At 37.6% G+C, this 72089-nt stretch overlaps 1 protein-coding gene across 2 annotated transcripts; it reads right to left on the bottom strand.

Moving 5' to 3' along the window:
* Positions 1–1432: 1432 nt before the first annotated feature.
* Positions 1433–51677, bottom strand: TSNAX (translin associated factor X). Of its 2 annotated transcripts, XM_017659641.2 has the most exons (6): positions 51430–51677; positions 50859–50963; positions 48422–48536; positions 37633–37763; positions 8057–8184; positions 1433–3288 (listed from the first exon to the last, which is right to left on the bottom strand). In XM_017659641.2, exons 1-6 carry the CDS (start codon positions 51443–51445, stop codon positions 2911–2913), a joined length of 873 nt encoding a protein of 290 aa, XP_017515130.1. In that variant the 5' UTR covers positions 51446–51677; the 3' UTR covers positions 1433–2910. The 2 variants fall into 2 exon arrangements, with proteins under 2 accessions (XP_017515130.1, XP_073097391.1); XM_073241290.1 differs by lacking the exon at positions 50859–50963 and having other exon boundaries at positions 51430–51663.
* Positions 51678–72089: the final 20412 nt, after the last annotated feature.

Genomic DNA, 72089 nt, shown 5'->3' on the forward strand with positions numbered 1-72089 from the left:
ATTTAAAGTTACCAAGTTCCCTCACAGCACTGCTTTCACTGCATCTCATAGATTGCATATTTTGTCTTTTTCATGCCTCTCAATGTTTTCTAATTTCCCTGTAACTGTCTTTGATCCACTGGTTACTTATTACTTAATTTTCACATATTTGTGAATTTTCCCAGTTTACTTATTTTCTACTTTAATTCCATTTGTGGTCAGAGAACATAACTTTGCCTGATTTCAATTTTTAAAACATATCCTGACTTGTGGCCTGCCATTTTGTGGGTAATGTTACACATGCACTGGAGAAAAATGTGACTTGTTGAGTGGAGTATTCTGTACTTTTAGGTCCAATAGTTCTGTAGTGTTGTTCTATGTCCTTACTGATGATCTGTCTTGTTCTTCTATCCATTATTGAAAGCGGGATGTTAAAATCTCCAGCCATTGTTGAATTGTCTATTTCTGCCTTTAATTCTATCAGATTTTGCTTCATGTACTTTGGAGCTCTGTTGTTAAAATTTATGTATATACATTTACAAATGTGCATGGGTAGGTGTGTTTTTATTATTATACATTCTCAATAGACTGCTTATTTTACCATTGTATGTTATTCCTAGCAAAAAAAAAAAATTAGTCTTCGAAGTCTATTTTATCTAGCTCTTTTGGTTGTTCGCATGGAATATTTTTTTCCATCCTTTTATTTTTAGTCTATTTGTGTCTTTGAATTTAAAGTGAATCTATTGTAGACTGTAAAGAGTTTGGATTAAGTTTTAAAATCTATTCTTCCAACCTCTCATTTAAATAGCATCTTTGAGGCACCTTCAAAAAACCCTATGGCTCTGAAATGCTTATTTTGAAAATCACTCATTTACTAATACATGTAGGTATTACTTATGAAGGGAATAGCCCAATTTTATTTCAGAATCCTGTCAGCAACTTGTCATGTGACTTAGAACCAGTTTCTTTCTATAATAAAGATGAAAAACATTACCACACCATTTAATATTGAGAGACATTCAGGATATATTTAGAGATCCTCTACCATCCTAACATCTACTGTATTAATATAATATGCAGTGTGGACATGTATCAACAGCAATGGCACCAATCCACCTCTATACTGTTGACTGCCTACCCGAAGGCCATATTCCTTTTTCTCCTATGATGGCAATGTCCTCAGTTTATTGTGCTGGCCGTTCTCCTCTCAGATAAAGGGCACCTTGGTCTATCAGGTGATCTCATCGCCTTCCCACTAACTGGTTTAGAGTGATGGGAACGTTATCCAAGTCGGGCCCGTGAGGCATAAAGAGATGTCTTTCCTGAAACTCTCCCTACCTTTACACTTATTTTAAAAAATACTACATCTTAAGCTATACTTTCCTATTTAGGCCCAAAACTCTACAACTATGTGTTTAAGTACTTCTCATTATGACCAAAAAATAAGCTTAACTTTTGTGTTTTAATATTTTATTCAAAGACTTCAGTTTCAAACATTCATAAGACATTTCTCAATCCATTATTATTTTGCTTTTAACATTATAAATTTAACTTCAAGTGGTAGAAGGAAAAAAATATGTAATGAAACTCTATTTTAGCAGTACATCTTTGAATAGGGAAACCAAAAAAACTCATTTCCACCAAAGCGAACCAACCTAATTTACTAGGCATGTCTATGTTTTGTTTTCCTTTGGGTAGTATTTTTTGGAAAATTACACTTTCAAAAAATCAGGCCTTTCAAACAGAGTAGCTAATCTTTCAAAAAATAAAATCCAGTTATCTAGATTCTCAAAATTCACAAAACCAAATGGAAACATCTTGGTTGTTTGCCAATAGTGTCATACTCAATTTTTCACATCACAGGGAATAACCTATTAACTAATTAAGCAGTAAATTCCAATTCTAAATATTACTAGAGACTACCACTGTTATTCCCAACTGTGCAGACAATTGTCTTATTGCTGAATTGTACATGATAAATTTTCTTTGGCAACTTTTTATACTATCATGTAATACAACTGGACAACATTAAAGGTTTGAACTTAGTATTTCAAAATTTCAAAACTTCATTGTAATTATTTTAATGTAATTTCTTAGAAGTGCTAGAATAGGAAAGCCTCCAAACATGCCTAAGGTAATAAAATGATAACCAAAAAAATTGCTGAATAATCACTACTAAAAGCTTTCAGCTGTATGTACAAATAGGTAATTCAATTCAAACACCAGTGAAAATACTACATATGTTAGCTCCAAATCTTGACTGGACTTTCTGTGATAAAGGATAAAAACTGAACATAGAAAACAGCATCTGGGTATCTGTCGATTTTTCTGGAAAGCTGTTTTATATGCATTCAAAATGGCCTGGAATTAGCTAGAATATATATAATATGAATTCTCACTACAATACCTCATAAAATTAAAGTATATTGATAATAATTTTTAATTCTTGTTCTATGGAATAAGCCTGCTTTAGAGGCTTGACACGGTATTGCCAAGAAATTTAAACAGGAAGCTCAAGTCCAGATGTATAACTAAGAAATCTTTTTCATATGTAACAAAATTACCAACTTAAATTATAAATGGATTCCACCAAATATGACCACTCCAAAATTCACACAATGTAAATTAAAATAGGTATGTCAGAAAGTGCACTCTGAAGCATATTCACATTAATGAAAGACAAATGATGAAGTTTGGCCAGCAAAAATTAAAATAGGCATATATGCAAACATTTGTATGCAAACCTTCATGAGCAAGATATAAGGATTCTTTCTGTTAATTTTATATACAGCTTGTACACAATTTAAAACAAGTACAACTAAAAACATTTCTACATAAAAGCCACAATAAAGTCAAATGAAATACTAAATAACAGTCTTACAAACTGGTCTCTCTTAGGAGTTCTCAAGAGAGTAACTGAGTAATATTATTCTAAGAAATGCCCTCTTCTTGATCAATCATTTCTGTTTTAACTGAAAAGACATCTGCCAGCATATGTTTTGGAATTTCTGAACCTCTGACTTTCAAAGCATAACAAGCATTCTCCACTTTGGCTAGACTTTGTTTCAAGGTATACAGCTTCTTAGAAACCTCGTAAGGTCCAGTATTGCCAATGAATGAAAACCCATCATAAACCTGACGTAGAAACTGGCTCACTTCAAAGGGGGTGTCAATGTCCCCATTCCCCACACTGTTAATACACATCCGCATCAACTCTCCAGTTAAATCAGCCACTCCCAGGAGGTAATCAACAGGTGTGATTTTCAGTCTCCAAGTACCAAACTGCTTATCCTGTGCATCAGAGGAGGGCTGGTAAAAAAACAACAACACACATACACACAAAGAAAATACATTATGAAAAAGAGTGAATATGCAAGTATCAATCACATTTATTATAAGGTACAAAATAGCAGATCAGTCATACTAATCTTCTCTAAATAAAATAATCTATTTTGTTTAATGACCATTTGGAATGTTACAAGAGGAATTCATGCCCCAGACAGAGAGTTGAATTAAATGACTTCAAGATAATTTTGAAATCTAATACAGTATCATTACAAAACCAACTACTTCCATTTGACACACAAAATAAAATTAAAACATTCTTAAACAAGGCCTAATGAGTTTACTGCATGACAATCACTCACTTATTTAAATGACAAATAAAAAGTCCTCCAGGTTTGGGATCCATTCATTTTTTTCCTAAATCACTTAGTCCCTTTCTGGCCTCTCTTCCATCACTACTCAGTCATCACTGCTGACCATCATGATTTATTATTATTACTACACCTTCCTTGGTTCCTTTAAACTCCTATTTTACTACTGCACCTGCCAGCAAAAATACAACCCTGAGTCAATATTAAAATCTACTCTTACTAGCATTTTATTCAAGTAGCTAAGTACCATTGAGCTAAAAAACAGTAATAATCACAACTACATAGTTTGAACCACTACAAATTACCAATCAACCTTTTGATGCTGGGGTTCTTGTTCACAAAGCTGAAGAATGAGCTTCACACTCAAGGTAGGAGAGCAAGGTACAGGCTTTTATTTAGAGATAAAGTGAAAGGACAGAGCTTCTGGCTCGCTAGGAAGGGACAAGAGAGTCCGTGGTGGTGCGTTGTCTAGGGGTTTTACAGGCAGTTGAGGATATTTGGGAACGTGAAAAAGAGAGTTTAGGGGTGTGGACTTGTTAAGTGGTCTCTGAATATTAAAAATTAACTTAAGATAAGGAATTTCTTGCCTTGATTTCTCTCTGGGATACCGGCATCTTGGTCTGGGAGCATATCAAAAGGCTGCCTGCCCAGCCCTCAAGGTGGGCTGAGGTATTGTCTATTTGCTGAAGAATCTTGCCTCTTAAACCTCTTGGGTGTTAAAATGCAATCTTTTAAGATGGAATTCTTTTTGCTTTTTACTATGTCATTTACAAGTTGGGTCTGCATGCTAAGTTAGTTGCTCAGTTTGCAAAATCACCTCGTCAGATCTGAAGGAGGAAAGACAGCACAGAGGCTTGGCCTTTTAGTATGCTAAAGTGCATCTTACACATGGTTTCAAATGATTAGCATAATAAAACATGCTACTCTTCTTTATCTGGGGAACATTAACTGATCTCACTGAAGAATGATTTTAGAGCTTAATGTTTAACATAGAGTTTTAGTAGCGGGGGGGGGGGGTGGTTTCCTTGCATGTAGTTACATTGCTCTGACTGCAAATATCTCACTCTGCCCCCTCCACAGGCCCTCACCGTACTCTGACTACATCAACAGTCTCTGTCTCACCTTTACTTATTCTTTGATGGTTCTCTCTCCAGTTTTTTCAAACACTATTCTAAACCCTCACCACTCTCCTCAGCCCCCCTATTCAATCCCAAGCCTCTTCACTCTCAGTAGACAATCCTGCCTTTTACTGGCCTGGTCATTTGCCAGTTCACCTGGCACAAGCCCTCTCAATTACCTTACCCCTAAAAAACAAACAAAACAAAACTTATTTATGTCCACATCCATCTTTACCTTCTATCCTCCAGTCTCAGATGATGAGTTGTCCCTCCTCTTGTTTGAGGTTAACTCTTCCAAATGACCTTGACCCATCTCCTCCCACCTCTTCCAGGACCTTGCTTCATAAGGTTGTATGCCCTTGGGCAAGTTATTTCATCTCTCTAAACCTCAGTTTCCTCATCTGTAAAATGGGATAACAGTACCTACCTCAGAGGTTTATTTTAAGGATGAGATAACATTTACCAAGTTCTTGGCTTAATGCCCACCACAAAGTAAATACTCAATAAATGTTAGCTGCTATCACCATTACCATCACCAGATTAACCTCCTCTCCACATCAATTTCTCTCTGTTGGATTCTTTCTAGAACAGGCAATACCTAAATTGTTATTAAAAGTCTGTGTAAGACTCAAGTAGAGTGACGTTGCAATTATATTAGAGGACACTTCAGGGAGAAGGAACTGCAAAGGTATGCAGGTGCAACTGTGTTGTGCAGTTGAGCTAGTAGGGTATTACTTTTGAGTAATGTCTAAAGTAAGAAGTAGAATGAGTCTAGAAAGATAGGAGCAGAAAGTCCCATTACGGAATTTGAACTTTACCTATAGGTAATAGAGACTCACTGAGAATTCAGCAAAGAAATGAAAGAGTCAAATTTATGTTTTATTAAGATCACTCAATAATGCTGGACTCTTTATAGAGACCATTTGGTCTAATCCTCTCAATGAAGAGTATAATAAATGAGGTCTAAGGAACTTCAAATTATAAAATAATTAAGTCACAGGGATGGAAGTACTACATAGGGAATATAACTCATAATATTGTAATATCTTTGTATGGTGACAGATGGTAGTTATACTTATCATAGTAAACATTTAATAATGTATATAATTGATGAATCACTTATTCATCTGAAACCAATATAATATTGTGTATAAACTATACTTCAACAAAAAAGATTAAAAAAAGGAAAGAAATTAGGCCCAAGAAAACACCACAGATGTAACAGCTAGCTAAACTGGCAGAATTGGGTTAAGTACCAAAAGCCAACTTCCCTATTATTCTGATGCCTTGGAAATTAGATCATGAAATAAAAGTACCAGCTATGTTTTGTTTCTATGAATTATCAGAGAATTGGCATCTTTTTAGAAAGGATGGGTGGGCAGGAGGGCTGTACTGTATATGTCATTTGCAAAAATACCTCTGGACTAAGAAAATATTGATATTGCTTCTATCATTAGACAGAAGGAGTTCCCTGGTTTTAACTAAGAAGTTGATTTTGTAGAAACAAGCATGTTGAGAAAATTAACAAATTTTTAACTAATAAACTGTCATATAAATTCTGATATACTAAAAGTGTATATTAGAAACTAGGGAAAAGAAAATTACTTAAAAATGCAGTTTTTCCAAGATGGATCTGAAGTATTTGGGAGGGAACTACCATGACATCTGTAATTTACTTTATAGTAGTTTAACAAACAATATTTAGATGAAACAAATACGGCAAATGTTAACAATTAGTGAATCCAGGCAGTGGGTATATGGATGTCTGTGTCCATGTGCTATTTTTTCTACTGTTTTGCATGTTTTAAATTTTTGATAATAAGAACTTAAAAATAATAAGTGGTTTTGATAATATTCTCAATTAGCAAGTAAGAGCAAAATTTTTCCCCTATTAATTCCCACAATTTTCAGCACCAAGAATCTTTACCACTAAAAGGAAAAATTATGAATGTGATCTTAACAATTTGAAAAGTGTATGAGTATTATGACAACATAATCTTAGAATAATTTACTGCCTAAATCTTGACAGCAGTGCATTCCTTTTTTGCCCTGATATCTCCATTGTGAATCAGAGAGAACATGACAGGAAGGTGCAGGAACTTCCCTAACATATTTAAGAAGCAGGGTCAAATGGACTTATCTTACTCTTTCTGTAATTAAATCTTTACAAAATGAATTAAAAATATGAAGGAATTTTACTTCTCAAAATGAATTTCCTCCTTAATAAGCTTTATATAATTTTAAAAACTGAGAAAACACATGGCTTCCTTAAAGTAAGTTATATTTAATTTGTCATGCCAAATTAAGTCTCACTTTTCCCTATTAGCATTTTAGCTAATATTAAGGAAACTTTATTTCTACAGCTTCTTCCACCTTCTGCTTAACTTTCCTGACTCTTTGAGTGATGTTTAAAAAAATAGTGAAATAAAAAAAATGATGAAGAATTTAAAAAAGGAAAAAACCTGCTTAACTATACTGACATCTCAGGAGGTACCTAACATTCAAGGTCTTCAGCCTCATTACCTGGACATTTTATCTTGAAACCCAGGGGAAAAAAATAGTATTATTTGAAAGTCAAACTGCAAAAGTCTCTCTTTTCTTAATTTTGAAGAGCTACATAATTTTCAGATATAAGCATTATGAAATGAGTGACTAAAAGCTCTCATCATACAATAACTTTCTATTAACTTGTATAATGATAACTACTGACTACTTATGCTATGTGCTATTTATTTACACTGACTAATTGAAAACCTTTAAATCAAATCCTTTAAAACACCCCTTTGAGGTAGATATCTGGCACAGGGGTCTCTACAGCACATTTTGAGAAACTGGCAGAGTGGACAAGGGCACTAGTTTCAAATCTTAGCACTGAAAAGCTTCTTAGCTATGTGACTTTTAGTAAGTTACTAAACTCTCTAAAAGCCTGTTTTTCTTTCTATGTAAAATGAGGGTGGTAATTCTTATAAGGTTAATAAGAGAACTTTAAAAGAGACAGTATTTATAAAGGGCACATCATAAGTACACAGTGAAATAAAAACTGGACCTATAGTAATCACTCAGTAGCTTTGAGTAAAGAGTATTATTTTCCTCCAACATACCCACAGTTGTTCTTGTTCTATCCAATAAATACATAAAAAGGCCATTTCACTAGGTGGAAGTGTATGAAACCACACTTTATAAGAACACCACCACCTCAATATTCTTAGCATTATAAGCCAGTAAATCTCCTACAATCATTATACCGTTACACAGATTATGTGATTTATTAATATGATTATGTATATGATTTTAAATTCTTACGGTCTGATTTTCTTTCCCACTGTCTTCTGTTGTAAATATCAACTGTTTATTAATTTCATCCATACTGATAAGTGCTCGTGTTTTAATGAAGTATTGAAAAGACACAGCCTCCACATATTCCTGCAGTCCTGAAAAAAACCAACCAAGAAAGTTACTATGGAAAACCTCTAAATAAATAAGAATGTTATAATAAAGGACTTCAAATTGATCATCACCTAGTTCAACAAAAGCTTAATGATGCCTACTATAATGCTAGCAGTAGATTCAATCCTTAAGACCTACAAAGAATCCCCTGTGGATAGATAGTGGGGACTAGCACTGAAAAGAGTAATTATTTCTGTGACTCAGCTCAAATGTAAATGTATTCAATTTCTTCTTTCTACTTCATGAGTTGTTAGTCTTAAAAATCTACTCTCTTTCCTATAGAGAAATGTCAAATATTTTTAGAAAACATTTTAAGAATTTAAGAAAGAGCTACTAGTTATGATATATTTTAATAGAAACTATACAGATTACTTTTTGCTTCTTAAGCAGCAAAACAGACAATGATTCAATTAAATGAAACATTACAGATCATTTAGATCTTTTAAAAAATTTTAATAGGTAAAAACCACTTTAAATAATTCAGATTAAAGTGTCAAAATATATAATTTTTTCCTCATACTTCTATTTGGATATAGAAAGAATAGACAACTACTTTTTGCTTTAGTAGTTTAAGTTAAAAACAAACAAACAAACAAACAGGTAATGAGCAATGCAATTTTGTACTAAATGTAAAGTCTACAAAATTCAGTGAATTAAAAATAATTTTTAATTTTAAAATACATCTAAATTTTTAGTTTATAAAAAATTAATTTATTGAATTTGAAAGTATTGATTTAAAAATAAATTATAAACAAAAAGGTCAAAAATAGTACTATACTTTTTCAAATGTTCTGAAACAAATTTCACAGCCATGATTTTCAGTATTATTTTATTATGCCATAATCTGTAAGGTGATACAGGGAAAAAGTATTTCTTAAAATGATTATCATTATCATCTTGAAGACTTTATTGTAAAAAATAAGAAGAGGTGAATAATTCTGACTGTGGAAAGAAAACTCACTACCTACTAGAATCATTGGTATTTAACTTGTCTCTCTAAACACTTATTACTGAGTCCTGCTACTCACAAAAGACACTAATTATCAGGTTTGGCAGTGTTAAGGAGATTGGTCATATCACCACATCAAATGCCACACAAAGGTCAAAGACACAACAGGAAATGGATGACCTGGTTTTGATAGTGACAGAAGAAATAACTAAATAAAAATATCCTAATTTTGAGCTGCAAGTGGTGTTAAAGTAAGGTCAAAGAACAGGTGTCTTCAGCTGCCAGAACAGGACATGACAGAATAGGACACTGTTGAAGAAACCATAACATGCTGAGTGAAACAATGGAGTTGAATTTAGTAAGGCAGATAACATGTTTTACATTTGCAATCAAAAATATTTTTGTAAAATTTTAGTTTAATATTTTTTAAATAGGTAACCACTCAGTTCCTTTCCCTAAAAACAATCTATATTTCCATTTCCTTCCAGAAATGATTCATACATACAAAAGCAAACAGCAAACATTAAGGACCACTCATCACATCTCCAAATACATTCTAATATGGTTAGCTCTTATAAATGAACTAAACAAGAAGACATATACAAAAAGATTTACAAGGATGTCCATTACAATCATTCCAACAAAAAAAAAATGGAAAAAACTTAAAAAATGAAAAATCGATATGCCACTTGTCAACTCATTGTCTCTCAGAAATAAAACATTTCTCCTTTGACAACTGGCATAATGTTAAATTTTGTTAGAAGAGGGGTGCTGGAAGTACCTAGAGGGCATTATGCTAAGTGAAGTAAGTCAGACAGAAAAAAGACATATATCCTATGATTTCACTTATATGTGGAATCTAAAAACATAAAACAAGCAAACAAAAACAGATTCATAAACAGAGATTCAGAGAAAAAACTGGTGGTTGTGAGAGGGGTTGGATGTAAAAGGATGGGCAAAATAGGTGAAGGCGATAAAGAGGTACAAACTTTCAGTTATTAAGTAAGTTAAGTCATGGGGATGAAAGTACAGCATGGGGAATGTGGTCAATAATATTTTAAGAACTCTGTATGGCATCAGATGGCAACTACTCTTACTGTGGTGAGCAATTTGCAATGTATTTAACTGTCAAATCACTATGTTGTACTTCTGAAACTAACATAAACACTACATGTCAACTATACTTCAATTAAAAAAATAGAATAGGAAAAACCTCTCTTCCTGTTGTGCCTCTCCTAGCAGCCTTCTAAGTGGAGGCAACCAGCAGCTCAAAGTAGCTAACAGCACTTGGGGGCAGCTGCCCTTTATACTTCTAAAAGCACTCTCCCAGTGAGCCACCTGCTGGGCAAGGAGTTTCATGGCATGGCACTTCCCCATGGACAGCTTCCCAGAGAACTGCATCGTTCAGCACCTCAGCAAACTTCTCTGCCCTGGGTGGGTATGAATTCAGGGGGTGAGAGAGGACCATGCATTTAGGGGGGTGAGAGAGGGTGGGCGTGAGGAATAAACTCTTACAAACATGTTCCTTTCTTAGGTGTTCTGCCTCAGCCCTTGGGTAGTGGCTGCTTCCTCTGATACTCCTGTACCTTTCAGAGTTCACTTTACTGTCTATCAGATAATCCCCTACACACTTAATTCTTTATATTAAACTTCCTCTGTTCAAATTACCATGCAATTTGTTTCCTGTTTAGACCTTGATGAATATGGAATTAGGAAAATAATGGTATTATTCCTCCTTCATCTCTATTACCATAGCGGAGATGTTCCATCTTTTGATCTGTCACTGTTAGGCTTACTTAAGATTAAGATGCAATCCCAAAAGGAAGCTGAACAGAAGCTACCATTCATGTATATTGGATGCTACACCTCATGTTCTCTACGGATGCTATAAATATTTAAACACACAAAGAACTCTTCCATCCACGGCCCTGTCTTTCTTCCCAGCTCTTCACCAACTCTCCTCCCCTTCAGAGTTAAGTTTCTTGAAGAAGCTGGTTACATTTTCTCAATAACTCACTTCACACTTCTCAGCCATCTATATACCAAAATAGCTCTAAGATGATCATATTTTGTAAGTCTAAGAGATATTTTTTCAGTCTTAATTTTAGCAGAATTCAGCATTTTACCATTTTTTCCCCTTCTTTAAGTAAGTTTCCCTTTGATTCCTTTGATAGCATCATCTCCTGGTTTCCCTTTGCTGCCTCTCTGGTCACATCTTCTTAGTCTCGGCCTCTATTAGTCCTAGGCTCTCTCAAATTCATTGATACGTGGCTTCAAAGAACTCTGCTCTCCCTTAACTTTGCACCTTGGGCTTAGAGTCACACACATCCAAACACATACTCAATATTCCCAGAGGGACCTCAAAATCAACATGCACAACAATGAATGCACACTCTTCCATTCAAACCTGGTCATCTTTGTTTTGCCAATTTTAAGAGCCTCTTGGCCTTCCCCCTATCCACTTTTAACCTCTTCTCTTCCATTCTCACACCACAAACTGTTTGTCTATTTAACACAGAACTATGACCACATCACTCCTCTGTTTAAAGGTCAAACAGCTTCTCATAGCTCTTACAATACAGAGCAAAATCATCATCATGGCTTATAAGACCTGCTTAATTTCACCTGACCTGCAATCAGCTTCATTCATGCTACCATCAGGTGCTTACATACAAAGGGTTACATTTCAAAAACAGGTACATGAATCCATTATTTGTATGTCAGAATTGTTCTTAAAATCCTTTAAATCAGAAGATAACACTAGAGAGTGGATTAAAAATGGTGGCTTGAGAGGTGAGACAGAGGCTTCCTCCTAAAACTGCACATGATATGAAAATATAATTAATACAACTAATCCTGAAAGAGCAACGGGAAAGAGGGCTGTGCCAAACTGCATACACCTGGAGAAAAGAATAAACCTCATGGAACAGGGTAATGTACCAAAGCCGTGGCCTGGTGAGACCCAAGCCCTTCCCCCACCCCAGCTCACTGACAGCAGGAAGATAAATGGAGTGGGGTGTGGTTGGAGGCATGGGACTGCTGAATATCTAATTCTGGAGATCTCTGGGGGCACAAACCTATGTTTCATGGTGATTTCATAGTACTATTGTGATTACGGGGTTGGAAAGCTAAGACAGGCAGAACACCTGGAGAGACTGAGATTCCAGCCACTGGTGGAAGGCAGGGATCCATATCCAGCAGTGGTGGAAGCAGGCATAGCACCCGGGAAGCAGGAAACAGCTCTTTTCTCCCCTCAGGCACCAATACCGCTCCCCTGCAACACCCGACATTGCTTCAGGAGCTGAGCAGCTCCAGAGAATGGAGCTTCTGGGCACTAGAAGGCACCATATACAAATATGAAACGCCAAAGAAACCTGGTTCAGAGTAAAATTATGAATACAACACCTGAGAAAAATTCAAATGAAATCGACCTCATGAATATTCCTGAAAGGGAGTTCAAAATAAAAATCATGAACATGCTCATGGAGGTACAGAAAAATATTCAAGAACTCAAGAACGAATTTCCGGTGGGAGATCCAATTGTTGAAGAGCACAATGGATGGTATTTAAGAGCAGATTAGATATGGTGGAGGAGATGATAAATGAAAACAGAAATTAGTGAAGAGGAAAACGAAGCTGAGGCACAGAGAGAAAAAAGGATCTCTGAGAATGAAAGAGGATTGAGAGAACTGTGTGAGCAATCCAAATGGAACAATATTCACATTATAGGGATACCAGAAAAAGAAGAGAGAGAAAGTCTTTGAGGAGTTAATTGCTGAAAACTTCCCCAATCTGAGGAAGGAGATAGTCTGTCAGGCCATAGAGATGCACAGATCTCCCAACACAAGGGACCCAAGGAAGACAACATGAAGACATATAGCAAGGATAAGGACAGACTATTAAAAGCAGCAGAGAGAGAAATGAGATCACATACAAAGAAAAGCCCATCAGGCTATCATCAAACTTCTCACAAAAACCTTACAGGCCAGAGAGAGTGGCATGATGTATTTAATGCAATGAAACAGAAGGGCCTCAGACCAAGAATACTTTATCTGGCAAGATTATCATTTAAATTTGAAGGAGGGATTAAACAATTTCCAGATAAGCAAAAGATGAGACAACTTACCTCCCACAATCTGTCTCTACAGTCTACTTTGGAGGGACTGCTATAGATGGCAGTGTTCTTAAAGTTTAACAGCTGGCACCAGAAAGAATAAAACCACACTAAAGAAAGTAGAAGTTAATTACTAAGCAAATGCAAAATTAAATTAACTATCCCCAAAGTCAATCAAGGGATAGACAAAGAGTACAGAATATGATACATAATATAGAAAGAACGGAGGAGCAATAAAAAGGAGGAGGAAAGAACCTTTAGATTGCTTTTGTAATAGCATACTGAATGAGTTGTTAGACTCTGAGATAGGAGGAAGTTAACATTGAATCTCTGGTAACCAAGAATCTAAAGCCTGCAATGGAAGTAAGTACATACCTATCGATAAACACCCTAAATGTAATTGGACTGAATGCGCCAATCAAACGACACAGAGTCATGGAATGAATAAAAAAAACCAGGACCATCTCTATATGCTATCTACAAGAGACTCACTTTAAACCCAAAGACATACACAGACTAACAGGGAAAAAAAAGCAGGAGTTGCAGTACTTGTATCAGACAAAACAGACTTCAAAGCAAAGAAAGTAACAAGAGACAAAGGACATTACATAATGATTAAGGGGTCAATCCAACAAGAAGATATAACTATTATAAATATCTATGCACCCAACACAGGAGCAACTACATATGTGAAACAAATACTAACAGAATTAAGAGAGGAAATAGAATGCAATGCATTCATTCCAGACTTCAACACTCCACTCACTCTGAAGGACAGATCAACCAGACAGAAAATAAGTAAGGATGCAGAGGACACATTAGAACAGATAGACCTAACAGACATCTACAGAACTCTACACCCAAAAGGAGCAGAATATATATTTTTCTCAAGTGCAAAATGGGAGATTTTCAAGAAGAGATCATATACTAGGCATCAAAAAGACTTTTGGTAAATTCAAAAAAAGACTGAAATTGTACCAACCAGTTTTCCGGACCACAGAGGTATGAAACTAGAAATCAATTACAGAAAGAAAATGAAAAATCTCACAAATACACAGAGGCTTCACAACATGCACCTAAATAACCAATGGATCAATGACCAAATAAAAACAGAGATCAAGCAATATATGGAGACAAATGACAACAATAATTCAACACTGCAAAATCTGTGGGACACAGTGAAGGCTGTGCTAAGACGAAAGTATACTGCAATACAGGCCTACCTCAGGAAAGAAGAACAATTCCATATGAATACTCTAAACTCACAATTAATGAAACTAGGAAAAGAAGAACAAATGAGGCCCAAAGTCAGTAGAAGGAGGAACATAATAAAGATTAATTACAGCATAAATAAATGAAATCAAGAAGAATAAGACAAGAGAAAGAATCAGTGAAAGCAAGACCTGGTTCTTTGAGAAAATAAACAAAATAGATAAACCCCTGGCCAGACTTAGCAAGAAAAAAAGAGTCTACACACATAAACAGAATCAGAAAAGGGAAAGGAAAAATCACTACAGACACCATAGAAATACAAAGAATTATTAGAGAATACTATGAAAAATTATATGCCAACAAGCTGGATAACCTAGAAGAAATGGACAACTTTCTAGAAAAATACAACCTTCCAAGACTGACCAAGAAAGAAACAGAAAATCCGAACAGACCGATTACCAGGAATGAAATTGAACTGGTAATCAAAAAACTACATAAGAACAAAATGCCTGGACCAGATGGCTTCACCGCTGAATTTTATCAAACATTTAGTGAAGACCTAATACCCATCCTCCTTAAAGTTTTCCAAAGAGTACAAGAAAAGTAAATACTTCTGAACTCATTCTATGAGGCCAGCATCACTCTAATACCAAAACCAGGCAAAGACCCCAGAAAAAAAAAACCAAACTACAGACCAATATCCCTGATGAACATACATGCAAAAATACTCAACAAAATATTAGCAAACCAAATTCAAAAATACATCAAGAAGATCATCCATCATGATCAAGTAGGATTTATTCTAGGGATGCAAGGATGATACAATATTAAAAAATCCATCAACATCTTCCACCACATCAACAAAAAGAAGGACAAAAACCACATGATCATCTCCATACATGATGAAAAAGCATTTAACAAAATTCAACATCTATTCATCACAAAAACTCTCAACAAAATGGGTACAGAGGGCAAGCACCTCAACATAATAAAGGCCATATATGACAAACCCACAGTCAGCATTATACTTAACAGCGAGAAGCTGAAAGCTTTCCTTTAAGATTGGGAACAAGACAAGGATACCCTCTCTCCCCACTTCTATTCAACATAGTACTGGAGGTCCTAGCCACATCAATCAGACAACACAAAGAAATAAAAGGCATCCAGATTCTCAACGAAGAAGTCAAACTGTCCCTGTTTGCAGATGACATGATATTGTACATAAAAAAGCCTAAAGAATCACAACAAAACTACTAGATCTAATATCTGAATTCAGCAAAGTTGCAGGATACAAAATTAATTCACAGAAATCTGTTGTATTCCTACACTAATGATGAACTAGCAGAAAGAGAAATCAGGAAAACAATTTCATTCACAATTGTATCAAAAAGAATAAAATACCTAGAAATAAATCTAGCCAAGTAAGTGAAAGACTTACACTCTGAAAAGTACAAGACACTCAGAGAGAAATTAAAGATACTAATAAATGGAAGCTCATGGATAGGAAGAATTAATATTGTCAAAATGGCCACCCTGCCTAAAGCAATCTATAGATTCAGTGCAATCCTATCAAAATACAAACAGCATTCTACAATGAAGTAGAGCAAATCATTCTAAAATTCGTATGGAACCACAAAAGACCTTGAATAGACAAAGCAATTCAGAGATGGAAGAATAAAGCTGGGGAGATTATGGTCCCAACTTCAAGCTCTACTACAAAGCCACAGTAATTAATACAATTTGGTACTGGCACAAGAACAGAACCATAGACCAATGGAACAGACTAGAGAGTCCTGATATAAACTGAAGCATATATGATTAGTCAATATATGATAAGGGAGCCATGGACATACAATGGGGAAATGACAGCCTCTTCAACAACTGGTGGTGGCAAAACTGAACAGCTACATGTAAGAGGATGAAACTCAATTATTGTTTAATCCTATACACAAAAGTAAACTCAAAATGGATCAAAGACCTGAATGTAAGTCATGAAACTAAAAAACTCTCAGAAAACAACATAGGCAAAAATCTCCTGAATATAAGCATGAGCAACTTCTTCCTGAACACATCTCCTCAAGCAAGGGAAACAAAATAAAAAATGAACACATGGGACTACATCAAACTAAAAAGCTTCTTGGCAGCAAAGGACACCATCAGGAGAACAAAAAGGCATCCTACAGGATGGGAGAATATATTCATAAATGACATATCCAACAAGGAGTCAACATCCAAAATATATAAAGAACTCACACGCCTCAACATCAAAAAAAGCAAATAACCCGATTAAAAAATGGGCGGAGGATATGAAGAGACAATTCTCCAAAGAAAAAATTCAGATTGCCAACAGACACATGAAAAGATGCTCCACATCACTAAGTATCAGAGAAATGCAAATTAAAACCAATGAGATATCACCTCACACCAGTAAGGATCGCCACCATCCCAAAGACAAACAACAACAAATGTTAGCGAGGTTGTGGAGAAAGGGAAACCCTCCTATACTGCTGGTGGGAATGTAAATTAGTTCAACCATTGTGGAAAGCTTCCTCAAAAAGCTCAAAATAGAAATACCATTTGACCCAGGAATTTCACTTCTAAGAATTTACCCTAAGAATGCAGCACCCAGTTTGAAAAAGACAGATGCACCCCTATGTTTATCACAGCACTATTTATAATAGCCAAGAAATGGAAAGAACCTAAGTGTCCATCAGTAAATGAATGGATAAAGAAGATGTGGTACATATACACAATGGAATATTATTCAGCCATAAGAAGAAAACAAATCCTACCATTTGCAACAACCTGGATGGAGCTACAGGGTATTATGCTCAGTGAAATAAGCCAGGTAGAGAAAGACAAGTAACAAATGATTTCATTCATATGTGGAATATAAGAACAAAGGAAAACCTGAAGAAACAAAACAGCAGCAGAATCACAGAACCCAAGAATGGACTAACAGTTACCAAAGGGAAAGGGACTGGGGAGGATGGGTGTGAAGGGAGGGAGAAGGGGGGGAATTAGAAAGGGGGCCTTTCGATTAACATGTATAATATGGGGGTGGGGCACAGGGAGGGCTGTGCAACACAGAGAAGACAAGTAGTGATTTTACAGCATCTTATTATGCTGATGGACACTAACTAATGAGGTATGTTGGGGGGGACTTGGTGAAGGGGTGACTCTAGTAAACATAATGTTCCTCATGTAATTGTAGATTAATGATACCAAAAAAAAAAACCACAATGAGATATCACCTCACACCATTAAGGATGGCCAGCACTGAAGGGAACCCTCCTACACTGCTGGTGGGTATGTAAGCTAGTTCAATCATTGTGGAAAGAAATATGGAGGTTTCTCAAAAAACTGAAAATAGAAATACCATTTGACCCGGGAATCCCACTCCTTAGAATCTACCCAAAGAATACTTCTCAGAATGAAAAAGACATATGCACCCCTATGTTTATTGCAACACTATTTACAATAGCAAAAGTATGAAAGCAACCTGATGGAAGTGTCCATCAGTAGATGAGTGTATAAAGAAGACGTGGTACATATACACAATGGAATACTATTCAGCCATAACAAAGACAGAAATCCTACCATTTGCAACAACATGAATGGAGCTGGAGCATATTATGCTCAGTGAAATAAGCCAGGCGGAGAAAGACAAGTGCCAAATGATTTCCCTCATTTGTGGAGTAGAACAACGAAGCAAAGGTGAAGGAACAAAATAGCAGCAGACTCAGAGACCAAGAAGGGACTAGTGGTTACAAAAGGGGAGGTGTGTGGGAGGGCAGGTTGGGAGAGAGGGAGATGGGTATTGAGGGGTATCATGTTTAGTACACATGGTGTGGGGGGGTCACACAGTGTAGCACAGAGAAGGCAAACAGTGAATCTGTGGCATCTAACTATACTGGTGGACAGTGACTGCATTGGGCTATGGGTGGGGACTTGATAATATGGGTAAATGTAGTAACCACATTGTTTTTTCATGTGAAACCTTCATAAGAGTGTTTATCAAAAATACCTTAATAAAAATTTTTTTAATCCTTTAAATCAACAGATGTACAAAATTTGTATGTACTCTGTAATATGAATTTTCCCTACAATTAGTAACTTCTATATTTCTAGGTATATCACTGTCCTCAAATTCTTACAGCTGGTTCACATTTCAGGGCCATGTTGAACAAAAAGAGCAGTGCTTTAAATGTTACAAACAAAAGTGGTAAGGTTCTTGTCCTATTCAGTGCACACAGATTTCCTGAGCCTTCAAGCTAAGGCTCAGTGGTATCAAGCATCATTATCTGTTTAATGCTATAAACCAGTGTAAGCTTGAAGATAAAGGATGATCACATTTATACACCAATAATTACAAGCTGATTTAATGGTCAAGGCAAGATTCCAATGTGCAGTTCAAGGTATACAAAATCAGTCAGAAGTGAGGTTATCACTTAAACTGAACCAGTCTATTCTCTATTCTATCATGGCAATACTGTACACTATGGTTAACTGCATGTGTCGATTTGGCTAGCTATGGTGCTCAATTATTCAGTCAAACACCAACTGAGATGAAACAAAATAGTTTTTAAATGTGATTAGCATTTATATCAATAGACTAAGTAGAACAGATTACCATCCATAATGGGTAGGGAGGATGGTGTCATCCAATCTGCTGAAGACCTTAAGACCAAAGAAGCAATTCTGCCCCAAACTGCAACAGAGAAACCCTGAGTGTCCAGCCTGCAGATTTCAGACTCAAGACTGCAACATCAACTCTTAAACCTGCCAGCCTACTCAATTTCATACTTGCTGGCCCCCATAATCATGAGACAATTTCTTAAAATCAATCAATCTCCCCAGCCCCTACCCACAAAATATTTCCTACTGGTTCTGTTTCTCTGGAGAATGCTGACTGTGTAATGGCATATCTGGTAAAGTAGAATGCTCAAGATGAATTCACATAACTTACATGTGTATATAATGCAAAACTTCTGTAATCTCTCTTTCACTTTCTGCATTCTACCTCTTTCAGTTCCTCACCTACCTGGGCCTTCTCTTGCTTCAAGGGGTTTTGTATGCTGCACCTTCAGCCTTCATTCCAGCTCTCTCCATCCTTCACCTGTTACTAATACTTCAGAGGTCCATCATACATCGCCTTTGGAATAAGGTGTCTGTGACACCACCCCATTCTAAGTCAACCCCTATTATATGTTCTCCTATGACCATGTGCACCTTTCCTTAACAGCACTAATCGAAGTTGTAATTAAACAATGTAAAATTCCTTATCTAATGTCTAGTGCTATCTTTTGCTAGAAGAGCCACATACACTACGTTATTGACTGCTATTTCCCTAGTGCCTAATATGCTGCCTCCCACACAACAGGCATGAAAACATGATTAAAAGAGATAGATCCGTTTTTGGAAGATTATTCAGTAATATAGAACTATGTTTCATAAGAACATTTAATAAAGAGGAAAATACCCATTAAAAAAAACATACTACAGTAGAGAAATAAATAAATAATTAGAATACAATATATACAACTATGATTGTAAGTGAAACGACAGTGAGAAACAGGGAAAACCTGCTACTGAAAACAACACTGAAAGGATTCTAACCACCTCAGCTCTCTTAACAAGGTGACATAAATCACTCTAGTGGGAACTATTTTGCTATATTGCACTATTTTGCTTACAGAGATTGGAGGGGAAAAATTATGTGTAAGAATTTGATCCTATTCAAGGGAAGACTGAAATTCCAAGACCTACTCCATGATACATAAGGATAGCATCCCAGAGTAGATGACCCTTTGTTTAACAGAATCCTTAAAGGGTTTTGGACATGCAGGGGTGGAAATGAAGCTAAATTCAGGGCAGGGACCAGAGAGTTGAAATACCCTACATAATAGAAGAGAAAATAATTTTAAGTTTCAAAAATCAGCAATGGGAGAGAGTGGAAGAATAAAAAAAGGAAATACAGTGAAAAAGTAAACTAGTATTTAAAAACTACTCTAAAATGACCTTTGAGAAAAATGCTAATTACCAGAGAATATATGGTAAAATTCCACTCCTTTGTTAATGAAAGAAAATATTTGGTTGAATCTATTAGTTGTAGAGTTATTCTATTCAGAAAGCATGGAAAGTGGTTTCAATGAATATGTTTTTTAAACGACTTACAGAGAATAAAATCAATTAAGTACATCAACTTCCAGGCCTGTGCCTCAATTGTAAAATAGAAGTACCAGACACTATGATCTCTATGGTACTTTGCATATCTGGAATAGTATGAACTATTCTCCTTACTGATATGCCAAAAATAAATCCACCTTAGTTAAAGTATATGGCAACCAAATTGGAACGCCTTTTACTTCTACAAAGTATGGCTGAATGACATTAAAAAAAAAAATTTGTAGTGCCGAATGATACAAAAATACCATTGCTAAAATGTCTTCTTATAAACAAATGCATAATTAAATAATACTAAATTCATCAATAAAATGTATCATTTTAAACATTTTAAGGTGCATAGTTCTGTGGCATTAAGTTCATTCACACTGTTGTGTAACCAACGCCCATCTCCAGAACTTTTGTCTTACAAAACTGAAACTCTATAACCAATAATAACTCCTCATTCCCCTTCTTCTCTAACCCCTAAAACCCAGCAATCTATCTTCCATCTCTTATGAATTTGAAGACTCTAGGTACCTCATGTAAATGGAATCATACAGTATTTGTCCTTCTGTGACTGGCTTATTTCACTTAGGATAATGTCCTCCAGGCTCATCATGTTCATTTTCCTTCCTTTTTAAAAGCTGAGTGATAACACCCTGTGTTTATCAATTCATCAATCAGAAGAGTGCTTCCACCTTTCAGGTTGCTGCTATAAACGTGGATATACAAATATCTGCTAGAGTCCCTTTTTTTCAATTCTTTTATTTACTCAGAAACCTCCAGTAAGACTTCTTAAAAAATGTAAATAAAATAGTAGTAGTAGCTTACTAAACTCTTGAGTGTCAATTATACATAAGATAATATATCTTACAATGTACACTCATCTTTTTAATGCTCATTTTAACCATGCATGGCTGTATTACTATTCTTTCTTTATGGAGGAGCAAACCGAGACTCGAAGAAGTTGTGAAATTAAGAAACTCACCCAGGACACATACTGAGTAGTGAAAAGACGTTTCTAAAATTCAAAAGCCCACGCCCTTCCCATTTCATCTGGGAATTCATTCAACTCCATACAAAACACTCGCTTTTTTCATTTTCTTCCTACTAAACCCCCAGTTGAACTTTTCTCTGCCCTTTGGTTAACCCTGTTTGCTAGTCTCTCACACCACATACTTTCATAATTCCATGCTATCCTGTGCCTATGCTGCCCTCTCTAAAATTCTTTTTCTACTGTAAAAAAAGGTAAAATGGTTTGATACACCCCAATCAAGGCAGCTCTCACTTCTTCATACCTGCTATATGAAACTGAATTTCAATTAAATGTTTCAGTCAGCTTTATATTAACAGCTGTACGATCACCTATTTTGCACCCTAGAATTTAGAGAGTAAGGATCATTCATTCCTTTATGACTTTACTTTCTTATCAAAACCCAGAGATTAGCATTTCATACAAAGAAGAAACTCAAATGTTTAGTAAATTCGTTAATAATACCTATTTTTCTTGACTAGTTTCATGAAGTCCTTTGACAAAAATATTTTAAAATTTGGCATTCAAATGTTCAGAACTATCTAATTGCACTTAATTTATAGTATGTTGGGTTAAATCCATTAATAAATATTCTTACAAGATTCAAGTTCAAACTGATAAAGTTCAGTATAAGAGGCCCTAGTTATCTGATTTATATTTTATAGGGGGAAAAAAAGAATATACAGAACAAAAACCCTCAAAATCCATCTGTGGTGTCAATTTCTATTAATGTGGATAGGTGGCTGTCAAATAAAACATTTTCAAATATATCTAAAATCATTTAAGTTGTCACTAGAATATGTTTGATTAAAGTTACTTCAGGGATGAGGTAGCCATTTCTGCTCCAGAGAAATTATGTTTCATGATACACCAAGTTCAAGGACATCTGGCCCAAAACACTGAAGAGCATTTTGGTCACATCTAGGTAAAAGGAAGTTTAAACAAGTTATGTTTCAACTTGATGAAAAGGATGTCCGCTATCTTCAGTGAATAGTCCCCAAGGTGAAAATTTTCAACCTAGTGCCATATTCCATCAAACAATGCCTTCCTCTTCTGCTTTTGCATTGGATGAAATCCAATTAGAATTATTTACAGAATCAGCTGCTAGTGAGAGAGAAGTTTGTAGGTTGCTTTTATGTAATTTGTTATTTTTCTCCTTGTTCTCCTATTAGAACTGTGGGAATTTATACATAAAGTATAAAAATCATATGTATAAGCTCATTTGCCTTGAGTTTTGTTTGTAGTTCATGATTTGTAGTCAAGGCAGAAACAGTAGCCAAGACAGAGTTTCTGTGTTTGTTCACCATGAGTATTTGTTCGTTATCCTTCAGAAAGTGAAACTGTTGAGTTGGACTTGATTAATGAGTGTGCATGGAAACCCCAATATTGTTGTCAACAACCATTTATTTCATCAATAAATATGAGAGATGCCTTCCCGGCACCACTCTTGCGCTGTCACACCTTGAGTCCCCTGGCTGGTCCTTAAGACCCTCGATGACCAATCGTGTCTCTTCCCTCATCTGCGGGTCAGAGACAGGGAAGGGACCCGACAAGTGGTGCCTGAACAGGGACCTGAAAGACAGTCAGATCTAAGGGCAGAGAACCTCCGCTCCGCGGCACTTGCAATTCAAAGGTGGGGAAAGCTCTGAAGATTGTCAATCCGGTAAGTCTCCTGAGAAATCATACATAGGGACAGGATCGAGATGTCAGGGACACTAAAATGGGCCAAAATGAAACTAAAGCAACTAAACCGGAGGATTATTTAAAATTACTCCGTGCCCTCCTAAAAACATCAGGAGTGAAAACTTCTAAAAAAGACTTTACTCAACTTCACAAGTATATTAAAAAATATTGTTATAGGTTACCACCACAAGGGACACTTAAACAAGCTGATTGGGATAATGTTTTGAGATTTTCAAAAGGCTCACAGGCAGGGAAACGTCATCCCTGTGCCTGTTTGGTCTTTATGTAATTTGATCACTCTTGCCTTGCAGCCTTTGCAAACTTCCCCACTGTCTGAAACTAAGTCAGATACACAAGAGAGTGAGAGAGAACTCTTAGATGATGTGGAAAAATCAAATAGGCAATCTTCATCCCCACATCCATCTGACTCCTCTTCATCCTCCTCTTCCTCTTCTTCAGAGACTGATGAGAGTTCTGTTTGTTCCTCTCATCTTAAAAAATCCCCAGTCACTGTTCCTGCTATGTCTGCCTTCCCAGCAGGAATACGTAAAGCACAGAGGGAGGGTGATATAGATGCTTATCTGACACCCTTAGTAGCTCCACAGTTAATTTAACTCCTTTTGGGCCAGGTGAGGATCCTGATTTTCCGCAAGGAGGAGTTAAAGCACTTTACACACCTATTGCTTACAAGATATTGAAGGATTTTAAACAGGCTATTTCTTCTTATGGTACTAACTCTCCATATGTTGTGGGTCTCTTGAGGGGGTTGGCAGAACGGGAAGGGATGATTCCTCATGATTGGGATTTATTGGCTCATACTTGTCTGGACTCTTCTGAGTTTTTACAATTTAAAACGTGGTGGTATGAGGAAGCAAAAGCACAAGCTTTGAGAAATCAGCATGCCAATCCTCCAATTCTTGTAACTGCTGAACAACTAGCAGGACAAGGAGAGTGGCTGCAGATAGAAAGACAAGCTGGGTACGATGACACGTAGTAGTTGGACACTAAGAATTTTCCACAAGCCCGTGGAATTCTCCTGTATTTGTTATAAAAAAGAAATCAGGAAATTGGAGACTTTTACAAGATTTAAGACAAATTAATGCAGTTCTTAAACCTATGGGACCTTTGCAATAAGGCCTCCCTTCTCCGGCTATGGTTCCAAAAGACTGGAACATGGCTATAATTGATCTTAAAGATTGTTTTTTTACAATTCCTTTGGCCATAATAGACAGAGAAAAGTTTGCTTTTACCGTTCCTTCGTTAAATTTGCAGGCACCTTCAGAAAGATTCCAATGGAAAGTACTTCCTCAAGGAATGTTAAACAGTCCTACAATTTGTCAAAACTATGTGCATACAGCTCTTCAGCCTATACATGAAAAATGGTCTTCAGCTTATATCATTCATTATATGGATGATATTCTCATAGCCCTACCTAGGCATTTATCTCTTACCAATATTCTCAATGAGAGTGAAATTGAATTAAAACAATGGGGATTACAAATAGCACCAGATAAAATACAAATACAATACCCAATCAATTATTTGGGGAATAAAATTCAAGAAAATTTAATAATCCCTCAGAAAATTCAGATTAGGAGAGATCATCTTAAAACTTTAAATGATTTTCAAAAACTCTTAGGAGATATTAACTGGATCTGACCATTACTGGGAATTCCAACTTATAAACTACAACATCTTTTCAATATTTTAAAAGGACCCTCAGATCTTAATAGTCCTAGAGACTTAACCTCAAAAGCTGAGGAAGAACTCAAGTGGATAGAACAACACATTCAAAAAGCTCAATTATCAAGAATTGACTTACACAAACCCTTACGTTTATTAATTTACTTTACTCCTCATTCTCTTACAGGATTGCTCTGTCAATGTGACGGTTGGTTAGAATGGATATTTTTGCAGTATCGAACTAAACCCTCGTTACAACCTTACATTTCCATTATCCTTAAAGGACGACAGAGACTAAGACAGATGACTGGTCAAGAACTTCACTCCATTATTCTTCCCTTCTCTAAACAAAATATTATGCAAGTATTTCAAGAAAATACTCATTGGCAAATTGCATTTTCAGATTATTTAGGAGATACTGACTGTCATTACCCTCAGAATAAATTATTTTCCTTTTTACAGTGCCATCAATGGATCCTTCCTCAAAAAACTTCTCCTAATCCATTATTAAATACTGTTACCTGTTTTACAGATAGTACAAAATCTCTTAAAGCAGCTTATATAACTTGTTCTGGTTTGTCAAAAATTTTTCAAACGTCCTTTACTTCTGCACAACAAAATGAGTTATATGGTGTACTGCAAGCTTTGCAAGACTTTCCAGGTCCTCTCAATATTGTTACTGACTCTGCTTATACTGCTTTTTCTGTTCCTCTATTAGAAACTGCGACATTGGGCACCGTACAATCTCCTATTAACGCTTTATTTTCTCAATTACAGGCGTGTATCCATCAACATCTATACCCATTTTTCATCACTCATATATGATCACATTCTAGTTTACCAGGTCCTTTATCATACTATAACGATAAAGTAGACATGCTTGTTTCTTTAGTTAATTACTCACCAGCTCAACGATATCACGACCTGACTCAAGCTCCTTCCTTTACCTTACAGAAGTGTTTTTCTCTCTGAATCTGAAGCTCAAAATATCCTGAATTCTTGTTCAACCTGTTCTCAAATTCATTCTCCTCATTTGCAAGCAGGAACTGTTCCCAGTGGAATGCGTCCTAACGCCCTATGGCAAATGGATGTTACTATTGTTCAGGAATTTGGAACTGTTAAACATGTTCATGTTTCCAGTGATACTTATTCTTCCGCTTCATGGGCAACAGCTTTACCAGGAGAACGATCTCATCATGTTATTACTCATCTTTTACAAGCATTTGCAGTACTAGGCGTTCCTGCCACCATAAAAACTGACAACGCTCCAGTTTATCTCTCCTCTACGCTAAAGAAATTTTTTCAGCTGTATAATATTACTCATAAAACAAGCATTCCTTACAATTCTACAGGTCAAGCTCTAATTGAACGTCGTCATCTTACTCTAAAGCATTATTTGCCAAAACAAAAAGGGGGATATTACTCCCTGATATGATAAAATTAACTGCAAATCAACGCTTAATGCATGCTTTACATGTTCTCAATTTTCATCTTTTAAAAGGTGATGGACGATCAGCTAATGAAATACATTTTTCTGACAATATTTCTTTTCCTGAAACAACAGTAGTAGTTCTTGTATGGTGGTCTCCGATAGGTTCTTCACAGTGGTATAAAGGTCATATCAAAGTGTGGGGCAAAGGGTTTGTTTGTCATTACAGAGGATCAACGCTTGATTTGGCTACCCAGAAAAAGAATTAAGATATGATATGAAGAAGAACTCCCAATATCAACATCCTCAGGAAGAGTTGCTCCAGAGGATTGCCACCAACAAACTTTATCACTGGAATGAAGTTTCTACTTTTGTTTTTGGTGATAACATTCATACATACACACACTGTACAAGCTTGCACTATTACATCTAGTGTGAACAGTCCTCCATATTTAGGCCGAGGAGTAGTCCTTCAGTGTTTATCCACCTGTTCTACTCCTGTAGGTCCTATAGTATGGAAAAAAGATGGCAAAGAGATATATAGACAAAAGTATGGAGGAAAGCTTGGATGGAATAATGCAACTGATCAGACTAAAAAAGATAATACTTGCTATGACATTTACAAAACAGCTTTGACTAGACATGATATTGGCAATTATTCTTGTGAGAAATATCAAATAGGAGCTCCTGATATATTATATAAAAGTAGTTATGTCTACTTAGACATACCACTCTCTCCAGAGAGTTTTCTTCACCTAATATGTGGTTACAACTTGCAAGTCAAGGATTAAACAAGTCATCTTTTTGTGTAGCAGGAGATTCCTCTATTAGTGGATTATTAAAGAAGAATTTGATAGGTATAGGACTCCCTTTTTCTGTTTTCACTAATATTTCAGGAATACACATTACTCACTCTCCTAAAGTTCTTACTTGTGAAGTTCAATTGAACTTACCTGTCAGTACTACTATAGTTTCTGAGTGTATATGTATTAATTGCACTCATATTCCTTCCTACTGCAATTCTACCATTCGTGTAAAATGGCCTTTTGAATATAGACTTCTAAATGGCTGGGTATTCCTATGCAATAACAAAACATATCAAGCCTTTTCTTCACATTATCAAGGTGTTTGTGGTGTGGGACGTATTCTTCCTGCTCTTATAGACCATCCTGCATATAAACACAGACAGGTTTCTTGAGCCCTGCCACCTGATTGTGATGACAACTTGAAGTTGTTAGATCCTGCTGCTGTAGCTGTCGCTGTTGCATTCATCTTGCCAGTTCCAGGACTTGTTGTAGGAATGCAGAAAGAAATATCCAAGATGGCCTATGCATACAGTAAAACAACAAATCTGACTACTTCTGTATTATCTGAACTCAACCAAGAACTGCGAGAAGTACGAGTTGCAGTACTTTAAGACCGCGCTACTATAGACTATCTATTGTTAAAGAACATATGGGATTTTCCAGGCATGTGTTGTTTTAATCTGTCTGACTTTTCTCAAACTATTCACAATCAAATAGATAATATTCATCATATTATTGATAAGCTTTCTCAAATGCCTGAGTTACCTAAATGGTTTTCTTGGTTTCACTGGATATGGCCAGTAATTGTAGGCCTGCTTCTTTTGTGTCTTTGCCTTCCAGTCTTGATAGCCTGGATGCATCATATAGTCACCAGTTTGTTGAAACTGAATACATGCTTATGCTACTTTCCTAAAAGTAATGTCTAAAAAATGATTGTTCTTTGTTTGCACTGTTACTCATGAAAGTCCGTGCACTAAATCTTTGTATTTTGTGATTAAGGCTGGACATAAAAGTGAAAGCATGAAAACAAACATCAACAAATATCAGTCAACTCCTAATGCCTCCTTTTTCTGTACATTCTCCCTCTGTGTGGCCCCAGGAGATGGCTGGTTAGCCAGAGACGGGTAAGATTCCTCATGGGAGGAACAACCTAAGACAGGTACAGTCATAAAGGGTCAACAGACAAGGAGGTGGGGGCCAACTGAGGCGAGGCTTAGAACTTCGTCCCCCCATTTATATGAGGCATTCTCTGCTGCTTTTGTCCAGCTAGGTTGATACTTAAAAAAATAAAAACGGACTTTTCATTTGAGTTACAACAATCATTACTTTGAAGCTCTTTAAATTAAAAAAAAAGGGGGAAATGTGGGAATTTATATATATAGTATAAAAATCATATGTATAAGCACATTTGCCTTGATGGTTTGTTTGTAGTTCATGATTCGTAGTCAAGACAGAAACAGTAGCCAAGACAGAAAGAGTTTCTGTGTTCGTTCACCATGAGGATTTGTTCGTTATCCTTCAGAAAGTGAAACTGTTGAGAGTTGGACTTGATTAAAGATTGTGCATGGAAACCCCAATATTGTTATTAACAACCATTTCACCAGTAAATATGAGAGATGCCTTCTTGGCCCCACTCTGGCGCTGTCACGCCTTGAGTCCCCTGGCTGGTCCTTAAGATCTTCAATGACCAATCACGTCTCTTCCCTCATCTGCAGGTCAGAGACAGGGAAGGGACCCGACAAGAACATATACAAGAAAACCCAATTAAAGGCTTCTCATTATTTATTTGTACTTACTCTTTTAATATTTAAGCAATATACATCCAGTCCGTATCTCCATCAAAAATCATATATAAAGGTAAATAGACAAAACAGAGGTTTCATAATAAATTCGAATTTCACATCTCAACTTTCTAGGGTTTTAGTGTTTCAAAAATTTTTTTACCATGTGACCTAGTAATTCCACTCGTAAGTATATACCCAAGAGAACTGAAAGCATATGTCCACCCAAAGACTTGCAGGCAAATGTTCACAGCTGTATTAGTCACAATTGCCAAGAGTGGAAACCCAAATATCTATCAGATGATGAATGGATAAAGACAATATGGTATGTAGCACAGCAGACTATTATTCAGCCATAAAAGAGAATAAAGTACTGATGTATTCTGCAACAAACATGCACCTTGAAACCACTATTGCTAAGTGAAAAAAGCCATATATAAAAACTCACATATTGTATGATAATATTTCCATGAGATACCCAGGACAGGCAAATTCAGGGATAGAAGTAGATCAGTGGTTGCCTAAGGCTGGGAGTATTAGGGTGGGGAAAGGAGACGGACAGTGATTGCTCATGACTAAGGGGTTTCTTTTTGGGGTGATGAAAATATTCTACAATTAGACAGTGGTGACAATTGCACAACTTTGTGGTTATACTAAAAACCACTGAATTATACAATCTAAAAGGGTTAATTTTCTGGTATATAAATTTGTCTTAATTTTTTAAAATTGCATTTATAGCTATTTGCAAGAACACCACCTGAATTTTTTCAAAACTTTACCAGATCACTCTAGTGTTAAAGTAAAATAAGATTTAGCTTTGATTCATAGGCCACTCTGCTAAAAATCTACCCTCAGATACATAAATTGTGCACCAAAATATATAAGCATTGGCTTTGTAAAGTATGTACAATTATTTTACCAACAGTAAAGCAAATGCAATTTCACTAATTTGCAATATGTCTGATTTGGATGTTGTTCACCTGAGCAGGGCTTTTACTTTTAGAACTGAAGAGAATATGTTGAGCAAATCAGTGTAACTGAGATTGTATTCAAAATGAAAATAAATTTTAGAATTCAGCACAGTATTAAAAATGAATCCCACTAAATTCCACTAGAGAACAAACATCTACTAATGGTTATGTGCTGATAAAATAAATAAGAAATGCTTTCCACAAACATATTTCATTTAGCTTTAGAAACAATCTACTGGTAGCTATTATTGTTCCCATGTTACAGGTGAGAAAGCTGAAATTCAACAGGTTGTATACTTTGTTTCAAGGTTGTAGATTATGGAGTATCAGAGCAAATGTGTAAGCCCAGGTTTGTCTGGCAACAAAATCTTCCTACTTCACCTCACTGAGTAAATTTTATCCATTTAAAAAGCCCACCTGAATGGGTAGAAAAGTTAATAGCAACCTGAGGATCTTATAAATCCCCCAGAAATGATTCCCAATACCAAAGGATCACATTCTCATCCTATCTCAATCACTATAGTAATCCCTTAAACAAAGCTTGGCAGCATTTTTAACTCCTGTCCTTTGCAGTGATAGCCAAAATATTTTAACATGAATTATGTAAATTAATATAAACCTAATATTTTAAATATATTCTTTTATACTTACTACATTAAACTATACTTATTATAAAACTGCTTATCAAGTCATATAAATTATTAATCAAATTATTTGATGACTCAAATGGCTTCTTGATTTTTAGATGTTTTGGAATGACCTCTCCTTTTTTGACTTTCTCTAGCTAAATGATGCCCTTGTCTGAGCCATGATTTGATAATGGGAACATCATCAAACTCTTCCCATGACTTCCTACATTAAAACTACAGTTGTTAGGTGACTGGGGATCCTGCTTGTGTGGGGATTCACAAGCCTACATCCATTTCAGCTCCCAATTCTCCCTACGCCATCAAATCTGTTCCTCCCTTGTCATCCTCTCTCCTCTACCCATTGGGGGATAAAGGGAGTAGAAGGAGAAAAGAAAGGTTGTTTGTGATGTCACTTGCTGGGGATGCATGCTGTTCCTCGGTCATTAAGACCCATGAGATTCCCTTCCCCAATACCTCTTCCCTAAGTGTAGAGAGCTGCTCCCCTCTCCACCAGGGGGTGTCTCAGGTAAAGCAAAGCTCCCTGAACCCATCTCAAAGCCTATTTACCACAAACCTGCATGAAACACCCATTTATATTCCTGGTTCCCTACAGACTTCCCAAATACTAACTGTTTCTCTCCTTAGGACATTTTTTTGGATGGTTTACAGAAGAGAGCCATAGCTCAAGCTGCACAACACAATCCCCCACTCCACCTCTGGACTTAGCTCAAAGAATTCCCCAATCTCCCCACTCAAAATAACAATTTCTGCAGTTGCCCCCTAGCTGCAGTACACAAACCAAAACTTATGTTATGGGCTAAATTATGTCCCCCACCTCAAAAGCCTATGTTGAAGCCCTAATTCCTAGTACCTCAAAATGCGACTACATTTGGAGGTAGGACTTTTAACAGTTGATTAAAAGTTAAAATGAGGCAGTTAGGGTGGGCCTTAATCTACCACGACTGTTGTTCTTGAAAGAAGAGATCAGGACACACAGAGATACCAAGGATGCCTGAGCACAGAGGAAAGGTTGTGTGAGGACACAGAGAGAGGGTAACCATCTTTAAACCACAGAGAGAAACCCCAGGAAAAGAAACCCTGCCAATACCTTGATCTTGGACTCAAGTCTCCAGAAATGTGAGAAAATAAACTACTGTTGTTTAAGCCCCCAATCTGTGGAAGTCCTAGCAAACTAATAAATTATACTGGAATCACAGTGCCTGTTTGGCTTCTGAAATAAGCCAGATATGCTAAAATCTGTATTATTAATTTTACTACTTCTGACAATTAATGATATGCTGCTTACCAACAGACCCAGAAGTATGTTTTTAACATCCAAAAACCACCACAATAATCTATCAAGCTTAGTATCTTAACCTACTTTCAAACCCCATTGTCATCCTGATGCAACTAACTAGCAAAATCCTAACCATGAATTAATCTAACTTTCTACCTCATTCATTCCTATTGCTATATAGAAAATATCACACTTATTGATCAGGTATACTTTCAAAAATAATTAACAGTAACTATTAAATGTTCCTGGTTAAGTTCCCAACCCCACTTCCCTCAGTCACTCTTCCATCTCCAGTCTCCTTCAATTCCAAGCCACTGCCCAGCTCCCATCCTTTCTCTTTCTCATCAAATGACAGGAAAAGAGGTTCCGGAGCAAGAAACTTCCCCTACAGCCTGTCTCTATACCAGCCTCAACTACCCCTCTCAAAAGTGCTGCCTTTGCTCTCACATAAGGCTGGTCAATCTCCCCAAGTTCTGGATCCATCTTTTCTCAATTCTGCAAGGATCCTACCTATTCCATCGAACATTCTATTTCCTTTAGTGAAGGTCCCATAGGACCCAGACTTTAACATCTACATCTACAAATCCAACTACAGTTTATAAACTGATGACTCCAAGGCTGTCAACTGCAGATTGGTTCCATATCTCAGTTCTCTAGGTCCATATACATACTGAGATATCTATTTGGCAGCTATTTGGATGTCCCATAATTTCCAATTAATTACATCCAAAACTCACTCTGTCTTTCTGTTTTCTTCTCTTAAATAACATCCCCATTCATCCAGTTGGCTAAATCAGAAACTTAAAGGATTCCCTAGACTATGCCCTTTCCCCTGCACTTTTTCTGGACACCACATCCTAAAAGCATACCCCTTCCTCTCCAACCCCACCACTAACATCAAACTAGAGGCCCTACTGATTCCATACTTAGAATGACCACCAATGCCTCCTTAGACACCTTCCTGCCTCTAGTCTTCCTTCGAATAAAATATAATGGCATAACAGAAAACATATCGTATAATGATATGACAGACTTGAAATAAGAATATCCTAGGTTCAAAAGCTAATTTAGTCTCTTATTAGCTGTATGAACTAAGGTAAGTTTATTAACTTTACTGCACTTTAGTTTCCTCATCTACTAACATAGTAAAGCTTATACAGAATAAGTAACAAGAGCCCTCTGTAACTGAATTAAACTGAAGTGAGAATAATTAGAATTAAAATGACAGCATTAATTTTTGTTAGACAACATTTTATAACTCTTTAAAAGAAAGCAGTGGGTTTTTTTTTTCAATGCATAAACTCACAAGTAAGAGAGGCCATTCTCCTTCCAAAATGCTATCCTAGCCCAACATACACTGTGATTCTAAGAAGTAATAGTAACTTATTTTAATGAAACCTTATCTTTTATACCATTAAAGCATGATAAATTAAGATGTCTGTTAAGGAATAAGGACCTCTAACTTAGTACATTATGTCTAAAACTGAGTAAGAAGCAGTCTCTTCTGTCTTCCCTACTCAGCCCCATTCTTTTCAACTCACAGACCTTAGCTCGAAAGAGTTAACTTCCTGAAGTAGAATTTCAGAAAAGCAATAGGAATGTTCACAGATGGAAAGAGAAACTGGGCTCAAAGACCTTCATATATTTGGATAGTCTCAGAAGTTTGTATTAAACATTTATTGAGAAAAAATGTTTACAAACTCACTTTTTGTAACCCAGAAAATGACTATAGATTTTCCTCATGCTCATATTTGCCACAGAAGTTTGAAGTATGATACTCTTTAAACTGTGATTAAAAGTCATGAAAAATGTTCCTGAATCATCACATTTAAATACATCTCATAGTATAAATATCTACTTTACTTACATATATATATATATATATATATATATAGGTAAAATTAAGGAAGTATGAGTGTCTTGAACCAGATATAGGATCTGAAATCTTCAAGTAAAAAGCCTTTGTTTTTGGAGGTAATTACAGTATAAAACATTAAGTATTAGCTATGAGGGGGGAGATAGTCTAGCAGAAAGTCTTATCAGACAGGCAGAACAAGTCAGATTCAAATTCTAATACTATCTCTAAGCTCATCTACAACATGAGGTAGTGAGGCTAGATAGACTCTAACCACAGTTTCCACTGCAAAATTGTTTTCAATTAGGTAAATAAATGCTTTCAAACAAAAATATATTCAAAAGAGTTGTTTTAATACATCAACATGCATATACCTGGATTTTCCACTAAACCAAATGGACATCAAATTACTATACTGGGTAGAGAAAATTTATTCATCAAACATATTTCATTGTCCTTAGCACATAAAGAGAATATTTCTCATTCTCCCTAGAAATTAGGTGTAGCCATGTGACCAGCCAGGAAAATGAGGGCAGAAGAGATCTATGCCACTTCCAGGGCTGGCTCAGAAAAGCCTCAGGCACTAACCCTACACTTCCCTTTTCCACAACCCACCATCTGTATGTTGATGTCCTGGCTTACCTTGCAAACTATGTACTGATAATACCAGAGCTCATGTGATCCTGGGTTCCTGAATGACTTGAGTGGGCAAAGCCCACTTAAACCACCATCACACAGAGCCTGGACTCCAAGTTAAAAAGAAACAATTCCTATTTGTTAAGCCAGCAAAATGTTGCAATTTATTCATGTATTACAGAATTTAGCTTTACCTTAACTAATATCTCTGGCACACTTAATTCTCACTCATAAGCAGATCAATCTGTAGCTATAACTTTCCTCTCACAAAATTCTATTATTTCAAAGGCTTACAGATTTTCATATCCTAGTTCATTTTGTCAACGCATCTTCTCAATTTTGCTAATATGCTGAACATTTATCAAACTTCTCTGTACTGGTGAGAGCTTTAGAACTTCCCTAAATATCAATACCAATCCTATTTCTGTTACTGTTTAAGTAATAGCCCATGGAAACAAATTTTCTTTTGGAAGGAACAAAAATAGTCAAAGATTTGCAAAAGCAAATCATCAGATAAAGGATTTGGTTGAACAAGAAAAGCCTTCTTAAAATAGCTTTGTTCCTCATTCTCTCAGTATTTATCAAATATCTACTAACTGTCTGGGATATATCAGTGAGTAACAACAAATATTTGTAAAATCTACATTCTAGCAGGGAAGAGAAACAATAAAGATATAATACTAAATGAGATCACATCTTAGCTACAGGGGTGGGGAAGAGAAATTTAAGAGCTACAATGTGTGGATTTTTTCAGGAAAACCTTAATATTTGGGAGGAAAGAGATTTTAAGCAAGACAAAGCCCTTTACTACAGGTTAGATTCTAAAATCAACTGTAAATTAAATCCATATGGTAAGAAATCAATGGTAGTACTTACTAGCACATGACCTTGGGCAAGATGCTTAAATTGTGAGCCTTAATTTCTGCACTTTTATAAAGTGGCTAAAATAATATCCATGACTTAGGAATACTACAAAGGTCATAAATACACAGAACAATTGTTTAAAAAATATCTCTAACTGGCTGAACACCAACTTATTTAACTCATCATTCACATTCTTGGATGAGAGAATCAAAATAACAGAGTTTAAACTTAGTTTTGTGCGCCAAAATGTCTCAAGAGTAAATGACATTATTATCATAATATGAACTGAATATTTTTTAAAAAAGCCTTTTCTTTGAGATGGAAGACATTTTCCCCCAACAGTTAATTTTTCAACTAGAGAAAAAAAACAAAAACAAAAACATACAGGGCACAAACTGACTTATTTCAAGCAACTAATTATTCATTTGTTTAGCCATCCCTTGGGAGAATCTATAATCTACTCTGATAAGAAATGGGCAGAAAACAGACCTTTTCGTTGTTACTCAATTATTAGAAGGATACTCAGTATTTCAGCTCACACAAGTATCCCTTAGGGAAATGCTCTGCATGCCACTAGCACTATTCTTAATGAGGAAAAGCACAGAACTCCTTTAGTTCAATGCCAGAATTGTTTCATCTCCAAGTCAAAAGAACTATTTGGAGTAACACCAAAACAAGCATTTAACAATTACAAGCAGCAAGCTATTTAAACATCGTATTGTTAATACTCTGATTATAAATAACCTTGTTTTATCAACTACAGTACCTGTCAGCAAATTTTTAAGTCCCAGATACCTGTTTTATTTTTTGCTTCTATTTAAAGGTCCTCATTTTATTTTAAAGATTTCTTACGAAAAAGTGAGTATAGGTAATCCTTAAATTTTTAATACAGGAGTAATTTTCAAAGAAAACTTATAAATCATAAACAAAGACCTAAAACAGAATATTGTGCTTATCACCCTCAATGATACAGTGAAGTGGGAAAATCTGAAGACTGCTCCCATTTTATTAATGCCCCATCTAAACTCTTCTGAAGAGTGCAGTGCTTCCTTCCTGATTTAAGAAACACTCTACGGACTCAATGTAATGTCCCTTTTGCCTTTTTCCTCCATCTCTCTGTTCAGTTCTAACACCAAGTACAACTTTTTAGGTTTCTTTCATACCACCCTGTGGTCCTTGTCCTTGTTTAAAGTCTTTGCTTATACTTTACTCACTGCTGAATGAAGGACATACAAAACAGGGCCAAACAAAGCAGGTCTAGGATGTCCACAAGATATCTGAGGAACTTTAGATAGTCAGGAATATGGAATTGAGTTTAATCTACACACATCATCATATGATAAAGCACTAACTGTGAGGAAAATATGTAAGGTTTTATAAAAAAACAAAGTTTTAAGGATGCAACGAAGTAAAAAGTGAAGAGTACAGTGGTCAGCTTCTACTGTATGTACTATATTATCATGAATTTTTACAAGATAGGCTTATTCATGATGTCACAGAAAAAATTATCAAGATTATGAGGTTATTCAAACTTTTCTGCCTTTATTTAGTTATCCAAATTAATAGGATTTTTACAAGCTGCAGCATGGGATTTGTGTTTATTTTGATGTAGCAAGACATTTAGACTGTACTGCTTCTTCAGATGAAGGACTTCCTAGAAACAGAGATCCAACTTGCTCCCTCACCACCAATTCCACCACCCAGTAACCCTCAAGATTATACATGCATACCTCTTTTACCTAGCAGGACCACTGCAACTAAAGTATCTGCCTGCATCAGTCTATTTCTAGTATGGCTAATGCTACTACTCCAGCTGTAGGGGAGAGAGCAATAGCAGTAACTCACTGAGAATCCTTACGGTAATATAATACTCAAGTATAAACAATTGACAAATACAACTGCCCCTGATCTATAAAAGATCTACAATGTACCTGAAGCCTGGAGATGCCACTTTTGGATTCCAACCAACCCCGAGAACTGTGTTGGCAGCTTATCTCTTCCCTACTCCACTTCTACTGGAAGAGGCATATAAAAATCCCAGAAGATAAAAAAGAACAAGGCAAAGTTGCCCCCAAATTATCTGCCCTGCCTACCAAGGAGAAATAAGATAGTCCCTCAAAAGAACCTCAGCAATGAGGTTCTCACAAAAAGTATCATTAATATGAATGGTAGGGCTGTTTTCAGTAAACACAGCACATACCCTCACCACAGGACTACCATGAAGATAATTACCATCAATGTTATCTCCTGATGCAAAGAACTACTCTGGAGTAAGGAGCTAGAAACTCATCAGTCAACAGTTAACAGTGAACCTAGACTTACCTGTAGTAATGGCTCTATGGAATTGATGCATATCTTCCCCTGAGAGCTCTTGGGCTACCTGCAATATCTTCTGTCTGACACCATCCAATTTAATTTCTGATTCAGTCAATATTTCTTCCATATCAGGAGCACTATATTCAAGATATTGGGAACTTTTAGAACATCAGCCAGATGCTTTGACAGTAAAAAAATGAAATAATCTAAATATCAATTAATTTAGGACTACATAAATATTGTCTGTATTTTGATACTTCTAACTCAAAACTCTGAAACATCTTATTAAAAGTGTCTAAAAACACAGAAGATTCTGATTTCAGCTTCTACCTAATAGTGTATTAAGTGAAAAAAGAAGTTACAAAGTTGTATGTATAATATTGTCTTAATAAGAAAAATTATGTTCATAAAAATGTGATATCTGGAGATGTCTGCTTATAGTCAGGATGGAGTAACATAGATGAGATTTATCCTCCCACTACAAACAACTAGAAAGAAAAAATATATACACAAAACAATGGTTTTCAGACACTGAACAATAGGCAGTATGGACAGTGATCACTGAGAGGGGGTGGAAAAAAGGACATGTGCCCTATGATTGTCCCATTTTATTGCCTAGAGAGCTTTCAAGTGACAGTGCAGATATGAGAAATCTAGGTAGAGTATGTGAATCTCCCTGAGAAAGTATTTTATGCTGAATGGAAATGAAAAAACAACCTATCAAACTTCAAGGAATACAGCTAAAGCATACTTAGCAACTAAATGGAAAAATTTATAGCACTAAATGCCTATATTGGAAAAGAAATGATCTCAGTTTTTTCTGATTTCAGCTTCTACCTTAAGAAACTAGAATAGGAGCAAATGAACCCAAAGCAGAAAAGGGAGGAAAACAGAAATTAATGTAAATGAAAACCAAAAAATAGACAATGTCAATGAAACCAAAAGTTTATCCTGTTAAGATCAATATAATTGATCAAACTCTAACCAGACAGATCAGAAAATAGAAAGGACGCAAATTACCAACAGGAGGAATGAGAGAGGGGACATTACTACAGATCCTACAGAAATAAGAGAATAAAAGGAATATTATGAGATGAAATGTACAAATTCCTTGAAAGACACTAATGACCAAAACCCATTGATAGAGATATCTACCTATATCAAAGAAAATGAACTTATAGTTAAAATATGAAATCTACTAATACTAGATGTACTCTGGCTGATTTCTTTCATGTTTTTACTTTTCTGTAGTTTATAATTTTTCTGAAGTTTACTGTTTTCTGTTTATTAATAAAAAGTATACATAATATGGTCACAACTATTATAAAAAAGTACATGAAATATGAAATATGCTCACTGATAGCAGCTATCTCTAGGTATTATAATGGACTTTTTCATTCAGTACCTTTACTTTTTCTGTCACTTATTTTTCTAAGACTACTATTTTCTAAGTTTAATGAACATTTCTTTTTTGGTGGACAAATACAAGATGATTTTACACAAGAAACATTAGTTTTTTCTAAAACATTAGTTCTCCTTTCACAGTCCTATTGTTTCTTTAAACTACTGAATACTGATAGCAATTATTTTAAAACTGAATCTGTATTGGGAAAAAATTGTTCATAATTAAAATGGTGTTGCTGCTTTCCATAATACAAGCTCAAGTATGTATAAGCTATCTGTGAACTTGCTTAAAAAAACGGGCAAATAAAAAAACAGACCCTACCATTCGCAACAACATGGATGGAGCTAGAGGGTATTATGCTCAGTGAAATAAGCCAGGTGGAGAAAGACAAGTACCAAATGATTTCACTCACATGTGGAGTATAAGAACAAAAGAAAACTGAAGGAACAAAACAGCAGCAGAAGCACAGAACCCAAGAATGAACTAATAGTTACCAAAGGGAAAGGGACTGGGGATGATGGGTGGGAAGGGAGGGATAAGGGCGGGAAAAAAAGAAGGGGGCATTATGATTAGCATGTATAGTGTAGGGGGGGGACGGGGAGGGCTGTGCAACACAGAGAAGACAAGTCGTGATTTTATGGCGTCTTACTATGTTGATAGACAGTGACTGTGAACGGGGATGTGGGGGGGACTTGGTGAAGGGGGGAGCCTAGTAAACATAATTTCCTTCATGTAATTGTAGATTAATGATACCAAAATAAAAATTAAAAAAAAAAAAAAAAGGGAAGAGAAGGGGGATTACTCCCTGATAGGATAAAAGTAACTGTAAATCAACGATTAAAGCATGCTTTAAATATCCTTAATTTTGATCATTTAAAGGGTGTCAGATGATCAGCTATGGAAGTACATTTTTCTGATAATATTCCTTTCTCTTAAAAAAAAAAAAAAGCAGTTCCTGTGTGGTGATCTCCAATAAGTTCTTCACAATGATATAAAGGGGATATCAAAGTGTGGGCAAAGGGTTTGTTTGTGTTTATATAGAGGACCAAAGCCTAATTTGGCTACCCAGAAAACGAATTAAGATACAATATGAAGAAGAATTTCCAACAACAACATTCTCTGGAAGAGTCATTCCAGAAGATGAACATCAAAAAACTTTAACAAAGATCCTGGCACTGTTGCAGTTGTAGCTGTATTCATCCTACCAGTTCCTGGACTTGCCACTGGAATGAAGAAGGAGGTATCTAAGCTGGCCTGTGCATACAGTAAAACAACAAAATTGACTGGATCTATACTGTCGGAACTCAACCAAGAATTAGGAGAAGGGCAAGTTGCAGTGCTCCAAAATCTTGTGACTACAGACTCTCTACTGTTAAAAGAACATATGGGATGTGAACAGTTCCCAGGAATGTGTTGTTTTAATTTGTCTGATTTTTCTCAAACTATTCAAATTCAGTTAGACAATAACCATCATATCATTGATAAGTTTTCACAAATGCCTAGGGTGCCTAACTGGTTTTCTTGGTTTCACTGGAGATGGCTGGTAATTGTAGGTCTGCTTTGGTTATGTAGCTGTATTCCCATTATTTTAATGTGTGTGCACAATTTAATTAGTAGTTTAAAACCTATACATGCTTGTTACTCTACAAGAAGATATGTCAAAGAAATAATCAATCTTCCCATGTTTTCTTCTGTCTGCTACTTCTACAGCTTTTCTTCTTCCTTCCTAATTACAACCCTTAAGTAGAATTCGTGCCTTATAATGAAATTACCGAGTATCACAATTCTTCCAAGTGGTAAAGATACCTCAAGACAAATGCTGGGCATAAAAGCCACAGGGCATAAATCTGCAAAGAAATACAAAGCTAACCTTTTCAAAGAATATTGCTTCTCTCTCACTTACCAACTTTACATTTCCCTGTATGGCCCCAGAAGATGACAGGTTAGTTAGCCAAAGATGGGTAAGATTCCTCAAGGGAGGAACAACCTAAGACAGGCACAGTCGCAGGGGGGCCATCAGGTGAGAAATTGGGGATCAACAGAGGTGAGGTGAGGCTTAGAACTCCACCCCCCCTGTTTTGAGAGAAATCTGCATCCGTGGATGTTTTGTTGCCCTTGTCTAGCTTGGATTAATACTTAGTCTATAGGCACATACCTGATCATCTACATTTGCCCTCTTACAGCACTAAACTATGTTTTCTACCTTTATCTTGCATCTACCTACCACTTCAGCATTTTATTAAAAATAATAATAAAATAACAACAATAATAAGGGAGAAATGTGGGATTCACATATAAATCAAGTATAAAAATCAAATGAATATTCATATTTGACCTGATTGTTTATAGTTCATAATGCGTGATCAAAACCGAAAGTTTCTGTGATGACTGCCTGTTGGCAGCCGCGCTCAGAAAATAGCACCCCATGCAGGGCAGCCGGAAGGCCCCGAACTTCCTAATGACAAATCATCCCACACCACTAAACTACATGCTAATTGCGCCTTGGCATAAGGACCAATGAGACCCACCAAATGGTTATGCTAATAAGGCATATGGAGCCACACAGGATTCAGAACTGCAGGTCAGAAGAAAGCCCGGAGGGGTAAGTTCCGAGAGGCCCCTGCTTTTTAGGATGATGGTTGATGGTTCTCTGTAAATAAGGAGGCACCATGGGGAATGCACCGTCATTAGTCACGGCGCTGCAGACAGCTCTCAAAGAGCGAAACTTGAAGGTCTCCAGCAAAGTCTTAGGATCTTTTGTGAAGGAGATAGACCGTGTGGCCCCCTGGTTCATTTGTTCAGGGTCCCTCTCAATCCCGAGCTGGGACAAACTGGGGAAAGATCTTGATAGAGAGGAGGAGGAAGGTAGCCTGAGGGGAGGCACCAGGCCCCTCTGGAAACTGATTAGAGCTTGTCTGCAAGATGAGAGATGTGAAAAGGTAATAAAAGAAGGTCAGAGAGCATTAACAGATATCCAAGAGAGCATGTCAGAAACGGAACGGGAAACAGAGAGCGCGCGCGGCCGAAAAAAGGCCACAAAAACGAAGGTAAAGAAACCTCAGAGTGAGGGAGAAAGCCCGCCTAGGGCAAAAGCGAAAGAGCCCCAAGAAGCGAGTGACAATCGCCTCGGAGAAAATAGTAAATACCCCTGGAAAGAGTTGAGGGACCTCCAACTCTCCAATAGGGAATCTGAGGAGGAATTAACGTCCGCAGAGGAAGGGGAAGAAAATAAAACCGCAGAGTGTAGAAGTAAGGGAACCAGCAAAGTTGAAAAGCAGACCAAGGAAAAAATGAAAGCAGGGTGTCCCCCGACGCCCTTTGCCCCGCCACCTTACGTGAGTGGCGCACTCTCCTTTTGCCACCCAGATACTCTTCAGGCAATTAGACAAATGTTTCCTGTATTTGAGGATAACGGTGTACGCTCTCACCAGCCCCTGAGCCATAAACAAGTTAAGGAGTTAGCAGAATCCGTTCGGGCTTATGGAGTCAGTGCTAACTATACCATAGCACAAGTTGAGAGATTAACAGAGACAGCCATGACACCCGCAGACTGGCAATATGTAACTAAGGCATGCCTTTCTAGTATGGGGCAATACATAGAATGGAAGGCATTGTGGCATGATATCAGCATGACCCAGGCACGCGCAAACGCGGCCGAAGGACAGCCTGCATGGTCATATGATATGCTGACGGGACAAGGACAGTGGGTAGCCGACCAGACCGCCTTCCCCTTACAAGTATATGCACAAATAAACACGTGCGCCGCCAAGGCATGGAAAGCCCTCACCAACAAAGGAGAAGTATCAGGCAATTTGACAAAAATTATTCAGGGGCTAAGCGAGCCATTTTCTGACTTTGTCGCTCGTATGATAGAGGCCGCAGGCAGAATATTTGGAGATCAAGAACAAGCAATGCCCCTAGTGGAGCAATTAGTGTTTGAACAATGTACCAAGGAATGCAGACAGGCGATAACACCCTGGAAACAAAAAGGGATACATGCCTGGTTGAAAGCCTGTAGAGAAATAGGAGGGCCACTCACCAATGCGAGCCTAGCCGCAGCCATATTACAGAGCCACAAACAAGCCAGGATCACTAACAGAAGTATCAAATGCTTTCAATGCGGGAAATTAGGACATATAAAGAGAGAGTGTAAGAGCCCAGCTTCAGAACAAACAACCCAAAAGACCCCTGAATTGTGCCCTAAGTGTAAGAAAGGCAGGCATTGGGCTAATGAGTGCCGGTCTATTAAAGATATAGAAGGGAAACCCTTAGAGTTGCCAAAAAACGCCCAGAGGGGCCCCCGTCACCAGGGCCCGCAAATATATGGGGCAACCAGCACGCAAGTGTCATTCGGGAACAACCAGGCCCCCCAAGGAGAGCCACTTCAGGTTCCGCGGGATTGGACATCCGTGCCACCACCAGAATAGTGTTGACTCCACAGATGGGAGTTCAGCCTATCCCTTCAGACTTTAAAGGCCCCCTACCACCAAATACCATTGGGTTACTCCTAGGGCGCTCTTCTGCTGCATTGAAAGGCCTGGTAGTTCATCCCGGAGTCATAGATCAAGATTATGAAGGACAGGTAAAAATCATGTGTTCGGCTCCCAGAGGAATCTATCCTATATCCCCGGGAGACCGCATAGCCCAGCTCTTAGTTTTACCTAGTCTCCACGCCAATTATCCTGCTACCAACACGGAGAGGGGAGAAAGGGGCTTCGGCTCCTCTGACTGGGATTCAGCCTTCATAGTATTAGATTTAGCAGACAGACCAAAATTAACTCTTCAAATAGAGGGAAAGAGCTTTGAAGGAATCCTAGACACTGGAGCAGATAAAAGTATTATCTCTGCAACCTGGTGGCCCTCCAAGTGGCCTGTGACCCAATCCTCACATTCATTACAAGGTTTAGGATATGAGTCAAGCCCTTCAATTAGTGCCAAACCATTGAAATGGCGAGCCCCTGAAGGACAAGAGGGTACAGTCACCCCTTATGTACTCCCTCTACCGATCAATTTATGGGGGAGGGATGTCATGAGAGACTTAGGCCTCAAACTCATTAATGAATACTCCACCCCCGCCCAAGGCATGATGATGGACATGGGATACATCCCTGGCAAGGGGCTGGGGAAACACCAACAGGGACACATAGAGCCCATCCTGCCCAAAGTAAAGAATGACCGTCACGGCCTGGGTTTTTCATAGGGGCCATTGAAGATGCCATGCCCATACCTTGGCTCACAGAGGAGGCCGTATGGGTTCCTCAGTGGCCCCTATCCTCTGAAAAATTAGAAGCAGCTCATTGCTTAGTGCAAGAGCAGCTCCAAGTGGGACACCTAGAACCCTCTGTGTCCCCATAGAACACACCCATATTTGTAATCAGGAAAAAGTCAAGATCATGGAAGTTGCTTCATGATCTGAGAGCAGTAAATGCTCAAATGAGAATGCTTGGACCCGTACAACGGGGACTGCCACTCCTCTCTGCCTTACCCAAAGAATGGAAAGTGCTCATAATAGATATTAAAGATTGTTTCTTTTCTATACCTCTAAGCTCCAAGGACAAAGAAAAATTTGCTTTTACTTTGCCAGCTATTAACCATGAACAACCCGATGCCAGATTTCAGTGGAAGGTCCTCCCTCAAGGAATGGCAAATAGCCCCACCATATGTCAACTGTACGTTCAGCGAGCGCTAGACCCAATTCGTAAGACCTATCCCACGCTAAAGATCATCCATTACATGGATGACATCCTTCTTTGCTCCCCACAACCAGCGGAAATAGAAGAAGCATATATAGATCTCACTAGATCCCTAGAAAATTGGAGACTGAATATAGCAAGCGAGAAGTTCCAAAAATCTAGTGTTAGCAAATTCCTAGGAGCAACCATTTACACAGATGTAATTTGCCCCCAAAAGCTTGAGATAAGACATAATCAATTGCGAAATTTGAATGACTTCCAAAAACTCCTAGGGGATATTAATTAGTTGCGCCCATACTTAAAGATACCCACCACTGAATTGACTCCACTATTTAAAACCCTAGAAGGAGACCCACAACTAACGTCACCGCGCTCCCTCACACCTGAGGCATTACAAGCCATTCGCAAAGTAGAACAGGCTTTGATGACAGCACAATTAAATAGAGTGCAATCGAATGAACCCTTTGAGTTGTGTGTGCTTCCCACCTCGGAGCTGCCAACAGCAGTTTTATGGCAGCACGGCCCACTGATCTGGATCCATCCCCAAGCCTCTCAGGCTAGGACAATAGAGTACTATCCGGCAGCCGTGGCCAAACTTGCTTTGAGAGGAGTAAAAACCTCCATGACACATTTCGGAGAGGCTCCAGCTAAAATTATAACCCCTTACAGCGTAGAACAGATACAAGTATTATGTGCTATGAACGATGATTGGGCCATACTTGCTTACAGTTTCTCAGGAACCTTTGATAATCATTTCCCTAAACATCCCCTCATCAACTTTGCCAAAAATCATCTCCTAGTATTTCCTCGGGTCACTAGCCTAACCCCGCTGCCTCATGGAAAAACAGTTTACACGGACGGGTCTAAGACAGGCACAGGTGCCTATGTCCATGATGGCAAAGTTGTGACAAAAGGCTACACGCCTGACACTCCACAAATAGTGGAATGTCGCATAGTCTTAGAGGTCCTACAAATCTTTCCTGAACCTTTAAATATTGTGTCTGACTCCTGTTATGTAGTTAATGCAGTCAAATCTCTAGAAGTGGCCGGGCTAATCAAAGCGTCCAGCCCAGTAGCCACCGCCGCTAGTATAGCTTTAGACACCTCCATCAAATCGGCTACAGAGCTCAATAACCTTGCAGCCTCAGTAGCTTCTGCCCTAGACCAACAGTCCACACTTGATGGCAAACTGAAAGGAAGAATAATGATCCTCAATCAACACATAGATCTCGTAGAGGAACAAATGGAAGTGCTCTGGCAAATAGCCCAATTGGGATGTGAGCGGAAATATCGTGCCCTCTGCATCACTAGCATTCAATATGAAAATTTTACACGGGCAGCTAATCTGTCACGAGACCTGTCCCAGTATCTTTCAAGAAACTGGTCCCAAGACTTCGATGGGACACTAGAAGAGCTGCGGCGAGAAATAATCCACATCAACTCCACCCGTCTAGATATCTCCGTAGCAGAAGGACTCTCTTCCTAGTTCCTCAGAGCTCTCTCCCACGTCAAAGAGTGGGCGGGCATGGCTGAGATGGGCGTGTTCATGCTTGGAGGTCTCATGCTCCTACTCTAGTTGTTATGCAGACTCCGCAACCAACATAAGCAAGACAAGGTGATCCTTGCTCAAGCCCTAATGGCAACAGACGTTGGCGCCTCTCCCCAAGTGTGGCTCAATATGCTTAAAAAGGAAGCTCAGCTTTAGCTTGAGGTAGCTCTTGCACCCTGAGCCCATGTGGCACTGCACCAGGCCCGAGTACCTCAATGCTTAATCACAGCTTTCTTTAAGAAGCTCATGGTGCAAGAGGGTTGAGAAAAAAGGTCCAAACCCTTTGTACCAAGCGGTCCCAACGCCAGCCAGAGGATGCGAAGCAAAGCACTGCAAGAAGTCTTGGACCCCTCTGAGAGGCATGCCTGACTGCATAGAAGTAGATGCCCAGAACCCCTCTCCAAAAAGGGGGCATCAGGAAGTATGATGGAGGTCAGGCCTCTGTCTCCGCCTCTGCTGGCAAGTTCCGCCTTGAGCTTCTGTTAGACAAAAAAGGGGGAGATGTTGGCAGCCGCGCTCAGAAAATAGCACCCCATGCAGGGCAGCCGGAAGGCCCCGAACTTCCTAATGACAAATCATCCCACACCACTAAACTACATGCTAATTGCGCCTTGGCATAAGGACCAATGAGACCCACCAAATGGTTATGCTAATAAGGCATATGGAGCCACACCAACCAGGTCAGAGCATGAGAACTATATAAGCAAGCCTCTCCTTCCCCTCTGGGTCCTGCCCAACTCATTTGTTTCACAAAGAGCTGAAGAATAAAGCTTTCTGCAGAAGAATCCTGCTGTTGTTGCGTGCTGTTCTTGCCGGCGAAGACAGGGCACGCGACAACTGCCCTTGTACTATTACCATGTAAGAACTTATTCACTATGTAAGAATTTGTTCACCATGTAAGAACTTGTTCGTTATGCTTCAGAAGATTGGAGACTATTGAGAACTAGGCTTGGGGTTGATTAATGATTGTGCATTGAGTCCCCTATATAGAATTTTATTGTTGTTAACAACCATTTGATCAATAAATATGAGAGATGCCCTCTCAAAAAAAAAAACAACGCAAAAACTAACTTTAGAGAAAGGTGAATAAAGAAAAGATTAGCAGTGCTACCTTCCAGTAGATCTTTGCTTGGCAAAATTGCTTCCACTTTATGGAATAAAAATTAAAGTATTATACAGTTACATTGAAAGTTTTCAGTTGGTGAATAAAATTCTTCAATGTCTGTTTAATAATAAAAAAACAATAAATTGTATTTGATCTTCCTTAAATACTTTATAAACTGCACAGTGCAAAGCCAATTATAGTTATCCTACAGGCATTTGGAATTTTTAACAGGAATCTCTCTCTGGGAGTTGCAGAGTGGGTACTTTCCAACTCCATGCGGAACAGAGAAGCAAAGAAATATGAAACAAAGAAGCAAGGATGAAAGATGGAGATAAGCAACTACATTCACAAAATATTCCTAAATCTTTATAATTCACTTCCCTACTCTGCTTAGGCTAATTTAAGCTGATTTCTTATACTTGCAACCAAGAAATCTACTATAGAGCCTACTCAGAAAAATAAGATTACTAAGTAAAGTCCTAGAGAAAGAAATCTCAAAGGAAATGTTAGAGCTGAAGAAATAGGAACTTTTAAAGAAGAATTAAGTAGTCAACAGTATCATGTATTACAAAAATGTAAATAATAGAAGAGTACACTAAGTTTAACAATATCAGAGTAACATGGGCAGTATGAGGCAGAAAGGCATATAGCAATGAGTTGAAAAATGAATGGGAAGCTAAGCAGATTTCAACACTTATTTAATATTTAAATTTTTGCATGTATATCATCCAAGTAAACACTTAACGTAAGAAGCTATAATAAACCACCAAAATTATATATTTTCACAATGAATGATCTTAACAGAACACAAATCCCTAGTTGGTCTGAAAATTAATAATTTTTCCCTCCTATTTTTTTAAAAATGTTAATCCTTAAAATCTACCTGCTGCTAATGTCCTCTGATTCCAGTGTTCACGCATAAGTTGCAGAATATTCTAGCAGCTAGTTACTATCCATTGAGGTATAAAGCATTACAAAATATATATAAAAAATACATATCAAACTGAATACAACTGTAACAAATTTTAAAGATACTTACTCACCTTATAATCCTATGGAGGAGAAAAATTGTCCTTTTACTTTCAACAGTTATATCCCGACTAAGTTTCACAAGTCTCTCATATTTGTCATGTCTTGCATCGAGTTCCTGCTGAAATGCTAAGAACACATTTTTATGACCATAAGCATGCATATCCTATATGTGAAACCTAACAATAATGTTACTATGTATGATAAAGCAACTATTCCTTAGTCGATAAAAACGAAGAGGACAAAATCATCTCTTATTTGTAAAATATTTGGAGACCAAAGACCGCTAGTAAGCAAAATATCTTCTTTAAATACAGGTATGCCTTAACTAGGTCTTGCTCCTCTGAGCCTCACAATGAGATGGTGTATATTGTAAAATAACAAAATCTGATCTAGTAAACATGAGATTGTTATCATAAAATTACCACACACAACCACATACAAAAATCACTTCCAACTACCTCCCTCAGTTACATAAAGTTTTTTAAAATTACCTTATTACATACAATATAAATATCTCCAAGAAAAAAAGACTGGAATTCTTAAAAAGTTACAACTTTTAATAACATCAACTCTGAATTTTCAAGCCCTAGTCATTGGAATGCTCATGAACTCATAAACCATTTAACTCTTAATAACCACTTTATTTCAGAAACATTATCACTCCACCTAAAAAGCTGCCTGTCCTTTGGGGAGCACCCAAGAGATGCATTTTGCATGATTAAAAAAAAACGCAGAAATTGAATAAACTATTAACCATATTAGTAGTTGATAAGAATCTAAATACATCCCATCTTTTATTGAGACAATAATTAGGCTAGGATTTTGCCTAATATTTCAAAACAATCAAATGCATTCATCATTTACTATGAATATATTAATGACCGCTGTGAATTAGATACTATGAATACAAAGTTAAATAGACAATTCCTATCCTGAAGGGGCTTAGTCCAGTATGAGACAAATATAAACAATTAAATAAAATGCGATCATGCTATAATAAATATATGTGAAAGGTACAGTAAAGCAGGAACCACGTTTCTCATTCAGTATCAACACATGCTAAAATAAGAGTAGATCCTCAATACATATTTTATGACTAAATGCATGGATGAATAAGAACGAATGCAATGTTTGTTGCCAAGTCTGCTAAAGAGAAATGTCAGAAAGGTTTCAAAGGGAAGAAATGACTTGAGGTAAGTCTTGAAGAAAACCATAGTACACCAGATGGACAATTAGGGCACCAAGTTGGAAGCAGTTCCAAGTTTAAAGAACTATATGCAAAAAGGCAAGCAGAAACATAGAATAGTAGATTATGCTGGGGAACAAGCAGCTCAGTATAGGGTCAGAGAATAAGGATGGGGAATACCTGGCCCACTATAATGTTTTCACTGGTACCTAGCTGTATCAATACACACTCTACTCAATTACAACTACTCATCCTACACCTCTTAAGGTCACAGTAGGTGCTGTGGTGGTTTAAAAATGCCAAAGAATTACTTGAAGCTCTTTCCTTAAAAAAGTCAAATTTAATTATCTTCCCCTTAAATATGAGGCAGTTTTTAAAATGCTCCATTTCTAACAAGTAGAATGTAGCAGAAGTGAAAGTGTATGATGTCCAAAATTAGGACATAAGGGGATTGTGGTTTCCTCCTGGCTCTCTGGGGATCAAGATGCCATAACATGAAGACACTGAAGCAGCACTACCGAGTAGTCCACATGAGAGGAACCAAGAACTGGTTGCTGGCCCAAGGGTTAACCTGTCAATAGCTATGGAAACCTGCTCCAGTTAAGCCTTCAGGTGATTCAACCTTGAGGTACAATCAACAGCAAAGCCCCAGTCAGGTTCCTGAACCACAGAAACTCTAAGGCATAGGACAGTGGGTAGAGAACAAGAGGAAGGAGAATCCTGCCTTCTTCCATTTTGAAATGAGAAACAACTTGAGCAAGTTAATTTTGAGAAAAGGGAGGTCTGTGAATACACACATATACGCATATTATTTACTAAAAGGTAAGAGTTCCTGCTCTGTACAAAGTGCTACAGTTAAAACAAAAATACAGTCCCTGTTCTCAAAAGTAGTTGTGGAACCAAAACAAATACACATTTTAAAATTAAACATGTGTATATACACCTGACATATACATATCTGATATATGTGTACCTATGTATGTATATGTATCAGGCACACAATAATTTTTAGTTACATGATGTCTGATGTTAATAATGTATGTTTACCTGTGGAACTGTAATGGAAGAAAAAAAATCATGACTTTTGTTATATCCACTTTGATGGCAGACCCAGCACCATCAAAAAACCTCCAGGAAACGTTAAAGGTTCACATATGCACCTGTGCAATTCTTAGGGGTTGTTTTCCTGTGCACAACATGGCTAAATAATCCTCATTACAACTTCTTCAGTTCTCTTCCCTTCGCCAACTTAGAGAACTTACATTTGAAGGCCAACATCACAGGTGAAGATGAATTAACATCCTTCCCTTCTCTTCTCTGGTTATGTGGGAAATTGTCATACTTCCTTTTCCTGAACCCTCCTGATCCTTACGTAGAGAAGGAGAAAAAAGTTGGATAGGGCTTGTCCACCACCAAGAGCTGACAAAAGAGTCCACACATAGTCCAACCCCTTCTTCCCTTTAAAACCAGATGCCCACAGGGCCCTCGCCTGAGAGGCTTCTCAGAGACTAACACAAAAGCGGCCCTGCCTTTTTCCCCAAACCTTAAGCGTACCTCCTCCAAGGCCTCCACTAATGGATTCCCTGATCTGGCTCAAGGGGGAGCAACTACCGAACTAAGGCTTTAAAAAAAAAAAAAAATCAGCTCGAGGACTTAAGAAAATGGGAGGTGTAAACAGGGTCATATGTGACCGGGGAAATCAGCAGGGCCGCCGCCCCCCGAGACTGCCAGGGGAGAGGGCATTACGTATGGGTGAGAAGCGAACATCTGACAAAAAGGCCGGTGATCCTCCCCCTGTGAACAAATACGGCCCAGTGCTGCAGAGGACGCCACCTTCTTTGTTGCTCATGTCTTCACGGCCTACAGCGAGATGAACGCAGTCCGAGGGCTTTGGAGCTGGCGAGGCGCGCAAGCTGCCGGCCGGAGAGCCCGCTGCTGCACCGTGTGCAGCCGGCCGACGTCGACGCACCGGCCGGAAGCGCGAGTCCACAGCCACTCACGCCTCTCCATCCGCGCTCACACTTCCGGCCTGCGACTCAGTCCCGCCGCTGCCCGCTCCGCCGGCGAGTGGCCCGGGGACCTCTCGCCCCGCGCCGTCGTTGAGCCTGTCCTCGGCTGTGCCTGAAAAGGGAAGAGACACTGCACGGCATGCGATGTTGATGAAAAAGACGGCTCATCCTACTGGAAGTAAGGTCCGTGTGAAGGTAGGAAAGCGGCGAAAAATATACTGGATTTTTCTTTTGTTTTCTCAAGGCCCTATTAGAATACCCTCGGGTTCCCTCAGAGTAGCCCCGCCTCCCGCGCGGTGCATAGTGGGGCTGTAGTTCGCCCGCAGGAGCCGGCTGCGGGACTTTTGACCGTGCTGCGGGGGAGGTCCGTCCTCGTGTGGCGTCGTCTTGGGATCGCGGCTGAACCTTGCAGAATTAGGAATTTTTTAACTTTCCATTTCTGGGGGATACCAGGAGCTACAAGCGATGGGAATATGCAGATGAACACGAGGAAGGCGTTTCTGGTAGAGGACTATAAAACCCGCCCTCCGTTCTTGCGTTCCCCCTCCCGGAGGGTTTTCCTTTTCTCTTTCTTCAGCACACCCTCACTTTACTCCCTTTCTCCGGGCTAGGTGAAACAGGTTGGAGCCAGACTGCCCGCGTTCCGATTCGTCTCTGCCACTGGGTGGTTGTAATTGAGGAAGTAATTAACCTCTGCACCTCAGTTTCCTTAACTCTAAAGTGGGGGTGGAATAGTGCCTGCCCGGTAGGATTATTTGAGGGCAGAATGAGGTTGATACTAAGGCGCATAGAAGAGTGTCTTCCACATACCAAATGTTCAGTAATAATAATAACAGTGCAGCACTAAACTGTGAGCTTTTTATTTGGGGCGGGTCCTGCCATATTTTCTTAAGAGTTACTAGACTTCGTTCCACCACAGCTCAAATAATGTCCCAGCCCAGTGCTCTGGTAAACCTGAGTGTGCTGAAGAATGACGTTCCCATCGTCAGGATGGGTAGGTGGCAGTCCAGCATCATCTGGGTATAACTCAGGCTAAGGGTAGGCCAAGCTGGGTGGTCTAGGCCTGGCTGGGATAGCACTTTCTCTAAATAACCTCCATATTGCAGGCACCTATTGCACACAACAGTCTTTCCTCTTTGCTAATTCAGGAACAAAGGAACGGTAGGTGAAACAGGTTGACTAGAATGTGGCAGTAATTTCAAGCCCCTGACAGGAGTGTGTCATAGGAAGGTGTGGGTGAAATTGTAGTGTTTCCAGAATATCTCACCGGGCTTTGGTACATCTGCATATCAATAAGCGTTCAGAGGTGGAAAGAAGTATGGCATTAGTGCATTTGCATCATTCCTTAGGGGTGGAGAGTTCATCTACAGATCAGTGGGTAATTACCTGGGCAAAGGAGGGCTTATCTGTACCTGAGAGGTGAAGGGGAGGGCTGGTTTTTTCTTCTGCTGGAGAAGGAAAGAGAGAAGGCCCCGGACTGCAGTCTGTAAGCAATAAATGAATTTTAAACTTTATTTCTCCCTTTGACTGATTTCGGTTTTTGGAGGTATTTTGCCCTGGGATTTCCTCTCCCCGGACTTAGAGAAGGTATTCTGCTCTGGATAAACCCTGGGGTCTCTTCCAGTGCTGAAACAAGAAAGTAACCACCACCCATCAGACTTCTGCAATCCTTTGAATATGTGCATTGCTTAGGCAAATCCCTTGTGGATAAAATAGGCTCCTGCTTTGTGGATGTTGGGCAAATACTGAGTTTGTGTGAGGTCTGACCCTGTTGACATTATCTGGCAGTATCCCCTTACTCTGATTAGAGATGGCTTTACTATGAGGGAAAAAATAAAGACTATTCAGATATAAATATAATCATTTTAATGCAACTCCTACCAGATCCGAAGAAGCCAGTAAGTTTTGAACATTTCTAGTCTATGCTTATTTTATCACAGTCTGGGAAAGGGGTATTTCCCCTAACTACTGCTATAGCAGTTCCCAAGGCCTCAACTTTCGGAAACCTGAATCAGGCATATTTTGTTTCTCCAACCACCTCACCTGTTAAACTACAGCTTGTTACTTGAACTGCTTTTTACTGCTTCCCATAAATGTAACGATTAGAACACTTTCATAACCTGTAATGACTAAGTACTTAATAGAGGTGAATCCCAGGAAAGCTTTCCCAGCACTTATTTGCATACGCAATCACCCAAGGTGTCCCAACTACTGCTACTCCTTTCAGCCTCTGGCAACCTGTAAATAGCATTTACATTCTGACTGTCTACTTGTTTTACTGCCTCAGCATTATACACAGGGTTTTGGTATTTGGCAAAACATGTTTGTTAAAGGAAAACTACCATACACATCAAGGAAATGAAGGTCGAGATTTTTGGTGAGACCTAACAAGAATGGTGTTCTCCTATTGTTCCACTCCAGTTGCCCACATTTGACTCTGAACAAAACTCTAATAAGCCTTTCAAATGCACCTGTATTTATTCAGTTTCTAAATCCTCACATTTATTGCCTTCACAGTAAAAAAAAATCACCTATCAAAATTGGTTTGGGGTATTTTTTTTTAAAATCACAATCAAGTAAGAGAATGTTACATAAATTATGGAGGGAAAGGTAGAAGTGGGGAATCATGGGGAGTTGCCAGAATCTTCAGTGACCATTTTTTAATGATAACCATAATACTTAAAAGACACTTGTAGGGTCCGAAGTGGCACTGTGAAGTGTACACATACCAATTCACATTTATTTACCAAGCAATGCTAGGACATGATAAGAGAAAAAGATGTTCCACTTCTTTACTGGAGAGGGAAGCTGGTATGTGAGGGAGTAAAAAGGGATGGGCAAATGGCTATAAAAAATAACTATTAGTGGGAATATGGAGAATTTGGCACTCATACGTTACTTGGTAGGACTGTAGAAAAAAATTCTACAGTGCAGCCACTGTAGAAGACAGTTTGGCAGTCTCAAAAAGTTAAACACAGAATTACCATATGACTAAATAATTCTACTTACATAGCTTGTACGTGAATGTTAATGACAGCCTTATTCACCATAATGAAAAGGTGGAAACCACAAAACTGTCCATCAACAGATGAATGAATCAACAAAATGTAGGATAGCTGTATAATGGAATATCATTTAGCAATAAAAAGGGATGTGGTACTATTCATGCTGCAATATGGATGAACCTTGAAAACAATACTGAGTGAAAGAAGCCAATCACAAAAGACCACACATTATATGATTCCATTTATTTGACATGTCTGGAGTATGTAGATCTATAGATACAAAAAGCAGATTCATGGTTGCTTAGGTTTCAGAGGCATGGGACAGGGGATACAAGAGTTATAGGTAGAGGGTATAGGCTTTCTTTTTAAGGTGATAAAGATATTCTAAAATTGACCATGATGGTGGTTGCACATATCTGTGAGTGTGCTATAAACTATTGAATTGGTCACTTTAAATGAATTGTAAATAGGTGAATTATATGTCAAGAAAACTGTTAAAAAAATTTTTAAGAGTGATGAGAAAAATTCTTTTCAAGTCCTGTAAATATTTACATGTAGATACACACAGATGTATATAAGTGTTGTTAAGGAAAAGCATTAAACAATTGGACTTAGTTTATTTTTAATAATTTGTAATAAGAATATGTAAATTGCTTTAATTATACAGATTTGATTATTTTCAACAAATATTTCTGTGGCTAGTTTGTTCCTGGTGATTTGTGCCATAGAGGGCACAATCAGTTTCTTCTTCATTCAGCATTTATTGAGCACCTACATGTTACAGGTACTGTTCAAAGAATTGCTGGCCTCTGTTGTGATGAAGTTTATTTTCTAATGAGAGCAAAGAACACAATAAATAAGTAAAGAATATAGCATTAGAAAGTGATCACTACTATAGAGAAAAACAAAGAGAAAAAAAAGACATGAAGGATAATAGTATTTCCTGGGCTGAGGATGAGAGTTGCAACTGAGAGTATGGTTAGAAAAAACCTCACTGAGAAAGGAACAGGTGGGCTTAAGTCTGAAGGAGGTGGACAAGTGAGCCATGCAAGTAATCTGGGGTATTTTCCCTTCCCTGTGTGCCAATCATTCTTCCTTTTCTCTCCTATATTACTATTTTTTTCTTTTGCTCTCTACATCATTCCCATCACCATATAAATTTGCTGTCACATCATCCATCTTATAATGTATTCTTTGCCAAAATGATCTAATTTGCCTACCTTTCTTAAATGTTTTTCTTTGTATTTGATGATATCACTTTTGTATCCTATAAAACAGACATTGTGTATTTATATATTCTGCTCTACATTGATTGACTGAGTTTCATTTGTTTTATTTAGCTTGTAGATATGTGTTTTGAAATACTTTAAATCTGAAAAATTGTCATTTAATGTTGAAAAGAAAAAGCAGCCTGTAAGCAGCACTTAACATAGTTGTCATTCTCTGTGTCACTTCCAGACATCACACTATCTTGGCTCTCCCTCCGCCTCACTGGCCGATTCTCAGGCCTTGTGGTTCCTCCTCATCTGCCCTAAGGTAACACTGAATTGTTTGGAAGGCATCCTCTCTAATATATTCTGTCTCCCATTGGTCCCATTCTCATGGCTTTAAATGCCATCCATTATCTGTGAGTGTGCTATAAACTATTGAATTGGTCACTTTAAATGAATTGTAAATAGGTGAATTATATGTCAAGAAAGCTGTTAAAAAAATTTTTAAGAAGAGCGATGCAACCCCCACTTCATATGTCCACTCCAGAAAACTCATACAACCAGTCCACACCCATATCATACTACCTATTCAATATCTTAAAATTAATATGTCAGAAATTGCACATTACAGTCCCCCAAAAAACCCATCTCTTCAGTATTATTCCCTGTTTCAGTTCATGTAAATCTCTTCTTCCAGTTGACTAAATTAAGACACTAGAGTCATCTTTGACTCTTCTTTCTTTTATCTTCCGCATCCTTTCCTATGGACTGAATTGTGTCCCACAATATTCAAATGTGGAAGCCCTGACCCTGTGACTGTGTTTGGAGATAGGCCTTTTAGGAGGTAATTAAGGTTAAATAAGGTCATAAGGGTGCAGTCCTAGTCTGATAAGATTGGTGGCCTTATAGAAAGAAGAAAAAGCGATCCTTTTCTCTCTCCATGTGCACATACTAAGGAGAGGTCTTGTGAGGACACAGCAAGAAAGCTATCTGCAAGTGGGAAAAGGGGTCTCACCTGACCATCCTGGACTCTTGGACTTTTAGCCTCCAGACTGTAAGAAAATAAATTTCTGGTTAAACAATCCAGGGTATGTTATTTTATTATGGTAACCCAAGCAAACCAGGACAGTATTTATTACCAAATCCTATTAGTTCTACATTCAAAATATATTCAGATAACAACCATTCTCCCCAAACTCTCTATTACCCCCTTAGCCCACGCAAGCCCAGGTAACTAACATCTCTCACCTGAAATGTTAAAGAACCCCCCTAACTGCATACAGATGTCAATCCTCCTCATCTACAGGGGGAGTCAATTTCTTCTCCCCATCCTCCCTCTAAAACTGGAGTTGGCCTTTGACTTGTTTTGACTAACAGAATGTGGGGAGAGTGGGTAGACCATGTCTAGGCCTAGCCCTTAAGAATCCTGACAGCTTTCCTTTTAACTTTCTTGGAACCTTGAGCCACCATGTAAGAAGTTTGACTATCCTAACAGAGAGAGAAGCCTGACCAGCCAACACCAGAGGAGGTGCCAGACACAAAGCTATCTTGGACATTCTAGTCCCAGTTGCACTCCCTCCTGAATGCAACAGAATCATGACCCCAGCAATCACTACCATGGAGCAAAAAAAATCATCCAAACAACCCACAGAATCATAAGAAATAATGAATTGCTGTTTTAAAGTCTTTAAGTTTCATTGCAGTGTGCTATAGATACAACAGTCAAAGTTGTTACAAGACCCTATGTAACCACTACCCATTACCTTATTCTCTGCTATTTGCTAACTCTGCTCCATCCTCCTTAGTATTCTGTTCTCAAAAAGGCTAGGCATGGTCCTGCCTCAAGGCCTTAACACTTTCTGCTCCCTTTGCTTGGACTGCTCTTCCCACAGACTTCTTTATGACTTCTTCTTCTCTTCCTTCATATCCACACTGAAAATGGCACCTTCTCATTGAAGGCCTTTTGTGGTAGTCCAAGTAATGACCCTCCAAAGATGTCCACATCCAAATCACCAGAACTTGTAAATATGTTACCTTCATGGCAAAAGTGATGTTGCAAATGTGATTAAATGCAGGATCTTGAAATAGAGAAATTATCCTGGATTATCCAAGTGGGCCCAAGGTAATCACAGGGGTCCTTATATAAGTGAATGAGAGAGGCAGGACCATCAGAGAAGGAGATGTGAAGATAAAAGCAGAAGTCAGAATGATGAGATTCTTGGCTAGGCGCCATGAATTAAGGACTGCAATCCTCCAGAAGCTGTAAAATGCAAGGAAGTAGATTCTCCCCTCATGCTTCAGAAAGAAAGGCAGCCTGGTGCCACTTGATTTTAACCCAGTAAGACCCATTGCAGACTTTTGACCTCCATAAGATAATTCATTTGTGCTGCTTTAATTATGAGTTTGTGATAATTTATTATAGCAGCAATAGAAAACCAATACACATCCTTAGGCAAGTTGCACAACAGTATTTAGAATGAGGTATTTTTCATAAATTTTTAAAAATTAATTTAGGAAAAATATAGGAAAGAATACAACAAAATGTTAACAGTGGTTAAATCGAGTCAGAAAAAGGGAGAACTTTCACTTTCTAAAGCATAAATTCCTATAATGCTTGAGTATTATGATAACCAAGGGTTACTTTTATAATATAAAAGAAAATATAGATTCTACATTTTGTTGTTAAGACTGAAGCAAATATATCTCTGTGTTAAATATGGTCTTTTTTCTGAATGATGTGATAGGCAGTTTTATTTTCATCTTCCAAATTGTTAATGGTGAGTATACATTATAATAGAGAAAATGTTATTTAGGGAAATGTTAATGGTGTTCATCTTTGAATATTAAGATATGGGCACTTTCCTCCTCTATATAATTCAAGTTTTCTGTAACAAGTTTATTACTTACTGCTACACCAATGGTTCTCAACAAAAGTTCATTTTCCTCCTAGAGGACATTTGGCAATGGCTGGAGACCTTTGTGGTTGTCATAACTGGGAAGTGGGAATAGGATTGTTACTGGCATCTGTTGGGTAGAGGCCAGGGATACTGCTGAACGTTTTACACTACACAGAACAGTCCCCACAACAAAGAGTCATATGCTCCAAAATGTCAGTGGTTCAGAGGCTGAGAAACCTAGCACGAAACAAGCAAGTGCAGCAGGTGGCAAGGCAGGTGTAAAGCTACTAACTGACCTTGACCATCAAAAGGAAATAGGGTTGCTGTTCCACAATAGATGCTGATAGAAGTACTTCCAGAACAACAGAGATCCCCCCTCCTTTGTTGTGTATTAGGAGCAGTGATCAAATTTATCGGCAGACTATTAAGGATTTAAGGATTTAAGCCCCACAGAAATAAAAGTGTAGGTTGCTCTGTTAGGCAAAGAACTTAAACCAGCTACAGTGTTAGGCAAAGATAGGCAAAATATGAAATAAATGGCAGGGGAAGAAAATGCCAATTAGAGCCCCCAGACCAGCTGCAGAAACAGTCTATATATCCTTGGCTATATCTCATATAAAACTTATTTTCTTTCCTTTTCTTTACTCACACCATTGTGTCTCTGGTGTAATGGTGGTTGTTACATTTATTGTTTGTCCATATATATGGAGATGGTATTGACTATGAACTAAGAAAATCCTGAACTCAGAGAACAGCAGTCCACAGTATCACACAGAATATTTCTTATACTGGGTCTTACCAAGTGGCACAAAAATTAAATTCAAAATAAGAATTTCCTGAGAAATTGAACCCCCTTAGGTGTCAAAGAATAGAAATCAGAAATTTTAAATAGAACAGAAGACAAAAAAAAAGGTGTCTGCATATAGATAACTAACAGGCACAGAGAATTAAAATCACACTGATGGCTTTCTTAGAAAAAAATTTTTAAGGTCAATGAAACCAGAGTCATCTGGGTATATGTTACCCTTTCAGGAAATTATCAATGAGGAGTAGACTTCATAAAGTGTTTTCCAGCATTTGGGAGAGGAAAAGGAGCAAAGGGCTGCATTTTCAGCTGTAGTCTATAAGTATGAAATCACATGCATCGATTTTATGGGATGTGCTTGGGTTAAAAGCATCTTCCTCTTACCAAAACTACTCCTTCAATTTAGGAAGCCAGTCCTTAATCCCTTAGCAAACTCCTTTTCTGATGAGCTAGTTAGAATGGATTATAGAGTTGCAAAGGAAAGCTCTAATTAATACAGAAATTATTGTGAGGAATAGTTGCAGGCCACAGATACTCAAGGAAGTAGCTATTTGGCTTAGTTGGATGAAAGGCACTGAAGATTCAGTGTGAGGATTTCTCAGATAGACTATGGCATGCAGTGGTGAAATAATTACTGAAATTATTACCTATGATAACTGTTAGAGTTGCTTCTTGAAGGAAGACTTTGTGCAACGGGTGACTTAGTTCTTCTTTAAGCACTGAAGAAATTTAAAGAAAGATAATGACAGGCTTAAAATAAAAATTCTGGGCTCACAGTAAAGAACCAGAGGCTGTCTTTAACTGTGCTAGAACTTTTAGGTTATCTGCCTTGGAACCGAAGTAGCATAAAATCAAACTCAGAATTTGATCCTATGGATTGCAAAATTACAAGGTTAAGTTGTATTTTTATCATCACCAGGCCTAATGCAAAATTACGACACTAATTGGGATAGAATGGAAGACTCCAAGAATTGAAATGGAAAATAGAGAACTTGGATGACTTAGACTACTCCACATTCCACTGAGCATTCCTTGCAAGCAGAAGGGGAATAACCCACCTCACATAGCTAATGAAGATGTTCCTGTTTTGCTTGGAGATTTTATAATGACCTTCCCTCAGACAGTTAGCTTGTAAGCAGTGGCCTATTTGTCTCATGCCTCATTTCTATCACTTCTCATTTGCCTCTGTATCTACAGTTAGGGTCAAATCCCAGCAGGTACCTGGAGATCAATTACAAAGTCAAGACTTCATGGACAAGGCTCCCTGTAGGAGAAAGCTCACACAAAAAAGACTTGTGTTCACTTCTATGCAAAAACCTAAAGAATATCAATGTAATGCATTCTGAGAGTGTTAGACTAGGGAAAGAGGAATAATTTTAGATAGAACCAAATTTATTGACAGGCATCAAGTATATGGGAATGATTCTAATAGTTTGCTTACTCAGTTATCTGAAACCTGGACTCAGTGGTGGCCAACAATGAATAAAATGAAGTTGCAAGAAATTTCTTCTTATAAAATAGAGGGAGGGTGATAGGAATGCAAGAATGGAATTATCTAATGTACTTACTCACTTATGCTTTAATTATGTCCAGTAAGAGAACTCTAAATACATTTTCATCATTACACCACTGAGAAGTACAATGGTGAGGAATAGATATGAATTTTCAAAGTATGTAGTGACTGTTTTCAATATTCTGGGAATTCAGGTAGGTGATTCTGCCATTGAAATGTGCTCCTTAATTTCAATAAGGCTAATGGGATCCTAAGCAGTTGCCAGAAGAAACACTTAAAAAACAAAATAGGCATGATTACTGTAACAGCAGGGTAGGACTAATTATCAGAATAGTTCTAGGCTACACAGACTCTGGGACCAAACTGCCGGCTATGTTCCTAGCAAATAGAGACTTCACTAATGCATTCATTATCAAATGTCACTGCCCTCCTCATCTAATTCCCATCCTAAATTATTAGAACTTGTTTTAAAAAAGGAGAGGTAAGATATTCTTGAAGAAGACACCAGATAACATCATCAGTGCATTGTATAAATCATCCTCCTAGACTTCTCTTAAGGATTTGAGTTCATTTGCCAGGATATTTATGGCAAAGACTATCTGGGACCCAAAAGGCTACCATGATCTACTGATGAGTGTGGGAGTTTATTGGGATTAGGCGATGAGTAGAGTTTTGATCTAAGCAGGCCTCATGGTGGGCTCAATGGGACCTTTAGCCCATTCTATAGTTATTTCCTGAATAAACAAATCTATGGTTGGAATGTACTCAACAGTGGCAGAATTTTCACATTGACTTTCTGATCTGTGAAATACATGCTGTAATTATACGAAGAGCTAACTAGACCTCTCTGAAGCTCTTCCCTCCAAAAGGCAAAGCCAAAGCAATACCACATTTCTAGAGAAATCTGAGACTTGTACAAACCTCAAAGATTTGTAAAAAGTAGGAATGATTATTTATAGCATACCCCTGTTTAATTTGCCTCTTTCACCAGTGTAAAATGAGTTTTGGATAGTTAGAGTGGACTATCACTAGTGTAAATAGGTGGTGACCTCAGTTGTAGGTGCTGTTTCAAATATGGTCTCTTCTCTAACTCCAATCAAAGCAACTGTCAGCATGTGAAATTATAGTCATTGTTCTGACCAATTTATTTCTTCACTCTAAAAATAAGGGAAGAATACTTGGATTTGTTTTCGTTCACCTCACAGGGAGACCAGAACATACTCACTTTCTTATGTCAGCTAGACATCTCTGTGCAATAATTCAGCCTGCAGAAATCTTACTCATCTCACTATCCCATATAAGACATTGCTCTGGTCTTCTCATTAAAAGGATCATGCCAACAGGACCTAAATAATATTGTTAAATCTTTTCAGATGTTCAGAGCTCCATCATTTATAAAGGTAAATCAGGAATTGTCCAAATATTCAACAACAAGGGCATGAACCAAATCTTGGTCAACTTATCTAGTGTTAACACGAAAATAAATTTACCAAGAGCTTGAAATACATTGGCAAATTATTTATATTACTGTACTAACTGAATAAATGATATAATATAATCATACTTATATTTTTAACTGTACAGAAAAAGATATTAACAATATAATCAAAGGTCAGGTTCCAGCAATTCAGGTACTCATATTGTTGATGTGAATATAAATTCTACAATCTTTTTGAAAAATGATTTGTATAAACCAAGAGCCTTAAATAATGGCCATACTCCATATCCCAATAATTTCTCTTCCAGGAGTACTCCCTAAAATTATTCAGAGATGCAAATAAGAATGAGATACAGAAACATTCAATGCAAAATTGTTTCTATTAACCAAACTTGGGGTTGAGTTAAAGCCCTCAAATGTGGAACTATTATACTAATTAAATCATGACATTTGTATAAAAGGGAGTATTATGCAGCTATTACACTTAATTCACAAAGATTTCAATAGCATTTTAGAAGTTTGTGATGTGCTAATACAGCAAATGTAAATTACATATACTTTGATATCAATCTATTAAATATGTGTATTTCTGATTCAGAAACATAGATATATGGTTTGGTTAAGGATTTTTCACTGAAGCACTGTTTGTGATAGTGAAAAATCTGAAACAACTAAAACGTCTATCAATAGGATTAGTTCAATAAATGATGGTATATCTGTTCAACAGAATCATATATGGCTGTTGAAAAGAATGAGGTTAGAGTTTTTGTACTAACATGGAAACAGTTCCCAAGATACAGAGTTTAGAGGCATAAAAGTAAGAATATTTAATGTGGAAACAACAGAATCCAGTTTTCATTAAATTAATAACATTTTAATATATGCATATATAGAAATGATGGGAAAAAATCTCAAACTTTTAACAGCATATTGTATGGTTTATCATATATGTTGCGTGCATTTCTGCAAGGTAACCAGAATGTATTATGTTTGTAATCAGAAAAAAATATTTTAAAAATTTTTAATGAAAGCATAAATACCGTCAAAATAGAAGATTGTATCTATCTGCATGCTTACTGGCAATTTTAATATTCTGTGTACATTTGAATCATTCCAAGTTGTCTATAGTATTTTTCCTGTTCTATTGAGGAAAGATAGGTTCTCATCCTCCCCCCCCCCATTTTTGGGATTTTTCATACTTCCAAAAATGGGCTAGTATTTGAATGTGTTTATGTTATCATGTTATTGTATTATATAATATGTTGTTTTGCCCTGCCCAATATCACTTTCTTTAGGCACTTTTTTTCTCTATGCTATATAATCCTCAACCAATCTGTTTTCTCTCCTAGAATTTGACTTAGAAACAGACATACCCTGGGAGGAAAAGGTGGTTTCAGCTGAGTTCATTTGCAGGTCCATGACTTCCTTGAAACTGCACTGGTTTCTGTCCTCTCCAAGGAGTCATTATTCATTTTTCATTTTGATGCTGGCTGCTGTTAAATAAACTCTTTAATATTGCTTAAATTAGTCAGGGTCAGTTTCTATTACTTGCCATATAAGAACTTCAACTGATCCAGAAATCATAACCACACAATAGGATGTGGGGAACTGTGGAGGACACAGTATTGGTTATAAGGATGAGGTGAAGCAAAAGAGAACCATGTTTTACATTCCAGGATGGGAAAGTAGCAGCAATTGTACATAATGACCAAATATTATTTGGAGCCATCTGGGACCACAGGCTCTCTGAGAGTGAAGTTCTAAGGGACCAGGTAGGTACTGCAACAAGACAATTGAAAAGAAATGTAGAAAACGTGCATCATGAAGGGTAGTATTGTTGTTTTAATAGCTGTAAATAATTTAATAAAAGAGTGGAAGCATTTGATAAAGACAGCAGTACACATTTACTATCCTGGCTCAGAATATTTAGCTCTTGTTGTTTGCTGCACATAACTGACTGCTTTATTATTCGTCAGGACAGCACTAGTTTACTACATTGATGACAGCATGCCAACAGGATCCAGAGAGCTGGAAATAGCAAGCCTCTGTGATGCCATGTATAACACATAATTGCAGCATCTGAAAATAGAAATCCATGAGAATTTAAGATCCTGTCACGAGGCAGAAGTTATGCCTTTAGTTGGATAGGGTATGTACAGGTATTTTCCTCCACATCACAGAAAAAGATATTTCACCTCTTGTCCACAACCACAGAGAAAATGGTACAGTACTTACTGGATCTCTTTGAATTCTGGAGAAAGCTTTTATAAATTCCAGTTATCCTGCTCCAATGCTGTCAGTTTCTCCCGTTAGGCTTGTTAATATTTGCTTTATTTATTTTGGTGCTCCTGTGTTGGATGCATACATATTTATAAATGTTATATCCTCTTGCTGGGTTGACCTTTTTATTATTATGTAGTACCCCTCAGTCTTTTATTACAATCTTTGTTTTAAAGTCTATTTTATCTGATATGAGTACAGCTGTATCAGCTTTCTATTTCCATTTGCATGGAATATCTTTTTCCATTCCTTCACTTTCAGTCTTTGTGTGTCCTACTTCTAAAGTGAGTCTTTCAGTCCATTTTGAGTTGATAGCAACTTAAATTTGAACATATTCCAAATCTCTACATTTTAACTCCCCAACCCCTACATTTTATGTTTTTGGTGTCACTTTTTACCTCTTTTTTATTTTATGTATCCCTCAACGAATTATTGTAGTTTCAGCTAATAAGTGGTAACACTTTTGTCTTTTAGCATTCTTAGTAGCATTATAAGTGATTAATGCATGACCTTTACTATATTATTTATCTCTTCCAGTGACATTTTTATTTTCATATGTTTTCTTGTTACTGATTAGTGCCTGTCCTTTCAGCTTGAAGAAGTTCCTTTATTATTTCATGCATGGCTAGTTTAGTAGTGAGGAACTCCTTTAGCTTTAGCTTGTCTGGAAACTATCTCTCCTTCCAATCTGAATGATAACGTTGCTGGATAGAGTGTCTTGGTTGGCTGTTTTTTCCTTTCAGCACTTTGAATATGTTATGTCACTCCCTTCTGGCTTACAAAATTTCACTGCTTTTAAGATCATTACCTCCTAACATTTTAATTATATATATTAATGTATCTTGGTGTGGCTTTCTTTGGGTTCATTTTATTTGGGAATTTTCTAGGCTTCCTGGACTTAGATGTCTCTGTCCTTCCTCAGGTTAGGGGAATTTTCAGCTATTATTTCTTCAAATAAGTTTATTCCACTTTCTCTCTCTCTTCTCCTTCTGGGACCCCCATAACACAAATGTTTTTCTGCTTGATATTGTCCTGGAGGTTCCTTATCTTCATTTTTTTTAACTTGAAATACATGAAAAACTTTATTGTTACAGCAACATTATGGGCATTTAAAGGCTACCTCTGAGCTTTGGAATTCTTCAGTGTAAGTCAACATAGATGTTTCACATTAAATACCCCTTGGTGTTAATATCAGAGAAAGAAAAATAGGACTAAATAAACTGATTCCTATTATGCTATTTCAAACCACATGTATTTTTATGTTCTTTGTAAGCTAATAGAACATTTGACCTAAAATCATCCACTTTCTTGCCAATTGAATATTTTTTGAACATTTCAAATTAACAAGACCTCAAACTATTGGATCAACTCAATAGTGAAATCAAATCATGTTAGTAGAAACAATGACTTGACTCTTTTTATATCTAGGTCTTTTCTACATTTTCAACCATGAAGAATCATAGAATATAAAAACTGGAGGAATCTATAAATATGACTCAATCCAATCCTTTCATTTTATGGGTTAGGAAATGTAGATCCCAAGAGATTAACTGATTTGCTAGAGTTGATCTAAGTAAAGGTAGAATCAGGACAAGAATTCAGGTGTCCTGACCCCAACTCCTGTGTTCTTAGCCTTAGAGCATACTGCCTACTTTTCCAAAGCATCCATGGCCCCACCCCAAAATCATTTCACTACACTTAGAGATTAGTCCTTAAACAGACACACTTTCCTTCATGTTTCTCTTTAAAGCTAAAAAAAAAAAAACCCAAAAAATGAAAAACAAAACCCTAACCCAGAAACAGAATGCAAAAGAAGCATCCCCAGAAATCATCTACATAAATAAGCAGGATTTGGGGATTTGTCCCAACATGCTAAGCTGAAAAATGGACAGAGCAAATTAAAACTGACAAAAACAATCTCTTCCATTCTTAGCAAGAACTTAGGCTGCTCCTATACATAATGCCAATTTAAAAACTAAAGTCAATAAAGGATTATTCTGCTAATAGTGGTGCCAATCTGATTTGACTGGATAATTTGGGCTTCATGTAGCTGTTACTTTAGCCTATCTATACACAGATATATGTAGATACATAATACATATCTATCTATGTATAAATATCTATATGCATGTACACACATTTCTTTTCCTGTCTCTTCTAGAACAAGTTTCTTAAGAAAACTAGGGTAAACAAAAGAACCAAATTATTGTGTTTCTAATGTCACATGAGGAAAGAGATATGGTAGGAGGTTAAAAAAAAAAGATTAGTTAATGTCCCTTTTGGTCAGAGAGTGCCAAATGAGTCACCTTCAGATGGAGGCCCTCTGGCATTGTGGAGAAGGGGTTGGCTTCCTTTACTAGGCTTGGACTCTGCTGATAGAAATTGCTGTGACCTATTCAATGGCTCTGAGCATCTTTTCACAGCACAGCTCTACTCTCCAGAGGGCCTTGATCCTGGAGAGCCACCAGGAGCATGGAGGCTTTAACAGAGTTCATGTCAGGCCAGAGGAGGTCAGAAAGCACTCCTCCTCTGTCACATCAGTTTTCTCCTTAAGATCTTCTGGTTTAGCTTAATTATAATTTATCTTAAGTAGTTCAAAAGGCATTTCCTCAAACCACAGTGTTCCTTTTTCTCCAATAGCCCTTCTTTCATTTTTATGTTATAACTGACACTCAAACAATGTAGGTGGTACCAGTGAATTCTTATGTAATTGAATACATTTTTTTAAGATATTCCCTTTCGAGAGTTTTAAACACATAAGCAAAACTGAGTAAATTTTTTTCTAATTTATTTATTTTTATTTTCGTATCATGAATATAAAATCACATGGGCAACATTGTCATTACTAGATTCTCCCATTATCAAGTCCCCACCACATACCCCATTCCAGACACTGTTCATCAGCATAGTAAGATGCTGTAGAGTCATTACTTGTCTTCACTGTGCTATATTGCCTTCCCTGGGCCCCTCCCTATGTTATGTGTGCTATTTGTAGTGTCCCTTATTCCCCTTCTCCCTCCCTTCCAACCCATCCTCATGAATCCCTTTCCCTTTGGTAACTGTTAGTCCATTCTTGGGTTCTGTGTGTCTGCTGCTGTTTTGTTCCTTCAGTTTTTGCTTTGTTCTTATGTTCCACAGATGAGTGAAATCATCTGTACTTGTCTTTCTCCACTTGGCTTATTTCACTGAACATAATACCTTCTAGCTCCATCCATGTTGTTGCAAATGGTAGGATTTGTTTTCTTATGGCTGAGTAATATTCCATTTTGTATATGTACCACATCATCTTTATCCATTCATCTACTGATGGACATTTAGGTTGCTTCCATATCTTGGCTATTGTAAATAGTGCTTTGATAAACATAGGGGTGCATATGTCTTTTTGGAACTGGGATTCTGCATTCTTAGGGTAAATTCCTAGGAGTGGAATCCGTGGGTCAAATGGTATTTCTATTTTCAGTTTTTGAGGAACCTCCTTACTGCTTTCCACAATGGTTGAACTAACTAACATTCCCACCCACAGTGTAGGAGGGTTCCCCTTTCTCTGCATCCTTGCCAGCATTTGTTGTTCCTAGTCTTTTCTATGTTAGCCATCCTAACTGGTGTGAGGTGATATCTCATTGTGGTTTTAATTTGCATTTCCCTGATAATTAGCAATGTGGAGCATCTTTTCATGTGCCTGTTGGCCATCTGAATTTCTTCTTCGGAGAAGTGTCTGTTCATATCCTCCACCCATTTTTTAATAGGGTTATTTGCTTTTTGGGTGTTGAGGCATGTGAGTTCTTTATATATTTTGGATGTTAATCCCTTGTAGGATATGTCATTTACAAATATATTCTCCCATACTGCAGGAGGCCTTTTCGTTCTGCTGATGGTGCCTTTGCTGTACAGAAGCTTTTTAGCATGGCATAGTCCCATTTGTTCATTTTTGCTTTTGTTTCCCTTGCCCAAGGAGATGCGTTCAGGAAACAGTTGCTCATGTTTATATTCAAGAGAGTTTTATCTGTATTTTCTTCTAGAAGTTTTATGGCTTCATGACTTACATTCAGGTCTTTGATCTATTTTGAGTCTACTTTTGTGCATGGAGTTAGAAAATAATCCAATTTCAATCTCTTACATGTAGCTGTTCAGTTTTGCCAGCACCAGTTGTTGAAGAGGCTGTCATTTCCCCATTGTATGTCCATGGCTCCTTTATCGTATATTAATTGACCATATATGCATGGGTTTATATCTGTGCTCTCGATTCTGTTCCATTGGTCTATGGATCTGTTCTTGGGCCAGAACCAAATTGTGTTGATTACTGTGGCTTTGTAGTAGAGCTTGAAATCAGGGAGCATAATCCCCCCAGCTTTGTTCTTTCTCAGGATTGTTTTGGCTATTTGGGGTCTTTTGTGGTTCCATATGAATTTTAGAACTATTTTCTCTAGTTTGTTGAAGAATGATGTTGGTATTTTTATAGGGATTGCATTGAATCTGTAGATTGCTTTAGGTATCTTCATTGTTTTTTAATTCTTTTTTCTTCTTGCTGTTCTGCCTGGGTGAGTGCCATTGCTTTGTCTTCCACCTCTCTGATCTGCTTTTCTCCTTCATCCAGTCCACTGTTGAACCCTTTGAGTGTATTTTTCAGTTCAGTTGTTGTATTCTTCAGCTCTTCTGCCCTTTGTTTGGTACTTTCTTATGTTTTGTGTCTCTTTGTTGAAGTTCTCACTGTGCTCATCCATTCATCCTCAAGTTTGGTGAAAATATTTATGACCATTACTTTGAATTCTTTATGAGGTAGATTACTTATCTCTATATCATTAAGGTATTTTTCTGAGGTCTAGTCTTGCTCTTTCATTTGGAACATATTTCTCTCATTTTTTTCCTAATTTTGTTTGCCTTTCTATGTATTAGGTGAAACACCTACCTCTCAGTCTTGAAGGAATGGCCTTATATGGCTAATGGTTCTTCTCATTTAAACTTGCCCTAGCCCTTGGTTGTCTCTCAAATATTTGTGATGTCTAAACTGTCTGATTTATTATTGATATGCTCCCATTTGTTGAGGGTGTGCCAAGAACTGTTAGTGATCCAAGGGAAGGAATCTCATTTAGCACCTAGTTTCAGGCTGATTGAAAGTGGGACCCTCAGGGAGCAGCTTTTAAAGTGTGCACATATATACAATCCTGTGGGGCTACAATTGTAATCCATGCTGGCCTCCAGACTAGGAGATGTGGAGTTTTTCCCTGGTGACAGTTGCAAAAATCAGAGCTCTAGAGAAATGTATAAACTCTATTCTGGGAAGTCTTGTTAAACTGTAGCAAGGCCACATGGGTAGGCAAGGATGATGTCTCTCTGCTTGTATTCCCTGGGACTGCCTCCTTAGCCTCTCAATGTCTGGAAGACCTGAAGCCTGTCCCTCAGGCTGAAGCTCCAGGCCAAGGTAAATAAGCCTTTTTCACAGGAAGACTCAGGGTATATTTCAGTCTGCTGTCTGTGCAGTGCCCTGGGCGGGCAGGGGGAGGGGGTTCTGCCAAGAACTGTCTTCCCAGTTGATACAGTCCTGTGGAGCTCTGAAACACCAGCCCTCTTGCCCACCAGTGTCAGGCAACCAAGGGGCATCCCCTGTGTGGATTATGCTTGTCCACTGGCTTTAGCAGGTATCTGGAGCGTATAAGGGGCATTGCACCACCAGCTCTAGAAAGGCAGCAGAAAATGCACATGCTCACAGGCTTCAGCAATGCAGTGGGAGAGTGCTTTGTCTTTGTGAATGGGATTTGGGTGAAGAGCAGGAGAATGCCTCCAGTGCTTGCACCAGCTGGCCCCAATCAGGAGGTAGGGAAGTGTTGCAGCTGCCTGGGCTCAGGGAAAGAGGAGAACTCCTACACTTTCACACTCACCTATCCAGCCAGGGGGCAGGGTTTTTCTGCATCCACCTCCCCCAGATCAGACTGTTCTACTGTGTCAACTTTTAAAGGAATAGAGGGAATAGATGAAAGAAAATAAGAGATAGATGAAAGAAAAAAGAGGGGATATGAATTCAACAGTCCAGGCAGGTTTGTTGCTGAACCTGAGAGGGTCCCCTCTGTCCTGGCCAGGAGAACAAAGGAGAAAAGGGTCTCTAACAAGTCAAGAGGCATTTTATGGCCAGGGCTTTGGCGGACTCTTTGAAGGGAGGGGTCAGGGGAAAGGTGGGCTTGTGGCTTGCTGACATGTCCTCTGGAGAAAGCTTGTAGCCTAGGTAAGATGACACCTAGGTCTCTCTGTGATGGTGGGTGGGCTTATTCGAAAAGTGGTACTCAGGTCCATTGATTTTGTGGTTTGATGGGGATTCTGTCTCAAAGCTATGCTAAGATCTTTAGCACTTCTCAAATTTTTGTATAGCAAGGCAACTGTTGTATGGTGTCTCCCCAGCAGATCTCCCTTTTGTGGAATCTGAATGACTTAGTTGTATTCAGGTTGCTCAGTTCTAGATATTGATTCTTCTGTATCTATGAATTTATGAAAGTCTTCACAATATCGGGAGAATTCTTCCACCACAAGTTTCTCCTTTTGTTTTCCATAGTGTTGCCTATTTCATTACTTTAAACTATTTCAAGCATCTTGAAAGTGAACGTCTTGATTATTAAGAAAGTGTTCAAGTTAGAATCAGTTTCAATTGTAAATGACAGAAAACCCTGAAACAGTGACTTGAACAAGATATAAATTTATTTCTCATACACATTAATAAAATATGATGTGAGGGGCTCTGTCTTTGAGTTTATCCCAGCTTCCCCCCTATGCTATTACATGACAACTCATTTCCCAACCTATTTCATACTTTCCATTAACAGTATTTTGTTTCCTTTTTTTCCCTTTCCTACATTCCATTGGCTAGACCCAATTTTCATCTGTCAGTTTAAAAGTTTTCCATTCTGTATCATTTATCTTATGATGGTTGCCCTTATCTTAAGAACCAGACTGAGTAGGTATCTTGGATGTAGCCATCTCTGTATCTTCCCCCAATTAAAACAAGTACTTTAGCACATTCTTGCATCTTTGTAGTCACCCCTCTGCCAACCCCACATTGATACAGACAAAATTTTGGTCCTGGATTTTTTATTTAAACACTCTTTTTCTTTAAAAATATTTTGTCTTTGTTCTTTTTTTAACTAATTTGTTTCATTGTATTTATGTCCTATGTCTATTGCAGCATCCTCCTGAATTTTTCTCATTTGAGAGCTTCTCCCATTGTATATTTAAAATAGGCTTTTATCTTATAAAAGAGCTGAAGAGTTGTATGCCTCAGAATGCCTTTAATATTGTTAGTATGCACATTGAAATGACATTTTGGCTGAATATAAAATTCTAGATACAAAG

Source organism: Manis javanica, chromosome 7, assembly GCF_040802235.1.
Source record: "Manis javanica isolate MJ-LG chromosome 7, MJ_LKY, whole genome shotgun sequence".
Taxonomy (NCBI): Eukaryota; Metazoa; Chordata; class Mammalia; order Pholidota; family Manidae; genus Manis; species Manis javanica.

Coding starts and splice junctions, on each gene's coding strand:
- TSNAX (XM_017659641.2), bottom strand. Junction 48,537..50,858: donor TGTGATGTTGGCCTTCAAAT/GTAAGTTCTCTA, acceptor ATGTGTTCTTAG/CATTTCAGCAGGAACTCGAT. Junction 3,289..8,056: donor GTGGGAAAGAAAATCAGACC/GTAAGAATTTAA, acceptor TTTTTTTACCAG/CCCTCCTCTGATGCACAGGA.